Source organism: Schistocerca nitens, chromosome 1 (genome assembly GCF_023898315.1).
Source record: "Schistocerca nitens isolate TAMUIC-IGC-003100 chromosome 1, iqSchNite1.1, whole genome shotgun sequence".
NCBI classification, from domain to species: domain Eukaryota; kingdom Metazoa; phylum Arthropoda; class Insecta; order Orthoptera; family Acrididae; genus Schistocerca; species Schistocerca nitens.
The window spans coordinates 767245722-767317810 of NC_064614.1; the positions used below are offsets into that span (position 1 = coordinate 767245722).

The following is a 72089-nucleotide window of genomic DNA, read 5'->3' on the forward strand; positions in this document are numbered from 1 at the left end:
TGCTCAGTTAACACTCAAGCACAGCATGCACACGGCCTCACGACTGCTCAGCCAACACACACTGGGAAAGCTTGCAGCTGTTGCCTCGGTGTGACGTCATCTGTTGGAGAATCGCCATAGCTCCTATAGAACAGTCACCTGCCCCGCCATTATTCTGTCCACCACAGTACCGTACCTATATAGCATTTCGGTAAGCACTGTTCACACTTGTCGTCGTATCCATTCGTGGATAGGCGTAGTTTTCAACCCGTTCCAGTTCTGTAACGATCAAAGGTGGAACACATGTTTATCGGACATTGGAAATTGATACATACAATGCTCGAATCATTAGCTTAACCATAGGTACTGTAGATGCAATAGAAACAGTTGATAAGAATTTCATACGGAAGACCGAGAGAGCTGACGCAGTGGTAAGACGGTGGATACGTAATCGGGAAGATGACCGTTCAATTGCCGTGTACATCTACATCATACTCCGCAAGGCGCCTAACTGTGGTTGGCGGAAGGAACTTGTGGTACCACAATCCTCCTTTCCATGCTCCACTCGAGAATGGAGAGTGGGGAGAATGATTGTCGGTAATCCTCTGTATTAGCTCTAATTTATCGAATTTCCCACCCTGGTGTGATATCTCTACATCGCTTAGGTTGAATGCTGGCATGGTTCCTTTGAAAATGGATGGCCGATTTGCTAGTCATCCGTTTCCAATCAGAGTCTGTATTCCACCTCTAGAGACCTCGTCGTCGACAGGACGTTAAACCCCAACCTTCTTTCCTCCCCCCCCCTCCCACGGCAAAAAACTATTATCTCCTCCAATGTAGAAATATGGTAAACGAGTGGCAGATTCTAGCTTTGCAGTATGTGAAGAGACGGGTGGTAAGAACCTCCAAGAGTAGGTCTGATAGTGGACGTGAAAACAATATAAAGCCGTGTGACATGTGTCAATCAGGTTTCACATGACAGCTTGCAGTTTAAAGAACTGAGTGGCAAGAATCATGGGATGGTCGTCCCACATGATGATGTGCCGTGTATGACTTCGGAACGTTAAGGCATATGCGGCGTGTGGCGCTTATGTAGACATGGTTTCTGAGCAGTGTATAAGAGGGCTGGAGTGTAATGGACATGAGAACATTTCGCGAGCTTACCGATTCTGGACGTGTGACGATAACCGACAAGTATTGTCATATATGGGAAATTACAAAAGAATTGTGATATCCTGGGTCAACATTGTCTATTGCGGATCTCTTCAGTTTTGTAGAGACAAATTTCCCACAAGCGTAGACCGCCGCAAGATAGGACCATACGTGGTGGTCGAATAGACTTCACGTAACCTCCGCAGAGCCTAACTGTCTAATGGAAGGTGATTCAGACAGCCGCTGATTAGAATGTGTGGCGCCATGATCCCATTTCTGCCAGGATTAGACAGATGGGCTTCAGCAGCCGACGGTCGACATCATATTCAGTGCATTTCCCGTGCACTCGCTGTAGATAAAATGTATGAAAGTTGTATTGACAATTCTCATATTAGGACTACCTATGCACAACTCAAAAGAATTTAATCATGGCATACACGTCTTACTGTAATAGGAGTTGATGTGTATATCGTTTTCAAAAACACAGGGTGTTCATTAAAACTGAAGACATTAAAACATCGTGAAAACTAAACATCGTATCAAAAAATGTTATAATTCCATTTTATTTGTCAAAGAGAGGGATTTCCAAGGAAACCACAGTCCATTCATCCCCCCCCCCTCCCCCACCGCTCCCCGTGCTTGGGTAGCGGGGGCAACTTTGAAATCTTCAACGGGGACCAAATGGTTCAAATGGCTCTGAGCACTATGGGACTTAACTTCTGAGGTCATCAGTCCTCTAGAACGTAGAACTACTTAAACCTAACTAACCTAAGGACATCACACACATCCATGCCCGAGGCAGGATTCGAGCCTGCGACCGTAGCGGTCACGCGGTTCCAGACTGTAGCGCCTAGAACCGCTCGGCCACCCCGGCCGGCTCTGATGACTCTATATTGACAAACCATGGTAGCGTTCACCGGCATAACACGCAGTAGTGTAGACATTCTCCTCTAGTTACGGCAAGCTGACCATCAGCTTCCTTGATCGGTTAACGTATGGTGTGTCATCATGGGGAACAAACTCATTGCTTCGTGTTTTAACGACGACACGTTGAATGGACGAAAATATCAAACGGTTTTGGAACAGGAACTAACATTTCTACTGCAGGATGTTGCCCATGACGTTCGACAACGTATGTGAGTTCGGCCTGACGGTAAGCTCATTACGCAGTTGAAGCATGGAAGGTATTAGACCGCGTTTTCACTGGTCAATGGATCAGCAAAGGTGGCCGTATTACCTGCCCCGCTAACGTACCAAATTCGAGTTGGCGGATTTCTTTGTGTGAGGATATTTAAAAGATTAGGTGTAACAGCAAATGCCAACATGACGTGAAGACATGGACGGCCGCATCAGAAACGCTTGCGCTGCATTCCCACAGATATGTTTCTGCCCTGTGTAAGATCATTTGAAAACCGGAACACTAAGTGTTTTAAAGTTGGCGGTACTACTTTCCAAAAAGGAGTTATGAAATACTGGCCCGTCCTCCTCTCATAGTATGGAGGTGGGGTCTCACGTGTCATTGAATATTCAGGGGCTATTGAGTAGGACGTGTAAACTACGATTGTGCACCCACTTCTATTGCTCCGAAAATGCTTCAGACGAAACATATGTAAATTTCCCCGTAGAATAGGAATCTGCAGTAATAAAAAAACAGGAAGTTTCCTCTGAAGATTTCAAAGTTGCCCCCCGCCACTCACGCAAGGCGTGGGGTGAGGTGGGGATCGAGTGTGGTATCATCGGATGTCCCCGCCCGAGACAAACCAATGGGACTCATAACTTTTTCTGATCCGATGTGTAGTTTTCAGTATCTTCAGTTAACATGAACACCCTGTATATTATACAGAGTATATTGTGGTTAGAAAATGTAGTGGTACTTCCGAATTTTTTGCAAACTTAATTCCATCATTCCAATTTACATTAGTTCAAGTGGCTCTGAGCACTATGGGACTCAACTGCTGTGGTCATCAGTCCCCTAGAACTTAGAACTACTTAAACCTAACTAACCTAAGGACATTACACACATCCATGCCCGAGGCAGGATTCGAACCTGCGACCGTAGCAGTCGCACGGTTCCGGACTGCGCGCCTAGAACCGCGAGACCACCGCGGCCGGCATTTACATTAGTGTGATAATATTATGAACACTCGTTTACTTCACGTTTTGTTATGAATGTTGTTGCCAACTACTGAATGTACTGTCGGTTGCGTGTTTATGATGCCTGTGGCCTCTCTCTCTCTCTCTCTCTCTCTCTCTCTCTCTCCCTCTCGCTCTCTCTTTTTTTGCGTGTGTGTGTGTGTGTGTGTGTGTGTGTGTGAGTGTGTGTGGATGTCATTTGGTTTATGTTTCAGTATTATTAGATGGATTTTTTATTATTTCATTCTTTTATCATTTATGTCTCTCTGGTTGTTTATCGCAAGTTTGTACTCTGCGGTAACTTTCTGTATGTGGGGAATAGAATCGACGCCTATTACGTTATAAGCTTGAGTAGTCAAGTGATTCAGTGTTCTCTGTATAACTTTATTTTATATTACGATTCTGCACACAGACAACTTAAAGAGATTTATAGCTAAGTGGAAACTGATTGTGTGAATAAAATCACAACTTAATTGGCGAACTGGAGCGTTTGATTTCAATAAAAATTACTATAGCAAAGTTAATAAAGTAGTATCAAACTGCAATTCTCAGACACATAAATCGCTAATTTTTCAGATACCCTGAATATAATTCGGTTTTCTGCTAACTACGAATAAATGTCGAAGAGAACGTGGCTGGAGACAGACAGGGCCGAAAGGTGTGTTTTCTTTGCTATAGGAGGAATGACTATTCAAACTGGTGGTCCTTAACTTGTTTAGCTGCACTGGAAGAGTAATGCATTTCAGTCAGTGTGAGCAGACAATGGCCTGCTACACATAATTTACTTGTCCAGCCTCTACTACAGTTAGAGGACGAGAAAATAGGTCTGATGCCGGTAACTTGCGGAATTTGTAATTGTACAGATATGTAAGATGCTTCCTCGACGATGTTCTGAAGTTAGGGTAACATAGTATCTCAGAAAGAATCTTACCGTTAGTCTTAAAAGTTAAACAATTTGATCGTTTATGCACTACCCTTAGTGTGTATAGTATACGTTTCTTGCTTTTAATTTAGCTCATCATAAACCTCATAATTTATTTTAACTTTTGTTGTTAACTAAATAGGTTGGTAATTCTTTACTTCATGTATGTCTGTACTGTGAGCCTGAACAATGCAAGTGGTGTGATTACGTAAATTATATCTCGCAAAAGAGTGGCCAAACATCTGAAATTGTATCACTCTGTTACGATTAACTTTTACCAGAAATAATTAGAAAACCACAAACAGATACTGAAGAAACTGTCCTATGAAATTCTTATTGCACACGGCACTGACAGTGCTATAGTGAGTGACATCACAGTATGGCAGATGTAATTGCAACACCAAAGCTAACAGAACAAGGAGTCTTCATAAAATAACAAAGCGAATTTTGAAAGAACGACTGCCCAAAACGCTTCTAGAAAAATGCCGTGTAAATTTATGTATGCGAACTAACCAAATAAAATATCAAACATTAAATACTGTTTTTGCGAATGTAACACTGCATTGTAAGAATAAGAGTGTCTGAGAAAGAAATGAATTCTATACTGAACTTTAGCTAAATTTAACCTGATTGAACTGCGTCCTGAATGTAACTTTAAACTTGCCCTGACTTACCTTGTGGCAACAGAAACTCGGTACTGCTCCATTGTAGTGAATGTTAGAATCCAGCACAGCAGAAAACGAGCTAAAGAAAACAAAATCTTGAGCAAGTGCAATGCTAGGACATGCAACACTTCCGAGCAGATCATGCTTCACTTAGAAAGACTGTGTTCCGCTCAGTGCAGTTCGGCCCCACAAATCAAAAACTGTATTCCAACTGTGCTTCCTTAACAACTGCGATTATCTACACAGATATGACTTATACAAAAATATATTACTCTGCCATAAGATTACTTACTAAAATGGTAAAGGAATGGTACATCTACAAATCTGAATGCAAACCATTTAAACAGATAATTTTTCTTAGTCACGTGTCGATAATAATCAGACTGACTGACCCAAACCAACAAGGAGAAGTCGGCTAAATATTTGTCTTTCTCAAACTCATTATAAATTACGCTTGAGCAAGCAGTGCAACGAAAATTTTGCTGAAAATCTGAATACCCCACAAATCTGTCTTCATCAAGTCACATTCCCATAATTCAACACCCTGTGCATTTGCATCTCTGAGCCCTGCTAGCTGTTTCCAGACCGCTCAGCCGCGTGATCAACAGCCCACTCCCTCACTTACGTCTTTACTGAATGCTTCTGCTAACGACAGTGTTACTGACAAGAAAAAAAAACACGTTGCTTGTATTCAGAACCTCTGTGCCGTAACGTATTGACTACTAAAATTTGTGTTTGGAAGTATCCAGTGTACAAATATGAAGTATGACACATCGAATAAAAATGGAGCTCACATCCCTTTCACTGAATAAGCTGGTATCCATACAACCTATGAAAATGTTTTGTGTAAATCAGTTACATTTATTGCAGATTATTATCCTAAATTTTAGCAGATACAGAATTCCAGTATCGACGCTATGGCTGATGTGTTCCTTATCATTCATATTCCAGATTATGAAGAATATAGGCCTATAATAAATCAATCATCTACCATCCTTTTCGGGCTACCGTTTTCCGTCATATAGAGAGAGGATAACACACTTATGAACCAACAGCACATGACACTTCACGTCTCTTAATGACAAGAAATTCTAAAAGGACCCACATTGACCTTTTTAATAATGGAACAGCAATGTGCCAGACTTCGGAGGATGATGTCTTTACTTAGTTGTTGCAACTACTCCCAAGATAAAATTGAAGGTACATGAAGACGATGCACTTACTGCAGTTAATATATACTGGCCAATCAAGAAAGAATGGTGGCAATAAATGTTGCAAGTTTCCACTTGTAGTCACACAAGCGGCGAAACCCATTCTTCTGTCTATGCTGATATGATAGTCATCAACAGAAAATGAGGTAGATTTAGTTTTTAACGTTCCATCTTCAAAGAAACGTAGACAAACTCTGATGGAGAAGTATGGCGATAGTAAGTGATCCGTATCCTTTCATTGCGGCATTCAATGTAGGCATTACACGGGACACAAGGAAAATTTAAGCCTGCGTCACCAGACAGGTATTTGAACCGCCTTCTTCCGAATAAGAGCCCGCCTTTTTACCACCGGGCCACCACGTCCATTCTTTGTTTATTACGCGAACCTTCGAGTACTCATCAACCATTTATTGTGAAAGACCGCCTACTTTCTGTGGGTGCAGAGCTGCCGCTTCGTTGGAAGAACGAGTAGAGTAATTGCCAACAGTAGATTACGAATTTTGTCGGTTTGGAATGATTGAAAGATTCTCGAATATAGTAGAAATTAATTTCGATTAGTGAAGAAAAATGAGGTTATTAACTAACAGTTTCTTAGTATCATATATACGGATCAAGTAATGGTCGACACTGTGGCCTGTTAGGTAGAAATTTTTTTCGTTCCTGTGTCAACTGTATGCTTACTAATTATATGGTGTCTTAACGAAGCAAGTTTCTGCTCTCCCCATTAGCCGGTGTGGTTTGTTGTCCTAATAGCCCTGTTTCTGAAAGACTGCTGAAAGCATTGCGTTCGCCCTCACCTATCCTGTAGAGAGAAGATGGGGTGGTTATTCTAGAAAGAAAGTTGAAGTCGACTGCCTTCAAGATGTTGTTACAGATACCGAGTACTTTCGTCAATCGGGTCTAACCTACAAACTTTGGATACCTAAGCCGTATTTACGTATCTTTTATTAGATATGCTAAGTGGAAGTTTTCTCTATACTCCGTGTTGAAGTAGTGCAGCTACCAAAAAAATGATGGTAGATAATGAGATACTGACACAAATATGTGCTTAGCGTACTAATGAACAAGTGAAATTTTTTACATTATAGCCTCACAATCCTGATATGTAGATCTCAGTCAGTGACAACAGTGAAATTCGTCCATATCTGTGAGAAGCAAACCTGTTTCGATTCTAAGCCTACCTTCCAATTTTGGAAAGGTGAGTATTTGTTAATGTTATACAGTCTTCAACAAATGTTATTTTTCTGTATGAAAATGTAGCTGATGTTTGTTCTAGCAGTACACATGTATATGAAACTCTTTCACGGACTCATTGCTTTAAAAACTGCTTAGGACAGTAAATATCACAAAGCTGGAAATGTATGTGTTTTTCGTCCGTTATCGGAGACTTCAGTGACGAGAATATTATCACTCAAAAGCAATTTTTAGACTATTAAAACAAAATGTAGGGTATTTTTGCAGATCACATCTAAGTTTTTAACATCGTTTTATTGACATTTATTGTTCTTAGGATCGTGGAGTGCGCCATTCACCGGCGCGGCTGAGCTACTGTAGAAGGAAGTACCCGGTGAGGGGCACGGGATGGAGGTGTCCCCACCCCCTCCCTCCCCTCTACTCCCTCAAAAAAGATCACCTTCAAAACCAAACTAGCATCCTACCCCAACACACGAGTAGTCTTATCAGCACAGTGTCAATTTAAAGAAAGTTGGAAGATGTAATGGATACTGAGTATTGGAAACTTAACCAGCACCACTTTTAGTGAAATCTGGTGACTATTTCATAGTTCAGCGCCACTCTCCTTAAAACCGCAAGTATCATATGGACTCTGGATTCTAAAAACCTACAGTAAGAGTGTACCATCAATTAGTAATGTCTTTTTTTTTTGTTTTTTTTTACCAGACACTGCCGAAAACGACGAAGTTAAAATTATAGAATGTGATAGCAAAATAATATCTCCAAATACGTACAAGCTATACTCTGTCAGATAAATACATGTGAAGCATGCAAACTGGCAACATAAAGGTTTTTGGTGATTAATAAAAACGATTTTCAATAATTTTGGGTTTTATTTTGCGAGAAATTTCTTGATGACTGTACACAGTAGATTGGTCTCGTAATCAACATTAAGAACGCCACAGCTTACTGCTATTGTCTTTACAATTATTATTATAAATATTACGCTCACTTTTACTGTTTTTGTTTGTCTTGCGAAGTTTGAAATACTTTGTCTATAGACATTTTTGATGCTGTTGTGGCAAATTCAAGGTGCTAACCGAATAATAAATGGTAGAAGATCTAGTGAAAATTTATATCCGTGATACCAAATCTGTTTGTCGCTCATGAGTGAGCAGAAGAATCTGCTATGAAACTGAACAAGTAACGACATTGAAAGTATGATAATCTGACATTTTAATAATCTGATATCACTTAGGTACAGACTAAGCCATTCCTGACTCTTTGATGGCAGCCCTTCAGAAAAATGGATTGCGTTCTGACTATCCAGCAATTTTCACCCTAGTCACATAAACTATACGAACAAAATTATCAGTATATTACATATCACACACATGAAGTAAATTCAGTTCAGTCTTGTAACAAAGTCACTTATCATTGTAATTTGCTGCATAGGAATTTACCCAAATCCACTTAAAATTTAAAATAAAAGTATTCCAGTAGGCAAAGCTGGACTTCTGAAAATCGGAATACACATAACACGTTAGTTATCACTTACTAATGTTAGAAGCACATGTTCTTCTCTTTCTGTGATAGCAGTCCAAATACTGTTTTTTTGAAGTTACCTTCTGCAAAATACAATCTGCCTCTGTTTTCAAATAATGATAAAACAGAAAAAGAATATGTTTTGCAGAAGACCAAATAGAACTGTCATGTATCAGTGTCCTGTCTTATTGAACTTGAGACTACCTTTCGAACCTGAAATGTAGTCTACTTTGTATCCATGCAGCAGATGAGTATCGGAATGGAACTCGCAACAAATTACTTTTTTTATTTGTGATGTTTCTACATATTACATTGAATGTTATTCAATTGCTCTGTGTGTCCTGAATGATGTTGACGTTTTCTCCTTTGGCAGCACTCATACACTGCTGTGGAAGTGATACAACAAGTTCAGCAGGGCATACGTTCCATTAAGCACCTGTCCCAAAAAGAAAATTCAGTAAACATATTAAACAAAAAGTAAGGTTTTTGCTTAGTCATGTAAAAGCTAAACCAAGACTATGTACAAACTGATGTTACTTACAACCAAATTTAACGCCATTCTCAATACTTATACTGTAAATTGTCTCATGTCCCACTAGATAACTAAGAATGTTTCTCTTTCAGTGACTCAAAAGATAAAAGGATACAGTTTAAGTTGTTATCAGGTTTTTTAACAGCGAACTTCCGATTTTGCAGTGAATATTGAAACAAGAGAAATTCTTCTTAGCTTCCAGATACTAATATACATTACTTTTTTCACCATTGTAAATTATTTTATATTCACTCAAATAATCTTAGATCCAGCACCTCTTTCTGATCCACTGGGTCGATCTGAGCAAAACTGCATACATGCACTGCTTCCTGTATTATTATCAACACTCTTGGATCAGGTTGCAGAGGTTATATCGGCATGTCTTTCAGGGCTACATGGGCGGCCTTGCACAGCTGAGTTGGGAAAGGAGGATGATATGGACTGAGAGAGTGGGAAAGAGAAGAAGGACAGACAGTGAGCGTATAGGTAGTAACGGATGGAGGGAAGGGTAAGAAGGAGATGGACAGATTGGTGGAAAGGGAGTTGGCCTGATAGATTGATGGGTAGAAAACTGGCAGAGTGTGGAGGAGTAAATGGACAGAAAGATGGTTAAGGAGGGAATGGTCAGACAGACAGGATAGAGGAGGTGATGGACAGATGCATAGTATATGAGCAGGTGAACAGATAGAGTAGGATGTGGTGATCAGATAGAGAGAGAGAGAGAGAGAGAGAGAGAGAGAGAGAGAGAGAGAGGAGGAGGAAAAGGAGAAGGAGGAGGAGGAGGAGCAAATAGATAGACGGGAGGTGAAGATCAGTAGATAGCAGGGTAGGAACAGATGGACAGAGAGAAAGGAAGGAGAAAATGGGGAAAAAGGGGAGCTGGAGAAGGACAGAGAATGAAAGAGGAATGGTTACACAGAGAGGGGTAAGGAGGAGCTGAATACAGAGAGAGGAGAGGAGAGTATGGTCATTGTGGAAGAAATGGACAGAGGGGAGGAGGAGATGGTCGACGCCGAGTTGGAAAATGAAGTGTGTTCAGTATATGTGACATACACATATGGAAGCGAAACCGCGAGCAAGAAGTCTAGTACACATATAAAAGACAATATTTGTGTGTGTGTGTGTGTGTGTGTGTGTGTGTGTGTTAGTCTCCTTCTATGTCATCAGGCTGAGTTCTACCACATTTGATATAGCTACTAATTATAGTTTGGCAAGAAGTACTGCAGGGTAAGAACCACCTACTTCATGTAGGTGTGGCAGCAGGAGTGAAAAATTTTGGTATCTCCTGTCATCTGGGTGGCCATGCAGGACAGGCATGTTATGGGAGTTACATCAGAACATTTACCAGGGTAATATGTGCAGGTGGAGATAACTAAGCAAAAAGAAGGGAAGAATAATGGGAGTGGAGGATGAGATGAAATGAGAATGGGGGGAATGTGGGCAGGAACTATACATAGAGAGAGAGAGACGGAGAGAGCGCTAGGACAAGAGGACAGAGAGGAGAGGAAGAGATGGACAGACAATGAGAGGATGAGAAGATAGAAAGATGGAGAAGGAGGAAGAGATTTACTGTGGGAGAGGACAGGAGTAGATAGATAATGGAGGAGGAGGGGAGGGACAGAGAGAGGGGACAGAGAAAATGGAGGCTGGGTCGGATAGAAGGGGGAGATGTGGGGGTCAGTTGGGAATGGAAGAGTGGAGCAATAGATGGATAGAGAAATGACAGAGAATGAGATGGACAGAGACATGACAGTGGAGGAGATAGACACAGCGATGGGATGTACGATAAAAACATAGAAAGGAGGAGGAGAAGATTGTCATGGAGGGGGGAGGAGAATATGAACAAAGATAAGGGGTGGAGGAGATGGACAGAAAGATGGGGAAGTAGGAGATACAGAGAGAGAGAGATGGAGTGGAAGGTGGATAGAGGGAGGTCAGAGGAGGAGATGAATAGCGAAGGGGAAGGAGGAAATGTAAAAGGAACAGTGGTAGGAGCGGACGGACTGAGAAAGGAAAGGAGCTGTGTGCAATACATGTGCTGCACAGGAAGTGGTTAAGAGGCTTGTAGTTAATAAACTTGGAGTTAAAAGAGCTGGAAAGATATCTTAGTTTCACATATTGTGACAGTGTAGAATCCTCCTACAAAACACACTCAGAATAATTATCAGAAACTTCTGTGGAAAAGTGATTAGATGAGAGATAACTAATTATCTTCCCCTGATATCCCCAGCGCACACAAATACCATTCATATAGTAAAAGAGTACTAAAACTTTTTCGCGCCAACGGTTAAAGTTATTTGTCGTGACATGGACGCCACAAGACCCTCTAACTGGAAGATTTCCACTGTCTACGCCCTATCAAAAAACGTATAATTGATTGTAGCAGACTGCGTTGTCTGGGTAGCTCCTATTCCTATCCTGTTCTGATTAGGCGACCTTATTTGACCACATAAATCTCTTAATACCGATCGGATAGTCATGGAACCACTTTTATATTTAGCAGGCGCAATAGCGTTGTATCTCAACATATAACTTTCGGATGTGTATCTGTACTTGTACGTGATGAAAAAAATGGCTCTGAGCACTATGGGACTTACTTCTAAGGTCATCAGTCCCCTAGGACTTAAAACTACTTAAACCTAACTACATCACACACATCCATGCCCGAGGCAGGATTCGAACCTGCGACCGTAGCGGCCGCGCGGTTCCAGACTGTAGCGCCTTTAACCGCTTGGCCACCACGGCCGGCTGTACGTGATCAAACTAACTCTTCTAATGTATCAGTAATTTCTGCATAGTTGCGCTATGAGGCCGACAGCAGACGGAATAGGTGTCCCATTTCATACTACGTAGATATTTACGACCAGCAAATAGCACCACATATCTATACTTGATCGTTCCGGCAATCAATCATCTCATATGGTTCCAAACAGCATACCGAGCAGGATTCTCGTTCTGTGACACCAGAAACTTTAAATCTCGACCGCAGATCGTGAATAAGGTGCATTTAGCTGTATTTTCAGCTTGTCGCAACCACTCCTCAAACTCTGAAAATTTCTAGCTCCACAACTAAAATTAACATCTACTTTGTTTGAACTGATTTACACACGCTTAGTTTAATTACATCAACTGCATGACAGAATAAACGAATGATCTGTTTACAAAATTGTACCACGTATCAGTACCTCTATTAGAAATATGGCAATAAATCCGCAGGAAGTCTGACGTTTCTTACATTTATCTATCTAAAAAACTATTCTTTTCCTTTATTTTCGAAGTTTCTGAGAGAAACGCCTTATCTGAACACCCTGCATTTTCACATTAACTAATACCTTGTTAACTTAGTATCTGCACGTAATTTGCAAGAGTTTGAGCTACTACACGGTACTTTTGCCCTGACCTGAAGTAGCGTCTGCTTAGACAATTTGGTCATCTTGCCCACTGTGATCTCGATCGGTCGCACTGTCGCTGTCATGAAGATAAGCACGCTACGTCTGAAGCGGACGTCGCACTCTGTCCAGCCACAGCTAAAAGCTGACTGCATCAGCTTCTCGCTCTGAAGTACAGAAGAAAACACAAAAAAATGTTATGCCTGTGTGGTGTTTTTGTTGACGTTGTTGTTGGAGTGATGATTCCGGTAGTGGTATAGTGGTAGGAGTGGTGGTGGTGGTGGTTATTGTTGTTGTTGTGGTAGTAGATGTGGTTGTGGTGTGTGTGTGTGTGTGTGTGTGTGTGTGTGTGTGTGTGTGTGTGTGTCGCGCTCTGTCTCTCAAGCGACAGACTAAATACAACGTTAATACACTGAGCAGCCCCCCCCCCCCCCCCCCCCCGCGAGCACGCACCTCCAAGTCTCGCAACACGACGTCGCATGTTCTCGACTAATGTCTGAAGTAGTGCTGGAGGGAATTGACACAATGAATCCTGCAGGGCTGTCCATAAATACGTAGGAGTACGAGGGAGTGGAGATCTCTTCTGAAGATCTCTTCCGAACAGCACGTTGCCAGACATACCAGATATGCTCAATAATGTTCGTGTCTGAGGAATTTGGTGACCAACAAAAAAGTTTAAACCCAGAAGAGTGTTCCTGGAGCCACTCTGTAGCAATTCTGGACGTGTGGCGGGGGTTGCATTGTCCTGTTGGAATTGCCAAAATCCGTGAGACTGCACAGTCGACATCAATAGATGCAGGTGATCATAAAGGATGCTTACATACGTGTCACCTGTCTGAGTCATATCTAGACGTATCAGGGTCCCATATCACTCCCACTGCACACCATTACAGAGCCTCCATCAGCTTGAAGAGTGCCCTGCAGAGATGCAGGGACCACGGATCATACGGTTGTCTCCATACCCGTACACGTCGTATGCTCGATACAATTTAAAACCAGATTCGTCCGACCAGGTAACATGTTTCCAGTTATCAACAGTCCACTGTCAGCTGTCTTATGTAGGCGTTGCCGAGAGCAGTGCTGTATTCTGGCTGTTTATGTATCTCAGTATTTGAATACGCAAGGGTAAACCAGTTTCTTTGCTGCTTTAGTGTATTTTACTCATATTTATAGGACTAAAATGCGTAAAAGGATCAGTTAAGTGCCTGTGCTGCAGTGAGAGTAGCTGAAGCCAAATGATAACCGATAATTCAGCTTTGGGTGTATTGTAACGTCTCTGTAACAGTCCACGCAGATGTACACTTGATATTTTGCGAGGCACGGTCGATTCCTCCTTGCCTGCTTCTCAAAAACAAGTTGTAAGCTTTAAATGTTTCATACAGAACGTATACACTGCCCATTACATTAAAAGTACTATGGACACAGTTATCTTTCCCATTCATGAGTGCTATTACAACAACAATCAGACAACGTATATTATATTAAAAAAGTTATACGTTTTGTATAGATTTCATCGCGTTACTGTTATTATCATTCTATTTATCCGTGTGGTGGCGACGGAGGTGAACGGACGTGTGTGCGATCTGAGGTTAAACGACTGTCATTTTCTGTTTGTACATGGTTCATTCGTTAATCGAGTGCATGTGTCGATTCTTTTGTTATTAGCGAACATTTAAAAGTGTTCGGGTAGTCGATCGTGGTATTTGGTTTTGAAACATATACAACCAACAACCACGGCTGGTTACTCGACCAGCTACGCTGCAGTGCTACAGTCAGTGTCGCGGCCTCGAAGCACCGATACGGGAGCAAATGGTAGATCCGTGACCGCGTGGTCGCAGCTGACATATACTACCACAACACGCTGTCTTTCATCTGTCGTCTCTGGCTACACCATCTCTCCAGACGAAGCGGCTTTCATCGATAGTATACCTGAATCTGTCATCGATGGCTTCTTTAGTTCTCTAAAACTAGTGACAATCTTCGTAATTTGTTGGCTATGTTCCTGTCTTTTGCCTTTTCGAGGATTTTACAAATTCCTTGTCTCAAGAATTCATAAATCTCAGTATATATTTTTGCGATAGATAACATTTTTGTCAATTCTTTGGTTACCATTAAGAGCAATTTGAATTATTTCACTGATAAAGGGTCTTCCTCAGGTTGTTTAGCAGACTGTAACATGTACATCGTAGATATATTCGAAATTACTGCACACATTAAAAAATTTTTCTTCAGAGTCGTCTCGGAATTGAACAATTGGAGGCTAGAATAGGTGGAGCAGGTGGCAAGTGCTGTTTGCAGGTTTTCCTGGACATTAACAGAGCTGCTCCTGATGAGCGATAAAGTACTTTCTTACTTAAACTCCACATCAGGAGATACATTTCAGTACGTCTTAACCATTGAGGTACGTAGTCCAGTACACGACAAGATTCTCAGGGAGTGTGTCGTCATTGTTGCAGAAAAGTTCCTGTTGTTTGCTTGCGGTGATTTACAGTCGTTACGAATGAGATAATGTCGCATAAAGAAACCAAAACCTTTATCTAGTTCTTTCCTAATAATGTCAATCCATCTCTTTATACACGCTAACTGACAAAAAATAGTTACCCCCTAGACAGGAATATTTTGCAGTTGCGTACACGTACGATCAGCTGCTTTGTCAATGATTCGAATCACAACGGTCTGCGGTGGCGGGTGAACCTGCCATCAGAGTGCATTACTGTCACCACCACGTCATTATAATATCAAACCTGGTAGGATACATAATGGATGGTAATGTCTGAGACGGTTAGCGAGCACTTTGGGGGACTACGAAGAATATGAGTGCTCGTTTGAAGCGACGCTACCTGCCCTAGACAGAGACTGAAAGGAGCATCGCTGTAGGTGTTCATGGGGACGGCTGAACACAGCGTGCAGTTTTAAGTTTATTAGGGGGATGAGTGGTGGGGCGCTTGGACGTGACAGAGGCTTGTGTTGTGTTGAATGTGAACTAATCTGCTGACGTCGCAACATTTTCAGTAACAAATTTCGGTTCTGCGCCACCTCAGATGGCCATTGCTTGCGAGCGTAACGGCGCCGAAAGGAGAGGAAACATTTCGCCTATATTTTTTGGACATAGGCACTGGTGTCATGTGTGAGCTCCGAACTGCCTCCACATGTTCAGGTACTTCCTTTTTCCTGATCTGTCACCGCTAATCATACGTGGAACCAGCCACCTCGGACTTCACTATGTGTCAGCATCCACAGTAAGGAGTTCGGGTTACACCAGCTGTAAGTCAACTTGATAGACGATATAATGGCTGTATGACACATTTCTCAGTGGAATAAGTGCATGCAACAAGGTCCAAGGGGTGCAATGTCCTACTGACAAGGGACGAACACTATACTCGTACTGCCAATTTCATTGTTTGTTTAAATCAATTTTGTAAATACTGAAGTGAAAGCGTATAATTTCTCGAAGCAAAAAGTTTCGTCCCACCTCCTCCTCTCTTTGTAGGTGCTGTTTTAAAGATTTTATAGAAGATTTTACGGTACAAAGCACATAGCACACGACGTACGCTGGAGTGTATGGTTCAAATCAGATTCAGCTTATTCGCTTCTGTCTCGGGTTCTTCGCCGGCACACGTAGCCAGATCTTCACCCTCCATGGACTGGAGTCGCGCGCCAACGTCCAAGAACCTTCCCGTGGTCATTTTCGCTTCGGTTCTACCCTTGCTACCTGTAATGGTAGTTCTCTGCTCTCTGCAGTACAGGAATACAGGATCCGTTCGCCCTGAGGCTTTCTTCTTTCTTGTTTAAGTTATTGTTATGTTTGTATAGTTTCCTTGAACAAGCGTGTGTAATAGCTCTTCTCTGCAGCAAGAACTTCCGCACTGACTAATTTCACTGTGTGATCTGTCTCACACACCGCATGCTCCACCACGGCCGATTTCCCTACGTATCCCCTCCCGCAAAACCTCTTATGTTCGCTGATCCTAGTACTGACTGATCGTCCAGTCATTCCAACGTACACTTTCCCACATGTACTGGGTATTTGGCATATTCTCAATATTGCAAGTGGGTCCCTTCTGTCCTCTGCCGATCGAGGCACTCTTTGATATTCTTTGTCGGTTTATAAATACCCTTTAAATCACGTTTGCGCAAAATATGGGCGAATCTGCCCGTCACTCTTAGAATGTATGACAGAAAAGCCGTACCCAACATTTCTTTTGCCAGTGTGTCAATCCACTGAGTATTTGATTCTGTGACATTTCTTACGTAACTGGTTGGGTAGCGATTAGCTCCACAGAACGCTTTCGAAGTGTTGCATCTTGCATCTGCGGAGCTGCAGCTTACATATTCGTCTCGCCTTCATTACGAACGTGTTAATCATGTCCCATTTCTGGCTCGGATAGTGATTTGATAGTTTTTGTAGACATCGGTTCACGAGTGTCAGTTCTCGATGCACGCTGTGTCCCAGGTCCTTTACTAATTGTAATATCCACGACTATGTTTAAGTCAGAATAATATTCACGACAGCATCGTGTGTGGGATTTGAGCGAACATTCTCGTGATATTAATAAAAAAAAAGGACTTCATCGATACTAAAATAATAATAATTAATTATTGTCAGTGACATAATATAATTTTCAGTGAAATTTATCTCTCAGACAACACTAATGGAAAAAGTTAATGGAAATCTTCATCTTTTGTTATCTATGATACTCGTAGAATAATCCTTCTTCTTGTTCGAACTATTGTAAAGATCGGACCCCATTGATGTCTTGTAGCACTAATGTCGGTAAGAAACTGAATGTTGTTTGGTAAGATTTGAAAAATAAAGTTTCAGTGCCACTGAAATCAATACGTGTGTTTGAACTTTTATTTTAATATGAATCTCGTCCTATTTAAATGTAAAGTTTTCTGTTAAGCTACAATGGAGCGCAACCATTAGCGCCATTGATCTACAGTACGGATTATTGGTAAAGTGCTAAATAATGAGTGATTAATATGGAGAAATACTTTTAAATGTTAATGCATATAGTTAAGGTACAGAAAAAATTTAATGTATGTATTATTTGTTGAGAGTCAAACAATGCCTAAACCACAACTGATAAGTGACTGTCTTAAGTTGGCCGCCATTTTAGTGAAGTATTGCAGCGGCAGTTTTAAATCAAACTTCTAACAAGGGAACCTCCCCATCGCACCCCCATCAGATTTAGTTATAAGTTGGCACAGTGGATAGGCCTTGAAAAACTGAACACAGATCAATCGAGAAAACAAGAAGAAGTTGTGTGGAACTATGAAAAAAAAATAAGCAAAATATACATACTGAGGAGTCCATGTGCAACATAGGCAACATCAGGGACAATTAGAGCTCAGGAGCGCCGTGGTCGCGTGGTTAGTGTGAGCAGCTCCGAACCGAGAGGTCGTTGGTTCAAGTCTTCCCACGAGTGAAAAGTTTAATTTCTTATTTTCAGACAATTATCAAAGTTCAGGCACTCACACATAATCAACTTCGCTCTCCAAAATTCCAGGACATGTTCAGATATGCTTAGACATATGTAGGATTTGACGGTCTACACACGGAAAAATTTGAAAACGTTAAAAACATATGTTTTGACAGAGCACAGGGAAAACTGTGCGACTGTGAAACTTGCATTCATTTGTTGCAGTTCATGTGACAAACTCTTATATTTTCATCACTTTTTTGGGAGTGATTATCACATCCTCAAGAAAACCTAAATCGGTCAAGGTAGAAGAAACTTTTTACCCATTCGCCAAGTGTACAAATTAAGTGGGTCGACAACATATTCCAGTCATGTGACGCACATGCCGTCACCAGTGTCGTATAGAATATACCAGACGTGTTTTCCTGTGGAGGAATCGGTTGACCTATGACCTAGCGATCAAATGTTTTCGATTCCCATTGAAGAGGCACGTCCTTTCGTCTACTAATCGCACGGTTTTGCGGTACGGTCGCAAAACACAGACACTAAACTTATTACAGTGAACAGAGACGTCAATGAACCAACGGACAGATCATAACTTTGCGAAAATAAAGAAAGTAAATTTTTCACTCGAGGGAAGATTTGAACCAAGAACCTCTCATTCTGGAGTTGCTCACGCTAACTACGGGACCACGCCGCTGCTGGGGTCAGAGTATCCTTAATGTTGCCTATCTTGCACATGGACTACTCAGTTTGTATATTTTGCTTATTTTTTTCATAGTTCCACACAACTTCTTCCCGTTTTCTCGATTGATCTGTGTTCAGTTTTTCAAGGCCTATCCACTGTGCCAACTTATAACTAAATCTGAGGGGGGGTCGCAATGGGGAGGTTCCCTTGTAAGGACACAAGAATCAAATGGTTCAAATGGCTCTGAGCACTATGGGACTCAACTGCTGAGGTCATTAGTCCCCTAGAACTTAGAACTAGTTAAACCTAACTAACCTAAGGACATCACACATATCCATGCCCGAGGCAGGATTCGAACCTGCGACCGTAGCGCTCTCGCGGTTCCAGACTGCAGCGCCAGAACCGCGCGGCCACTTCGGCCGGCGACACAAGAATCTTGACAGTCAATTCTCACGACAATAATAGTGTATTGGTGGCCTAGAACCCACCCATAATAATCTTTAAATATGGTGCAAACAATATCTTACGTGGTGAAATTTTTCTCTGTTATTGTATGAACACTGATTATTTCGTAAGAACTATTAGGAAATATTTTTGACAGGAAAGAATACATTGGTGCTGTGCGCGTGTGGTATTGTGTGTAAAAATAGTTCATTTTGATTAAGGAAAAATGTAACCACCTTGAATTCGCTAAGGATCACTCTTGTGAAAAAAATTTGTACCATTTACACTGCTTGGCAGACAACATTGGTACACGTTCTCAGGTGGAGATTTCATTAACAGGATAACTATCTATAGCCGAAAAAAGCAGCGATTAAATGAAACCTCATGCTACGCTAATCGTAAGTAATTGGTTTTGTTGTAGTCCTGCCCACGATTAGTAAAATACCGCAATCCTAACGGCACGCCGCATAATGATTATCACATCTAGAAACGTTCCTATTTTTCTACACCCATGGTATATTTTACGTGGGCGTGGAGACTGTTCAAGTGTCGTAGGGAGTCACCGAGCTGTTCTTCACAATGGCTGCACATAACGAAGGTACCGTCGACGATCCGTACCACACCTTAGGTTACAACGTGCCAAGCCCACGAGACTAAGTGACCTACCCATGGCGGAGCCTCCCAGCTGTTCCTAGAAGTTACCATTCCACTTGAAATAGCACTCAATGAAAGAGCTTGATGATGTCTTCGCGAAAATGGAACCAATGTACTCCAGAGAATGAATGAGTGGCACTTTGGTAACCGAAGAAACAACATCGAAACTGACCAGAATGTCGTTTAGTCCAAGTTTTGGTTTCTTGACCTTCTCAATAAATATCTCAAATCCTTCATGCATGTGTCATTCTTTCCTACGAGCAGCTGAAGCAGAGTGGCAAAGTGTTTCGCAAGTTTATACGTCGGAAAGCCAGGGACCCTGACAATCGATCTTAATGGAATATTGTTCTTATGGATCTTGGGTACTCAATACAGCCGAGGTGAGAAACTTCTGTGTTGCGCTGGTTCCTCTGCCTGCCCGTCGAGAGGCAAGACGCCTTGATTAATCGACTCGGTATTCCGTTCGATCCGCTACATCCGGACTGTGCTTAGTTTTCTGTACGTCGGATCACAAGGGTTCTGCTCATAATCTTCGGTCATTCATTACGACGGTTGCATTTCCCTTATATATGTTCTTGACGGCCTTAAGAATTTATGAAACTTCCCCCTAGAAAAATTATGAATGACTGTGCTAGTAAACTTGTACATTAATTGATTTTCAAACAGCTGAGCAAAATTCAACATACTAAAACAGTTTTCTTTTTACTTATTCTGATCAGCACTAAACTGAAACACAATATTTTAGCGCAACGCAATCTGACTTTCAATAATCCCTACTGAAGGCACTTTTCCGTAGTCAGTGCCTTCATTAGTTAGAACCTTTTATTTAGCTGGCAGTATTGGCGCTCGCTGTATTGCAGTAGTTCAAATAACGAAGATTTTTTGTGAGGTAAGTGATTCATGAAAGATACAGGTTATTGTTAGTCAGGGTCATTCTTTTGTAGCGATTATTGAAAGATTGCGTAGCGCTAAAATATTCTGTGTCAGTTTAGTGATGATAAGAATAAGTAAAGAGAAATCTGAGTACGTTGAGTTTTGCTCAGCTGTTTGAAAATCAAATAACGTAGAAGTTTACTATCACAGTCATTCATAATTTTTCTAAGGGGAAATTTCATAGTGAATCTGTGTTTTTGACAAAAAAAATCTGAGTTGGTTTGTTGGCGTACATCTACACATTTTGCAAAGATTGCACGTTGTAATTTAATCTTACGTAACGGAAGTGTGGGGCAATTGTTCGATTTGTTGCAGTTGCTGAAAGCTGTTTCACAAATGACTGAAATGGGACTGCCAGAGTCAAGTACTGCCGTAAATTTTACGTCATTTACTGTAATGTGAATTACAGGATATGCAATATTTTTCGGTTTTACGTCGTGTTCCTTGAGTAAGATGTATCTAATGTCTTCCATTTTTACGTAATTAATAGCCACGGCACCTACGTTGTCAGCTTCATAAGTACGTTTTGTTCCTGCCAACGGTGTGAGTCATTGCCTACGGTCTCTTTGTTGTCACACGTCATTATTGGGATTAGGAGACCTAGCTTCTACAATTTCGACATGTCGAGAGGGCACTGCCCTGTTTGAATTCCGCCAGTTCTGATTAAATTCTGGTCTGTTGTTAAGATTATATAGTCTGTCGTCTTGTTGGTAGTTTCCATAGATTCTTTCTTGTCGATCACGTGGTGGAGAATTTCTCCCGGAATCGTAACTATGCGGTGGACCGTTGGTTCTGAAGTTATTCTGCCTCCCTTGATAATAATTGTTTTGGTTCCCATATAGTCTGTTTCTTTGATGGTCTCTGTCATAGTCATTGCCGTGGAGAGGTGGTCTTTCCCTGCAATTATTATTACTCTGCCAACAGTTATCATACGGTTGTGTCTGTTTTGGTCACGATTTGCGTTGTAATATTTGCCTTGTCGTGTCCAGTTATTATTTCTGTCATTGCGGAATTGTGACGGTTGTGACCTGTAATAATTTTGTTCCTGTTTTCGCGTTACCTGATTGTCAGTGTCAGTTTCCAATTCTTGTAACAGTCCCTGAAAAGCTTTGATGTCGTCTTTGCAACGTCCTGCCAAAATAATATGTCGTAAATGTTCAGGAAATTTGATTAAGCAAATGCGAATAAGTTCTGAGGGGCTGTATTGGTTTGACGGATACTGATTATTATGCAGCAGTCTTGAAAATATTTGATAGGACTGGAAAATTCAGATTGTTCGAAATGTTTCATCATTATGATGCTATGTTTTACGAGACCTTGAGTAGCTAGAGACCAATATGCTGAGAGGAAGGCATGATAAAATTCTCCTTCACTGTGACAATCGCGAATGATCGAAAGCATTCTTACAACAGGTTCATTTTCCAAGTAGCCACACATAAATTCCATTCTGTGCTCTAATGAACAGTTGGGAGGAAAACATTGAGAGAATTGATGAAGCCACACTTGTGAATGAACGTCGTTGCCAGAATTCTTACATGTTTTGAGTTTACGTGTAGTAATGAACATCTTATAGTCAAAGTCATCATGCCGGCGAGTCGCATATCGGTCATTGTTAGCTCGTGTCGGTAGTTCCAACTCAAAATTCGGTGCACCTTGCCAATGTCTTTCATAATTTCCGAAATGCCCTGTGTTATTATTTTGTGTCTTTTCCGTATTTCTATGTGCATCTTCCCATATTGGAGTGTCCTCTGAAATATGTAATTCTTGTATTACTTGTGCCAAGTGATCTTGTACTTCCAGGATTTCTCTTTTGGGCTGCGTATTAATATGATTCTGATTTTGTTTGAATTTCCTAATTTGATCCTAATCTTCTGTGTTAGTAAAGACAACCGGTCTTGTGTCATTCAGATTATCATCTACCTTCGTAGATAAATTATTTAGCTGATCCGAAAGTTCGACTACTTCCTCTGATAATGAACTGATTTCCTCGGTGTGTCTTTCCGAACCAAGTTTCAGAGTATCTACTGCGTCCTTTAGGTTTTCCTGAGTTTTTGCAAGTTGCGTAAGCGAATCGGTAGATGCAACTGAGTCAGTTTTAGCTTGCAAGGTGTCGTGATTTCCATGAACAATAGTTTGCAGTTCTTTTTTGGCTGTTTCGTGATTCTGTAATGCATTTTCAAGCCGCTAAAAAATATGTTGAAAATTCTCACAAATTTTTGTTACGTCATTACATACTTTTTGACTATTCGATTCGATTTTAAGTAACTCAGCAGTTAAACCTTCACGTGTTTGTTGAAATGTTTCTTTAATTTGTTTCTGATTTTGTTGCTGTGATTATTTTTGATTTTGTTCCATTTGTTGCAATAATTGCAATAATAATGTATTAGTGTGTGGAACGTGTTTGCCGCCTGGTCCATTTCCCTATGCACAATTACCAAATTCCTACTTTGCATGTCTGTTAATTCATTACACGGTGGTGCTAACACACTACTCTCGTCTTCACTGTCATTCCTCAGTTTCCTTCGGAGCCTAGTGTTACGTTTTTCACACGCCATAACTGTCAAAATATTTGACACGATAGCACAGAAAAGCACTATTTGAAGAGCAAAAATAAGAAAACACATTAACATAGCACTAAAAATAATATCCCATTAACATCAAGCGCGGCTGCGAAATACTTGGTGCAAGGCTACATGCATGCCACAACTGTTTTACTGTACAACAGTGAAAAACTACAACTACAAAGGAAATTCTCTCTACAACTAGGCGCTAGCAATAATCAATAACTGCACTAATTACTCAAACTACAAGAAAGAATCAGAAAATTCCAGTGAGGTATCCTCGGCTAAGGGTCGACATATGAAACTTCCCCTTAGAAAAATTATGAATGACAGTGTTAGTAAACTTCTAAGTTACTTGATTTTCAAACAGCTGAGCAAAGCTCAACGTACTCAAACAGTTTTCTCTTTACTTATTGTGATCATCGCTAAACTGACACACAATATTTTAGCGCAACGCAATCTGACTTTCAATAATCCCCACAAAATACTGGCCCTGACTGACAATAACCTATGCTTTTCATGAATCACTTACCTCACAAAAATCTTCGTTACTCGAACTACTGCAATACAGCGAGCGCCAATACTGCCAGCTAAATAAAAGATTCTAACTATTGAAGGCACGAACTACGGATAGGCATAGTTAGCAAATAAAAGATTTTGATAGAGAACAAACAATGTGTTTACCTTACTAATGTTTTAAAGTCATCATATATATATATTATTATTGGTGTTTTGCCCTTAAAGAGCGCATTTGGACTAAACTACATGGCCAGTTCCTTTTGCTGCCTTCCTTGCTGCCCAAACTTCCCTCATTCGCTCGCTGTGTTTCTGTTTCCGGTCCTCTGTCCATGCTTCTTGTCGGCTTTGTGTCTTCGGCTTCATCTTGATTGCCTTTTTGGTTGCCCATATTTCTTTCATCTTCTGGCTGTGATCTTGCTTGCGTTCTTCGGTCCATTTTATGCCTGTTCGTTTGTCGCATTGTATCTCATGTAGTTTACTTTTCTTAAAGATGTTTCTGAACTTTATTCTGTCGTTTATTGTGTCTGCTGTTATGTTGAGCTGGTTCAGGTCGTTTTCTACCTCTGCCACCCATTTGTTGTTTCTAGTGGTTACCCAGTCAAAGATCTGTTTGGTCAGCCTATGTGATGGCATTCTGTATAGGTGTCCATAGAATTGTAGTCTGCGTTTTCTAATCTTTTCTGTGATTGTCTCCGTATGTTTGTACAGTTCCTCTGTAGGTTTCTTGATCCATATTCCATTGTTGTTAGTTGCGCCAAATATTTTCCTAAGTATTTTCCGTTCTACTTTTACTAATTGTCTGATACGTGTATGCCCGAGGATTAGTGTGGTCTCTGCTGCATATAGTGCCTCGGGGAGCACCACCGTGTCGTAATGGCGTAATTTGGCTTTTTGTGAGATAGACTTCTTGTTGTAATGATTCCACACTACTTTGTATGCCTTGTCCAGTTTAGTCTTTCTTTCTTCGTTTGAGTCTCTGTTATGTCCACTCATTTGTAGTGTTTCACCGAGGTATTTGAAGTTTGCCGTTTTGTAAATCGTGCCATACTTTGTGTTCAGAGATGAGAGTTTCTTTGTGCTCATAAACTGTGTCTTTTCGTAAGAGATCTGTAGTCCAGTTTTGGCAGCGATTTCGTGCAGTTTTTCAATAGCGTCTTTTGTTTCCTTTATACCTTTCGTGACAATCGCCAAATCGTCTGCAAAAGCCAGGCATTTAATCTGTAGGTTTCCTAAGGTTATCCCCTGTTGTGATGTTTCCCATTCTTTTATGACCTTATCTAACACCAGATTGAAAAGGAGAGGTGAGAGGCCATCGCCTTGTCGGACACCTGTGCGAATTTCAAAGGGCTCTGATAGTTCCCCACAGAACTTTACTTTGGAGGTCGTGTTGGTTAAAGTTTTCTCTATGATAGCCCGTGTTTTGTTGTCTACTTTGTATTCTGCTAGAATTTTGAAGAGAGTTTTCCGGTCGATAGAGTCGTACGCCTTTTTGAAGTCAACAAAGGTAATGATCAGGTTCTGTTTGTGTTGTAAAATCATTTTCAGGTTCCAAATTTGTTCCGCACAAGACCGCCCTTTACGGAAGCCTGCTTGGTATTCCCCAATCAAGTGGTCGGTTTGGCATTCTAGTCTGTTCAGTAAAGCTTTAGAGAGGATCTCGTATGTGACAGGTAGTAGGGATATTCCTCTGTAGTTGTTCAGGTTAGTCTTGTCACCTTTTTTGTGTAGTGGGTGTATCAGGGCAGTTTTCCAGTCGTCAGGAATTTTGATGGTCTTCCAGATGTCTTCCAAGATCCTGTGGATGTCTTTGGTGAGTTCTGGGTCTTGTAACTTCCAGATTTCCGCGATGATGCCATCTTCTCCTGGTGCTCTACGATTCTTGAGTGACTTTATTATTTCTTTAACTTCTTCTAGAGTTGGAGGTTCACTAACTGGATTGTATGTGCTCGTTTCTGTTATCATTTCTTTAATGGGGGGGTCCGTGTTGAGCAGTTTTTCAAAGTACTTTGCCAGAATGTCACAATTGTTTTTGGTATTGGTTTCTAGGGTTCCATCCGGTCTTCTGAAGCACAAGTTGGGTGGTTGATATCCAGTCATATTTTCTCTGAACGTTCTGTAGAAGTTTCTTGTATTGTTCTTCATGAAGTCCGATTCGATCTCTGTCAGTCGCCGTTTGTCATACTGTCGTTTTTCACTGCGAATGATTTTGCTTGATTGCTTTTGTGTTTTCAAGAAGTTCATCCAATTCTCTTGGGATTTATGGCAACTAAATTTTTTCCATGCACTGATTCGTTGGTCAATAGCTTGGTCACATGTGTGGTTCCACCAACGGTGTTTCCGTGTTCGTGGTGCTTGTGCTAGTTTCATGGCCTCTCGGATTCTTCGTGAAAGTTGTGTCCAGTCTGTCGTTTTCTCCATTTTAATTTTGTGTAATATTTGTGTCTGGTTTAAAGTAACGTATTCTGGATCTGGTCTAACAATTTTGTTCTTCTGGAGCTTTTTCTTGGGCAAAAGGCGAATCCTGATCTGTAGTAGGTGGTGGTCTGAGTCGAAGTAGCCTTTACGGGTGTCTATGTTCAAAATTTCTTTTTGTGAGTCTTTCTGCACTATTACGTGGTCGATATATATATATATATATATATATATATATATATATATATATATATATATATCAATTCATGACATCCATCTTTATCTTTACAAGTTTCGTTTTTTTGGCTTACACACATCCATATCGTCCGCTTATAGCAACCCCTCAAAACTCCGCCATCTATCTCTCCACATCCGCCACTGCTGGCGGCTCACCTCCAACTGCACAACGGTACGCGCTGTTCACATCCAACTGCTCAACACTACATAAATGAGTATTTGAAGAATGAGTCCAGCGAGCCACAGACTGCACACAGCGCAGTCAGTGATTTTCATACAGAGCGCTACGTGGCGTTACTAACGTAAAAACCTAAACTACCTACTTACAATTAAAACTTGTAATTTTGCTTTCTTTCTGTTGCAAGCTGATGGTTTTCGTCGTCGCAGTATCCCAGCTGTTTTAGTGCGTATTTTCTCAGCATTGTCACAAATAAAGGACCGGGCAGCCTCTATGCCAACATAAAATTTACCATCGATGCAGAAATGGACCAAGAACTTCCCTTTCTAGATATACTGGTCACGAGGGATGGTGAAAACCTGAGAGACAACGTGCTTGGAAATAGACACACACACACACACACACACACACGGACCGATGTGTGCAAAAAGCATCAAATCACCAAGCGACGTAGAAAAGGGGAATGATTAACATGCTCGTAACGCAAGCAAGACGAATACTGTATGTGAGCCACGGCACCTTAGACATGAGATGCAACACCTGACAACGTCCTGAGAAGCAGGAGGCATTCCACCAGTTATATAACAAGTGTCACAGAATCAAAGACTCGGCGAAATAAAGGAAACGTATTTCAGCCCATTGATTCAGCCGTCTCTTTAATGTAATTCTTCATCTACTTTCTGTACAGCGTATAACACAAGCGAAGTTTGTACATTAGAAATGATATGGCTGGTAGGATAAGCATTTCCTATAAGAACTTAGATATACTGCAATCAGTTTGCGTCTGGAGAGTTGCATTACATGTCAAAGAGGCTGAAGACAACATAGGAGACAGTAGGTTACAGTACTATTGTTGCCAGTAAATAAGTGACTTACCTGACCAGTTACGATATGTCCAAACATGCAGTACATTCCTGTTTCATACAGAACAGGAGGAATTGCTAAAAGTGCTTTCAAAGCTTTCGTAATGTTCCCGTCTCTCTGCAACAGCTGTCAGGGTGGTAATTGTCCCACTATTAGCAAGTTATTCAGTAACAGACATACTTAAGTAAGAATTAATTAAATAATTTAATTTTAAAGTTTGTTAAATTGATTAGAAAAATTGTAATAAAATACGTCTACTCTCACTTCAGAGATGTCTACAATTTGTCAAAGCACTTTCCAAACCACAGATTTATGATCAGTCCTTCTGCTACTTATACAAGGATCTTCATTGTAATGTCAACACCTTAGCAACGCGTATCTCTGGCGGGTCAGAGTGCGTTCTTACTTGAGATACGTGAAGCTGTGGTACAGCATATACATAAGTACAGAATAATATTTATGCAGCTTTTTTGGTACTAGAAAATACGTGTGAACTAATTTCGGTTGTTTATAACATCACATTGAAGTAACTTCCAAATGTTGCCATAGTATACACTGATAAGCGAAACCATTATGACCACCTGCTTAATAGATTGATTGTCCGTCTTTGGAACGACATACATCACCGATACTGCGTATCAGGGATCCGACAGTTCGTTGGTAGGTTTATGGAGGTATATGGCATTAGACGTCTAAGCACAGGTCATGTATTTCGCGTAAATAGCAAGCCGCTGATTTGCGTACGCGGTTTTGACGCCCGACAATGTCCCTGATGTGTTCCACAGGATTTACGTCAAGTGAATTTAGTCACCGAGACATCAACGTGAGTTCACGATAATGCTCCTCAAAACACTGTACCATGATTCTGGCTCCGAGACATGAACAGTTATACTGCTGAAAGATGACATATCCGTCGGGAAAGGCATCAAGCATCAAGAGATGCAGGTGGTCCGCAGGTGTCAGCTTGTTTTCGATTACCACCACAGGTCCCATGCAAGCGCAGGAGACTGTCTCCCATAGTATAACACTGCTCCCACCAGCCCGCGTCCTTGGTGGACTGCATGTTTCGAGCCGCCGTTCACCTCGATGATGGCGTTTGTGGAGATGGCCATCAACCTGGTGTAGCAAAAATGTGATTCGCCAGAAGAGCCAACACGTTTCCATTGATCGACGGTGGCCCCGTACCCACTGCAAGTTGGACACGTAGGGGTGGTCTGCTGCGGAGCTCCCTGTTCAGCAATGTACGATGAACAGCGTGCTCCGAAACACTTGCGCGTGCACCAGCATTGTGCTCTTTCGATAGAGGTACCACATATCAGAGCAGACAAGCCTCCGAACACCATGTTCTGTGAAGAGCCGTGGACGTACAACCATTTAGCGGCTAGTGCTTGTCTCACTGTCGTTCTGTCTCTAGTTCTATGTTCTATGTAACTCGTAGTTGCTCACGTCAGCAGCACGTGATCATTCGACCAACTTCACCGTTTGGAGATACTAGCTCACGGGATCTGCATCGTAACAATCTGCCCTTTGTCAAAGTCGCCTGCGGCAGTGAATTTCCCCATTTCCGGTCCAGATCTTCGCTAGGGTGATTCCCCGTCCGTGTCTGCACCGCTTACGTACCTTTTTCACCCCACCACGTGTCCGCAACGCCAAAAGGAGGCATCCGACGCCGCGGTGGGCAGTGGTCATAACGTTTTTGCTCAGAAAAGCATGAAATTTCAGTAATACGAAAGTAATAAATAGCCGTTTTGAAGAGAAACCCTGAAAGTTTTTTTTCCGTGTATACCGCCATAACGTATTTTGGTAATTTGCCGATAGTCAGCGCTTGTCGCAAACATGGCGAGTTCAGGTGCGCAGCGAGCTTTCTGCGTGATGGAGTTCGAAATGGCCTCTCCGATCACCAGATCTCACTCCTTGTGACTTTTCTCTGTGGCAACACATGAAAGATCTGGTGTATGTACCGCCTTTACCACGTTATGTAGCAGAGCTCCTGGAGAGAATACGGGAAGCAACTGCCACAGTTGACGATGCTATCGTGGGATGGGTATCGAAAAAATTCGATTACCGCATTGTCGTCTGCCGTGCCACTCATGGTTCGCATATCGAATTTTTGTAAAAAAAAGGAAAAAAGAAAACTTTCAGAGTTTTTCTTCAAAATGGAGTATGTATGGCATTTGTACAATGTTCAGTTCTTGTGCGTTTGTGTGACTTTACTGAACGTTGTTAAGATTGCACTGAATTCATTTTCCATATTTACATTCAATATGTGGAAAAAATTCAGTTCCTTACGTTACCATAATATGACCACCTTTGCTGAAACCTTTCTTTCGGCAGCTGCTTCGCCATTTTATTTATACTCACCACAGCAGTAACAAAGATATTAGCACACAGGTTGGCCATGTTGATGAACAGAAGAACAAAGACAGACACACTCATTGTTGTCTGCAAGAGGGAGATGGATCTGCAATAAAAATAGACATCTGTGGAAGTTGGCCCTAACTATGTAACTGTAAGATATTTAAGGATACCAACAGAAAATTTATTCACAGTATCACAACTGGGCTTAAACAAACAGCTGTGTAATTACGTATTCTATGTAACTCAGTTACCATAGATTCTTTTGCCTTAAATTTTAAGACTCCTGTGGTCATAGAAATACACCTGCTGTAATATCATAGAAATAACACGAACTGTATGCCTAGCAGAGTTTATGTACTATGGTTTGCGATTTGTCGGTTTGAGTAACCTGTATGTCACAATCCATCTTTAGGACGGACGATAATTTCAAACCAACTGCCGACTCTCCTGATCCTAATCATCTCACCGTGACGAATTAGGTTTTCCACAGCTCCTCAGGGTACGACATTAATATAATTACATCGCTCCATTCTCAAATGATGATGCCATTAAACAAGCCCACTTCCTCGACAAGCAGAAAAATGCTAGCGGTTCCGACTGTATTATCTCGAAAATACGAAAACAAAATCTCTGAACATGCCGAGACCGTAGCTATTTGCAGCACTGCCGGCCTTTTCCGTGGTTGAAATATCTGGCGTTTTACTGCACAGTCTCGTTATGTGCGGCAATTCATCAACGGAATCAGGCACCGATCACTGTGGAGGATAAGAGATTTAACACAGCCCTCAGTCCTCTGACAACGCTGACAACTTATGTCAGTATTTGCGTTATCAAGTGACTAATGTCGCTGTAGGGGTATTTGGTGATTCTAAGGAAACCCATGTTGGCAGAAGACAGACAGTGTAGACCAGGGACCTTGGAATAGCTCTACTCTTGCCACTGTGGCACCGAGTCCACCACCTACACAGCGACCTGATGTGCAGCCATTACGATTCTATTTTCAATCTACTGCTTGCTGTTTCTGTTCTATATTATCAAGTAATTGTCGACATCCTTGCCTATACAGTCGACTCAACTGGCGCCAGATATCACATCCACGTATGTTGCGTATGTAAAAGTCGATATGAGAGCGTTCGACATAGTGGAAATCCTACTGTGTTCGAGTTTAAACTGGGTAGCCTTCAGCCAGAATGTTCGCACCTATACGTGCCGACACCCGGCATCTTGACACATACCAGATGGTGTTACAAGTTTACTGATTGACACTAAGGTGACAAAAGTCATGGGATACTTTATATCGTGTTGCATCTCCTACTGCGCGGCAACTCGACGTGCCATGGACGTAAAAAGTCGTTGGAAGACCCCTGCGAAAATTCTGAGCCATGCTGCCTCTATAGCTATTCGTAATTGCGAAAGTGTTGGCGGTGCAGGATTTTTAGCCCCATAAATGTTCGATGTGATTCTCGTCGGGCGATCTGGGCGACCAAATCGTTCGTTCGAATTGTCCACAATGTTCTTCAAATCAGTCGCGAGCAACTATGGCCCGGTGACAGGGCGCATCGTTGTTTGGGAACATGAAGTCCATGAATGGCTGCAAATTGTCTCCAAGTAGCCGAACATCAACATTTATCATCAATAATAGGTTCAGTTGGGCCAGAGGACCCAGTCCATTCCGTGTAAACACAGCCCGCACCATTATGGAGCTGCCACCAGTTTGCACAGCGCCTTGTTGATAACTAGGGTCCATGGCTTCTTGAGGTCTACGCAGCACTCGGACCCTATCGTCAGCTCTTACCAACTGAAGTCGGGACTCATAGAACCAGTTCTGTTCTGTCGTCCGGTTAATAAATTGCGAAAATCACGAGTATCGGATCGAGTTGGTGACTGGATATAGAGCTTTTTAAATGATATATGTCAGTACGTTAATCTTATGGACATGAACACGAGAAGACGTAAAAGTATCCCAAGGGAGAATTAAAATGTGTTACATATATATAAATAAGCTAACGGATAACGTTGGAAGCTCTACAGGGCTTTTTACCCTGCTGTTGTCTACAGGAAGGTTGGAACGCCAGGAGACAGCGAAATGTAGAAGTATCTGCTGTGGATCGACGATTGGTTCAGATATTTCCAGTTTACACTGAATATAAATAAATGTAGTGTATCGCGCCTAAATAGGACGAAAGGTCCGTTATTGTTCGATTACGTTATTGATGGAAAATCACAGTAAATTCCTAGCAGTAGCCGTCCGGATTGGTATAAAGTGAAATGAGCACTTAAAACAAATTGTGTAGAAAGAGCAAGTGCAAGGAGGAGATTTACTGGAATAGTCACAAGACTATAACACATTCACGAAATAACTGTCTTACAAATCACTTGTTCGACCAATTCTTGAGCACTGTGGATCAGTGTGGAAACTTTACCAATTAGAATTAACAGAAGAGATAGAGAATATCCAACCAGAAGTGGCATGTTTCATCACGGGGCCGTTCAGTAAGCGCGAGAGCGTGACGGAGATGCTGAACAAAATACAGTGCAGATGGCTGCAAGAGAAATGTTGTGTACCGTGCAGGACACTACTGTTGAAATCCCGAGAACCGTAAGTTCGAAGAAGAGCAGAGTAACACAATATCTTTGCGGTATTGACGGATCTTCGTTTACGGCACCCGTCACACTGCGCGCCGCACACAGATTCATGGGGGACGGCAAATTTAAACCTCACGATAACGTGCCACCGAGCTATGTCATTTTTCCATCGTACGGTGCCAGCACTAGGAGGCATACATGTCACCATAGGATGCTAAACTGACGTGGATTCACCGCCCACGACTATGATTAGCCGGCATGTAAATTTTTTTTAAGTTATCAGTCTTCTGAAACTGGTTTGATGCGGCCCGCCATTAGTCCCTCTCCTGTGGCAACCTCTTCATCTCAGAGTAGCACTTACAACCTACGTTCTCAATTATTTGCTGGATGTATTCCTGTCTCTGTCTTCCTCTACAGTTTTTGTCCTCTACAACACCATGGAAGTCATTCCCTGCTGATTTTAACAGATGTCCTATCACCCCCTCCCTTCTCCTTGTCAGAATTTGCCACATATTCCATTCCTTTCCGATTAAGCACAGAACCTCCTCAGTCCTCATCTTATCAGCCCACCTAATTTTCAATATCCCCCTGTGACACAACATTTCAAGTGCTTTGATTCTTCTGTTCTGGTTTCCCACAGTCCATTATTCACTACCATACGATACTGTGCTCCAGATGTAAATCCTCAGAAATTTCTTCTTCAAATTAAGGCCTATGTTTGATACTAGTGCCGGCCGCGGTGGTCTAGCGGTTTTAGGCGCTCAGTCCGGAACCGCGCGACTGCTACGGTCGCAGATTCGAATCCTGCCTTGGGCATGGATGTGTGTGATGTCCTTAGGTTAGTTAGGTTTAAGTAGTTCTAAGTTCTAGGGGACTGATGACCACAGATGTTAAGTCCCATAGTGCTCAGAGCCATTTGAACCATTTGATACTAGTAGTCTTCTCTTGAGCAGGAATGCCCTTTTTGACAGAGCTAGACTGTTTTTGGTTTCCTCCTTGCTCCGTCCGTCATTTTTTATTTTACTGCCTAGGTAGCAGAATTCCTTAACTTCATCTACTTCGTGGCCATCAATCCTGATGTTGACTTACTCGCTGTTCTCATTTCTGCTACTTCTCATTAGCTTCATCTGTCTTCGATTTACTCTCAATCCATATTTTCTACTCATTAGACTGTTCATTTCGTTCAGCATATCATGTAGTTCTTCTTCACTTTCCCTCAGTATAGCAATGTCATCAACAAATCGTATCATTGATATCCTTTTATCTTGAATTTTAATTGCACTCTTGAGCCTTTCTTTTATTTCCATTACTGTTTTTTCGATAAACAGATTAAACAGTAGGGTGGAAGACTACATCCCTGTCTTACATCCTTCTCAATCCAAGCGCTTCGTTCTTGGTCGTCCACTCTTATTATTCCCTCTTGAATCTTGTACATATTGTATGTTATTCATCTCTACCTATAGCTTACCCCTATTTTTCTCGAATTTCGGAGATCTTGTTCCATTTTACATTGTTGCAAGCTTTTTCCAGGTCGATAAATCCTATGAACGGGTCTTGATTTTTCTTTAGTCTTGCTACCATTATCAGCAGCAACGTCAGAATTGCCTCTCTGGTGTCTTTATCTTTTCTAAATCCAAACTGATAGCCATCCACCCATCCCCATCTTTTCCCATTCTTCTGTATATTATGCTTGTCGGCAACTTTTACACATGAGCTGTTAAGCTGATTGTGCATTATTCTTGCACTCGTCAGCTCTTGCAGTCTTCGGAATTTTCTGGATGGTATTTTTATGAAAGTAAGAGGGTATGTCGCCAGACTCATACATTCAACACACCAACGTTGCTACTTTTCCCAATGATTTTAGAAATCCTGATACAATTTTATCCATTCATACTGCCTTATTTGATATTAAGTCTTCCAAAGCTCTCTTAAATTCTGATTCTAAAACTGGATCCCCTGTCTCTTCTAAATCCACTCCTGTTTCTTCTTCCATCACGTTAGACAAACATTCGCCCTCATAGAGACCTTCAATGTACTTTTTCCACCTATCCGCTCTCTCCACTATATTTAACAGTGGAACTCCCGTTTCTCTCTTAATGTTACCACACTTGCCTTTAATATCAACGAAGGTTGTTTTGACTTTCCTGTGTACTGAGGCATTTCTTCCGATGATTATTTCTTTTTCCGTTTCCTTACATTTTTCGTGCAGCCATTTCCTTTTAGCTTTCCTGCACTTCCTATTTATTTCATTCTTGAACGACCTGTATTTCTGTATTCATTAATTTCCGTGAACATTTTTGTACCTTCTTCTTTCATCGATCAATTGAAGTATACCTTCTGTTAACCATGGTTTCTTCCCAGTTAACTTCTTTGTACATATCTTTTTCTTTCCAACTTCTTTGACTGCCACTTTTAGAGCTGTCCATTTCTCGTCAAGTGTATTGCCTACTGGGCTATTCGTTACTTTTGTATGTATAGCCTTAGAGAAATTAAAGCGTGTCTTTTCATCTTCCGTATTCCACTTCTTTGCGTATTGATTCTTCCTGGCTAGTCTCTTGAAATTCAGCGTACAGTTCATCACTACTACATTGTGATCTGAGTCTGTGTCTGCTCCTGGGTACGCCGTACAATCCTGTATCTGATTCCCGAATCTCTGTCTGACCATGATGTAATCTAACGAAATATTCCCGTATTACTTTCCGAGTATATCTCCTTCTCTTGTGACCCTTGAACAGTGTATTCACTATTTCTTGCTGGAACTCAAATAGTCTTTCTCCTCCCTCATTCCTTGTCCCAAACCAATATTCTCCTATAACCTCTTCTTCTACTCCTTCCTCTACAGATGCATTCCAGTTGCCCATGATTACTGGATTTTCATCTCCCTTTACATACTGTATTACCCTTTCAGTATTCTCATATATTTTCTCTATCGGTTCATCTTCAGCTTTTGATGTTGGCAAGTGTACCAGAACCATCGTTGTCGGTGCTGGTTCGGTGTCGATTCTGACAAGAACTACCCTACCACTGAATTGTTCACTGTAACATGCTCTCTGTCCCACTTTCCTATTCACAACGAATCCTGCTCCTGTTATACCATTTCCTGCTGCTGTTGATATTACCCAATAATCAACTGATCAGCAATCCTTGTCCTCTTTGCATTTCACTTCACTGAGCCCCCTATTTGTTCTTCATTGAACCTTTGCATTTCCCTTTTCAGATCTTCTAGCTTCCTTACCACATTGAAGCTTTTGACGTCTATCTTTTTCTCATGGTCACCTCCCCGTTGGCAGTCTCCTCCCGCAGATCCGAATGGGGGACTATTCCGGAATCTGTTGCCAATAATTACAGGACACATGTCCTGTGGATACATGTTATGTGTCTTTAATGAAGTGGTTTCCATTGCCTTCTGCATTTTTGTGGAGTTTGTCATAGCTCATTCTTTCGCTTTTACGGGCAGTTTCCCACTCCAAGGACGAGAGAGTGCCCTGAAACTCTGTCCGCTCCTCCGCCCTCTTTGACATTGCTGTGGACAGAATGAGGGCGCCTTCTTATGCAGGAAGTCTTTGGCCACCAGTACTGATTATTAGTCAAAATTTAAGCGATGGTTCGTTTCGAGAAGGATCTGCAATTCTGAATGCTTCTCCTGATTCAGTGCATCTATAAACGTGTGAATATTTGTACGGAAGACTGCGGTGAGTAACTTTACAATGAAGTAGCACACCACTACTAACCATTACCAATAAATGTATCAGCATTCAGGACTGTTTACTGTCATTGTATGTAACCCTGTACCAAAGAAAGACATACAACACTTCGAAGTTATGTATATGTATCTAAGTATCAAGAGTAGCTATTTCAAATAAATTTATTAATATGGTACGTTTCTGTGTATGCATATGAGCTCTCCTACCAACATCAATTTCCTCCCCCAAGCATCTCACGAAATGAGCACGACGAAAAGATCTGGGAAATAAGTCCTGATACGGAAGATTATCAACAGTCAACCTTCCCACCCACCAGCTGGGAATAAAACGGAGAAGTGAGAGAATGACAACGGTGACAGAGGTACCTTCCGCAATAGACTATGAAGTGGGTAGCGGAATTTAGATGTTGATGTAGATAACAGGTGTAACTCAAACGTCTGAGTTAAAGAAAGCTGTGTAAAATAAGGCAATCAAAACGAGATACATTCTACACTGACCTGAGGAGTGTCTGATGGTGCTGAATGTTGTCCACCAGCTGCAGCTGCAAGCGTTGTTCTAGGAGGCCTGCTGTATAAGAGTCACCGCAAGACAGCATCGTAGTTTCACCCGTTGGCTGATATTCATAAATGCAGTCTCGATGTTTTGACTTTCCTGTCTCCTTACGAAGCTTATGCACAGCAGAAATGTTCTCGTTTAAAACTTCAAGCTCTGCTCCTATCACCAGCATCATATGGAAAAAGAAAATGTCGATGCAGACTGTAGATTCTGCCGCTATGGTTAGACCGATGGACTGGGCCACGTACAGTATCTCGTAGGTGGGAGATGCGTGGACTTCCATCGGCAGCCAGAGGGAGACGGGCAACTGTCGTTTGCTGTCTGGCGATGGGTGATAGCCCCCGTGGACACCGTGCGACAGCAGCGGCGACGACACCCAGCCCATCAAAGCAGGCACCGCCGCCGCCTGGCGAACGCAACAAGCACACACGTCACACGTTGACCTCTAGCGCAGATCCAAGAGGGGCGGCGGAGGGGGGGGGGGCATCGGATGGGGTGGGGGGAGTGTGGAGGGACCATAAGGGTTATCACCCCCCCCTCCCCTCATGTCGCTCCAAAAACACATTTCAGCACAAACATTCACATATTTCCAAATTTCACAGATAACGTTCAGAGAAAAATATATCATGAGAACTATAACAATTAAAAGGATTTATATAAACTACAAAGTATACTTACCACAGGATAGTTAGGCAGGTAACGGTGCACATTACCACACTGTACATACCTGTTATTAACAGCAAAATAAAATACGTTTCTTACCTCTATGGGTAGAACGCAGGAAATTGAACAGGGTAAGAGAGAAATGAAGGACCCTCCACCAAAAGAAAAAAAATCAGAAAGTCTGACTTCCCAAACGCAATTATTCGTAGCCATGCTGATTAAGTTTAGGAAGCGTGACTGGTTGGAAAAATTATTTGTGTTTTCTTCTGCCAGTCACATTTGTTATTTTACATTTGTTATTTTCTGTTAAGTTTAAAAAATTGAACCGCGTTTCGAGCATGTTTTAGTTCTCATCAGACGTTTATGTCTACATATGTTATTCGAAGGTAAATTGTCTTAGTTTAAGTTACCCCAGAATTGTTTTGTTAACTTGCTCTGCTTCTGGAGTGAGTGTTGGGGTATTTGGGGACAGAGAAGCCAGTGGGTGGGCACAAGTCGGTTTCCAATCTTGTCTTCTGCTGGCTTCTAATCGTCTAGAGCTGTGTGTGTTCTTCTAATTGATACACAGTCTGTGCAGTATGCAGATAGTACTAATCCAATAGATGTAAGATGTGCCACTGTGAAACAAACGACTAACAAACAGCGAATAAAGTTGAAGCAAATTTTAATCTTTACTCCTGCACACGTTGTCACGCCCTCACATTGCTTCTACACTGTTTACATCCGTGAAGTCATATTTGTAGATTGAAAATACTTCAAAGCCAGTGTTGAAATAAACAGTGCACTAATGTAATTGTAAGTGGACAAATGACGTATAAAAAGAATATCACACGATTATGGCGCCATAACAAATGAGGCCAAACTACCTATATCCTGCACAGGCCTCGGTATCAATCACAACAACCAGGCACATCCATACACCAGCAGAAGACAGTGATGGAATCGATTTATGATCACCCATTGTCCTCACCCCCCCCCCCCCCCCCGCACCAAACATCCCAGTAGCCACTCCAGCAGCATAACAAGTGAGAGGAACTTATCCAGGTTACTTTAGACGAAAGCGTTTCATCTTAAAATAACATCTGTATTCATAAACGGGTGATGACGAGCGAAACATGTTCGAAACTCGTTGCAGTGTGTTAAATCAAACATAAAATAAATAAATGTGATCAGGAGAGAAATACCAGTAATTATTCCCCAAGGTAGACGGAAACGACTGAAAGATACATCATTCCCTTATTTAGAAGCTCGTACAGCGATAGTGTGGAGATATGTGTCGTTTGTGTTAAGTGAAATACTGATATTGGTGAGTACACAGTTAGAGATTTTATTGCGTAAACTAAGGCTGCGAGAATTTGTTGCTATTATACTCATCGTTCAAAAATTAATTATTTGACACATGATATTCTCAAATCTTTGGACAAGTTCTTCTCAAATGCTACATTTTCTGTAATGCTCTTTCTCAGATGTTACACTAAAATGAAGTACTAATTATGGATATAAGCAAATTATTATTGTCATACTAAAATATCTCACATGCAGACTATGGATTGTTGTATGTAGGGTGCAAATAGAAGAAACAAGCGAATAAGCCTAATAAACAATTGTTTCACAGATAAGATGTATACACGACAGTCCTGCCAATGACATAGAGCTATTAATGTCTAAAGCGACGTTTTTCTGGAAACTCTGCAATGGGGAGCAAATTACAATGTCGCAGATTGCTCCCATTTGATTTTACCTCACTCCTGGTAACCAAGTATTGGTAAATAGCGTTTCGGCAAGTGTATCTGCCGTCGGTCGCCAATACCATGGCTTGCCAGATTACCCGACTTGAATCTGTGCGTTTCTCTGAATAGGAAACACTTTTGTGTGTTTCAGCCCCGTTGATAGTGTCTGTGAACACTGGGGACTCATTGTGTGTGGTTGTTAATGCATTCTGAACATGCCTCAGATTCTTAAGCGTATACGGGCGTCAATGAGGAGACATGTTGAAGCCTGCCTTCACATGAACGGTGGCCATGTTGAATATTTATTGTGTTTGCTTTCAAGTGCATATTTACAGTTTAGACTCTAGGGGACGCTGTCATAAGGTGTAAATGCACACAGTCGTATCGGGGAAACCATTGGTTCCCGGACACGCGTTTATTAAGAATATTTACTTGATAGATTCGTTTTCCACTTCGTTCGTATCTGTATTAGTCAGCCTTTTTATATAATCATTATCAAAATCATATTCATCTAAGTTACGTCCGCTGTGCGTGTTAAAGAGCCAGCCACTTACAGGACGGGGCGTTGCGCCGTCCCGGATCAAACCCGCCAGGCAGATTAACAATGAGGGTTGGTGCACCGGCCAGCCTGGATGTGTGTTTTGGCAGTTACCTGCATCCCACTAGGTGGGTACTGGCCTAGTACCTGCCACTGGTACATGGTTCACAAACATTTCGAAAACCTTCTGCTAGCTTTCATGTGAAAACCATTGTACGTTGACAGGATACACATATACAATGAAGAGCCAAAGAAACACGTACACCTGCGCCCGCGAGCGCGCAGAAGTGCCACAACACGATGTGGCATGGACTCGACTAATGTCTGAAGTAGCGCTGGAGGGAACTGACACCATGAATCCTGCATGGCTTTCCATAAATCCGTAAGGTTACGAGGGGGTGGAGATCTCTTCTGAACAGCACGATTCAAGGCATTCCAGACACGCTCAATAATGTTCATGTCTGGGGAGTTTGGTGTCAAGCGGAAGTGTTTAAACTCACAAGAGTGGTCCTGGAGCCACTCTGTAGTAATTCTGGACGTGTGGGGAGTGCCATTGTCCTGCTGGTATAGCCGAAGTCGTATCTACATGTATGAGGGGTCCTATATGCACTCCAAATGCGCACGTCCCACGTCATTACAAAGCCTCCACCACCTTGAACGCCCCCCCCCCCCCCCCTCCGGGCGACATGCAGGGTCCATGGATTCATGATGTTGTCTCCATACCTGATCACGTCCATCCGCTTGATAGAATTTGAAACGAGATTCGTCCGAGCAGGCAACATGTTTCCAGTCATCAGTAGTCCAACGCCGTTTGTTGACGGGCCCAGGCGAGGCGCAAAGTTTTGTGTCATGCAGTCATCAAGGTTACACGAGTGGTTCTTTGGCTACGAAAGCCCATATCGATAATGTGTCGTTGAATGGTTCGCACGGGTGCAGTTCCGTATCCTGGCTGTTTACATGTCTCGGTATCTGAATATGCATGCCTATACCAATTTTTTGGCGCTTCAGTGTATCCCGTCCCGGAGCGGTAACAGGGTGGTGACAGGAAGGCATGCAGCGACCACTTAAATTAACCATGCCTAATCTGGTAGTAACCATGCTGAACCTGCGCCAGTGAGGGACAAAGGCAAGACAAGAAGTACTCTTTTTATAGTAGGTTGAAACTGTGTGTGACAGCAAGTAGTATCTGCGGGTGGAGGAGGGAGGATCGAGTGGGTGGTGTGGAAGGGGGCAGATAGTAACACACTGGGACTGTCCGGAACCTAAACCTGGAACAACACTTGCTTCGTCTCGTTGAGAGCTCTCACTTGTATCTAAACATAAGATCAGAAAAGAGCAAATCCCTTTTACAATGCTTCGTTGTGTGTGTGGCACACGAATGGTACTGTACTAGAGAGCCACACGCCACGCAACGGAGGACCGTGGGTTGCCGTCTTCTCAAGGCGCCTACAACACAAACGCCGCCCATTCTACTTATAGCGGCTGCTTCAGTTTCTGGGGCGCAACATCCGCCGTACACAACAGCGCTGCTGCGCCGGCACTATGAGCCACGTGATACGGTCGTAATTTCCTAGTACCCCTCTTCCGGGTGGCCTTTATGGGAGGCCCTGTAGAAGCTCGCCAGTCAGTGGGAGTCCCAGGCTCAACATCAACGTTCTGCTTCAAAATATTGCAGCGAGTATATTACCCAGAGTGCAGCGCACGCCATTGAAACCCAGGACATAGCCACTGCAGCCCAAGCTGAAATTGCCTACTGCAGCGTTTCTCGATTCTGAAAGAGTGAGTGCTGAAGTTGCACCTCCAAGAACCGTCATCATATTGAATTTTCAGCCTGTAGTGAAGTGTACGCTGACGTGTAACTTCCTGGAAATTTGATACAGTGTGCCGGACCAGTACTCGATACTGGGGCCGTCGCTTTCCACGAACAAGTGCTCTACTGACTGCTACATAAGAACGACTCGTGACCCATAACCTTACAAAAGTTGTCCTGCATAATTTGAGAGACGAGCACTCGTGGAAGAAAAGATACCTCGGCGTCATTACTTAGCCACATTCTAAGGGATGTTTCCAGAATGAATTTTCACTCTCCAGCAGAGTGTGCGCTGATACGAAACTTCCTGGTAAATGAAAACTCTCTGAGGCCGGATTATGAGTCGAGCTTGGATAGCTCTGTCGGTAGAGCACTTGCCCACCAAGGTTCGAGTCCATTTCCAGTATAGGGTTTTGCTGTACAGATAACTTCAACTGTTATGATATTAGTGAAAATCTTTTATCAGATCATGGCGATCTTCACGTTACCTTTCCTCGGAACCTGTTTCAGTTGCTCAGCGTTATCGCGTACCTTCTATCTTGTAATAAAGTTCTATTTTTCTTGGCTATCTGGACACATTTCCCTTCCTGTGGGTGCATACCCACAACGCGATACTACCGCTTGTGCAGTCCGTCTGATCTGCATACAGAATTACTTTAAAACCTAGCGTTTCTTTCCAGCTCTTTTTGTTACAATCACTTCATGCAAAAGTTTTGTAAGATTCTTCAATTTCTCCAGGCGTTTTTTATGACGAAATAAATCTCGGGTGAACAGCCTGGTATGAGTGCTTAGGACACAGTGTCCTATGCACACTCATACCAGGTTGTTCATCCGAGATTTATTTTATCAATTTTGTAAGAGAAAATTCGCGGTATCCCCAGTCGAATGGATTTTACGTTAAAGGATATTACTCATAACTATTGGGTCTAGTTAACAGGTCCGGTGGAAGTACAGTTCGTACCAATTTCATTCCTAACACAGAACTGTAGTGTTCAAGTCAACTTTTGGGAAGATAACATCCAAACGTCTCAAAGTTAGGCAGTTCGTGTGCCAGGTATCTTAACTGAAGATGATACTTGTGATGAGTGAATGTCCAGTGTAGTTGATGCTGTTGTCTCAATGATGGTGAGAGACGGAAAGTAAAACACACTGCTGCCACATAGACTTTGTCTACGGAACATCGAGAAGGGTTTCGACTAGGTTTACGTTCCCATTCACGGACGGATCACTAGGAACGGCATATGTGCCTCCACTCTGTCACTGTGGAGAAGTGTAGGACACTGCCGAAAATATCTGGATGAATTTAATGTTCGGTTGGAGGGAGGTTGATAAATTGTCACTGCTCACACGACGAAAGAGAAGGGGGTGAATACTCAGGGTACAGATTCTACGGCGGGCATCAGCAGCAGGGATGGTGTCTATTACTCTGTCGAGTTCGGTTCTCATACATCCAGCCATGTCAAGGAGTTAAAATACCACGAACGTTCGATCAAGTACTCTTTATTACTGGCAAGTACTCCTTAGCTGGCAGCCTGAGGAAATTTTATTCAGTGTTCCTGTCAAATTTTCCACTCTAATATTATTATTCTGTTGATTTATCTGTGAAGTCCACCTGAATGATGTGTTTACATGGTAATTTAATGATATAATGAGAACTGCAACAGAGAAAGAAAGAGCATACGCGTAGATGACTATAAATAATCACGTCTTTCTAGGGTAAAGAACACAAATGTCCAACCCGCATCCTGCGGACCATATGTGTCTTCGCTTAAGGTCCGCTGCCGTTTGCGGGAAGATAATACGTTAGAAAGATTTTTCCCTTACATCAAAAATTGCATATGCCTCAAGTGCTTGGGAACCCTGAATTATCAGAAAGAAAAGCTAAGTGCTTGTGGGGGCACCTATATGTACAATAACAGTAGCCACGTCTGTCGTATTTCCTTTCTTTGTTGAAGGCTCTGCAGCCTACTACCATGAAAGTGTTGTTATCACTCTTCTACAATCCTTGGTCTTAAAGATAAATCTGCTTTCATTCTGTGTTGTCTGTTGACCGTTGCCGCAGTGTTTACGGTGTTAGAGCTAAGAAAACTTTCGTTTGCCAGTGCGATTCAAGCCCGTATCGAAGTAAAGTGGTTGTGGTTTCTGAAAGTAATAAGAAGAAAAGGAAGTGTCGCAGGAATCCATATCATTTCAGATCAGGTGCACGAATCACTGAATAAACAGTCTTAGTTAGTGAACAAAGGGTTTAAGTTTACAAGGATTAAAACTTCAGTCGACATTACAACATAAAACATGCGTCATCCAATGTCAAATTCAGGACTAGTTTCCTGCAGAGAAAATGTTCGAATTGAGAACTGACATTCCTGCCACGTTATGAGACAATATCTCCATAGTCAGACTGACTAATCAAAGTGCACAACGTCGTTGCCGAAATTGTGGTACAGAATTCAAAATCATTTCCAGGTGGCAAGTTTGTCAAAGACCACCTTGAGAACTTTGTCGATATTTTACACCCTGAGAAGAAAGAATAGTTTCCCGAACTGATCTTATCGCGACAGACTGCAGGTCACCTTATGGAGAATTAGCCGCCAGTGTTGAGAACATGTTAAAATGAAAATCCACAGCGTTTGAAATTTATTCTCTTATATTCGAAGAGAACAGTGATGCGAGCGACACGGAGCATTTATCAATGTTCGTGAGGTGTGTCAATAAAAATTTCAGTCCGGTGGTTTGATCCTTCTTACAGACACCACAACAGTCGGTCACTTAAAGGACGCTATTACTGGGACCATAAGAAGGCTTGGTTGAAGTCTTACAAAATTGCCAGCGGTGACAATCGACGGGGCTATTTCATCTGCAAGTGAGCGAGAAGACTGCCAAAGCCGGACTGACTTGGTAGTGCAATTTCATTGCGTAATTCCGCAAGAAAAACCTTGTGTACACCTCTGCTAATGACCATATGACGACGTGCCAGTAGAAGTAAACGAATGTGGCTCTATGGTAAGTCTGACTGGACGCCTTAGATGTAGAGGAAAACACAGAAGCTTGAGAATGTTTGGTGAATACGGGGGTGGGGAGGGGGGGTAGGGGCGGGGACGTAGTAGGAGGCAGGGATCCGTGTTAAATTGGCGTAAGTAGCGTCACATGTTACATAATCAACACATCAACTCTGCAGAAGAACCAGGTTTCTTTTATGTGTTGAGCAGTTGTACTGGTTCAAAATGAATGTCTGGAAATGTTAGATTGGGAAGTGACGCTTGAATATGAAGATATTATCAACTCCCCAACGAAAACGTATTTCAAAGTATGCTTTGAGCTATTTACTGCGGATTAAAAGTATAGGAAGAAAAAAACTATTTATTTCTAGACACCGGCTTCCGGAGAAGTTCATCCAAGAGTAGGAGGCGGCAAGATTAAAACTGCTATTTTGTTTATAAATGAGTTGGTCAGTTTCAAGACGTGTCATGTCACAAGAACTGAAGTCTATAGGTGACACTAAAAGCTTACTGTATCCCATAGAATTGAAAATTATCCATGGTATACGAGTATTTCGAAATTAATAAAAACACTGCAGTTCCCGGGGAGGAAGGACAGGTTTACCCTCTTGCCTCCCTCCCACTCTTCCCATAACCTTGCGGACCCCTGTATGGCTAACGCATATCGAAGAATGGATGACGTGCCTGGCGCTGGAATTTCTGAACTGTAAAGGTGCTGAGGAGCAAGACACTCGTAGGGCACAGTAAATGACATTTAAATGAAAATGACTTTTGAAATCTGAAGACGAATGGCCGAACCAAGTGGAAGACTTTTTCAGTATGGAGAGCGACGAACTATAAGACTACATGCGATGTATTCTGTTGCGTGTTTCTGTGATGTGGTTTTGTAGACTTTTGTGTTTTACATGGAAAAATACAGAACTTTTTGAGACTATAGAGACAGGCAATACTGAGACAATAATTTGAAATGTAAACCAAACCTGTAAGAACAAATAGACGTGTTGGATTAGTCTGTGATAGCGACGTCTGGTGTACTCGTTGCCTTCACCGTTATTGTACTGATTCCTGACGACGGCCAGCAGCTCCACCAGCTGCAGAAGCGTATCTCTCTGTCCGATGAAAAGAGCAACCTGCAAATTATAGTTTAGTCATTATATGGTGAAAGTAATTTTGTAATCACTGACGTATTTTGATCTACGCTGACAATTAGAAAGGTTGAAAGCAGTGCACGTGGATTAATAGAGGACAGGCGGAAAAATGTTTTATTGTTTAAAATCAAGTAGGGTATTATGAGCCACGTAGTAATTATTTACAGTACTTCCACTAAGGCCAACTTTCACGCTTTTTGAGTAAAAGGAGAACAACGGCGTGATTAGTTAAAGAACGTAAGATTGTAAGAGAAATTTGTGCTTTTACTTAGCACTTTCTCAGCAGCTGTAGAACTTGAAGTGATCAAGCACAGACCACACCTCGTATAGCGTATCATCTAAGTGTACGACGCCTGCTGTACGCTCATGTTAAAAATTATAAAATGTGTCCTAACAAGTGCTAAAAGATTTCAACCGAAAAACAATCTGGTAAGAGAATACAAGAAACTTTACACGTATTTAATAAAATAAACGGGTTCAAAAAATGACTCAGGAACCAACTGTAATGATTTTTGTAAAAAGTTGACTCAGGAACCAACTGTAATATATTTTGTAACGTACGTCTAATTTCACGAGGTCAATCACACCGTTGTATCATTAACCATTCTGAATAACTATAGTATACTCTCCTCTTATGTGGTTACACTGGTACTCTTAAGTACTTATAAGCGTATAGTCTATTCTACCTACATTTAAGTTATCTTTTTAGCTTTTATGGGCAATGCTTTATCAAATATTTTAAATTTTTCTGTTATAGTTTTAGTATGAACTACATTTCATTATATTCTGCTCCAGGAAAGTTTCCATGTTATTCGCTGGTGCGCCATTCGGCGTAAGAAACTCTTAATAGTTTACTACAACGTTGATTCGTAGTTACTATCTACAGCTTAATTCTAGTATAGATTTAAAGTCATAGAATATTGACTCTCATTATCCTCGTGTATTTAACATAGGACATAGATATTATTGAGCTGCTATTTTTCTAACAAATTACCTATTGTCTTTAGTATTTCTAACTATTGAGATTTCTCTGTTTCAAAGGTGGTTTATCTACAAGCAAGTCTTCGATCAGAATAATAAGTAGCGCGAGACTTACATATTTTGTGTATTTTATTTTTGAATATTAAAATGGTGAACCGGTACGTCTGAGATTAAAATTTTGTAAATTATGTTTGCCGTTCAAGGTTACTGTTTAAAGGTTATTTCATTTCATACATGCCGTTTGGTATCCTTTAAAGCTTAGTAGCGTACTTGTGAATTTTAGTCTTGATGCAAGCCAGTAAGTCAATAAATATACTTTTGCGTCCTTTTCATTTCCACACACACATTCGTTTGTGTAATTTTTCGGAATGTATTTACTGTAATTGGTTGAGGCCGTCCAGGAAGTTACATTCTCCTTCCTCCATTGCCATTCCTTCCACATATTCCATAATCTTCAAGAAATCGGTTTATTTCAGTTTCCTTGTTCATTAGTTCATAATTGGTTACCTGAACGGCAACTACAAAGCGGACGATGAAATTAATGAGCTTTCAAATTATTCGAACGGCGTGTAGATGAATGTGGAGATATTACAATTACTACGTCTACGTTCTACATTACAGCGTTGTTCGAAGAACCCGTTGCTTCTGTGGACATTAGTGGCCGCTTCATAGTACAAAAAGAAAGACCACGCAATGGGTTTCTATATTACAACTGATTGTTTAAGTGCTTATTGTTGGCTCCGGTTTCTGTTTTAGCAAGACGGAGACGTATGATGTCGTCTATACGACCTTCGTAAAATACATTTTTCGCTGGTCGGAGAACCACTTAACATCCGCATCCACAAGATATATGTAAGCTTGCAGTAGCAACAGCTTAGTTCAGTTTTTGGAAAGACGCGTTCTTTCGGTTTTTTTCATTTTGCCTTTACACATGCTATAAAGCTGGAAACAGTGTTTAAATCGCACGAAAATTCGAGGTAACTGCAAAAGGTATGGAATTTCGATCAGAAAAAAATCTTTTACTCAGAGTTATTTACGGCGAAAAAATATCTGAACAGCAATAGAAGGACTTCTGATGCCAACATATTCCCTATTTTCATTTGGAATTTCTGCACGATCGGTTCTACGCTTGCTGCATGATTAACTCACGCTCTCATACAGACTAACATACATGCACACACACACACACACACGGAGAGAGAGAGAGAGAGAGAGAGAGAGAGAGAGAGAGAGAGAGAGAGAGGTCGAGAGAGATTAAAGATTGATTTATAGGAGAATTGGCGCCTCTAAGCCCATCAGATGTAATTGCTCGCTTTAAGGAGTAACTTTGTGTTAGGTGATGTGCGTAAGAATTGTGTGTGATTGTCCACTTCTGCAAAAGTTCCCACGAAGTAGGACACATGGTTTTCAGATAGCACTCCAACTTCATTACAGATCACAAATATTTTTTTCTGTTGAGAGGAGCCGCAGCTAAGCATCCGTGTTTCAGAAATAAACCGCTTTCAGCTGTATATGAACATTTAGAGTAGCACAACCGGTTTCGTGATGCCAAATCACATCCTCAAGCGTACATCTACAACACAGGAAACGTACACTCGATAGTATGGTAAAAAAAAGGTATAAAAGCTATCACTGTCCCAACAGGCCTTGAAGGCCCAACAGCACCGTCAGACCGCCGTGTCATCCTCAGTCCTTAGGCGTCACTGAATGAGGATACGGAGGGGCATGTGATCAGCACACCACTCCGCCGGCCGTTGTCAGTTTTCGTGACCGATGACGCTGCTTATCAATCAAGTAGCTGCTCAATAGGCTCACAAGGGCTGAGTGCGGCCCGCTTGCCAACAGCACTCGGCAGACCCGGACAGTGACTGATCCAAGTGTTAGACAAGACAGACAGCGCTTAATTTCGGTGATCTGACTGGAGTCGGTGTTACCCCTGCGGCAAGGTCGTTTGCTGAGAGAAACACATAGCTATCCTAATAATCTACGCTGTGCCACAACCAATATGAAATACACTTCAGTAAAACATTGAAGCCCTGATACGGGAAGGAGGGGGACTCAACATTGTCAAAATAAAATACTATTATCCGTAACAAGAAGGTTGTTATAGTTCAAATTGACCCGTTGAAAAGCTGACATGTTAATGACACGTTAAAAGTATGTATACCTACATCAAAGAGAGAAAAATAAGAAAACAATAAAATGTAAAATCCACCAGCTAACAACACCGGGCCGGCCGGATTGGCCGAGCGGTTCTAGGCGCTTCAGTCTGGAACCGCGCGACCGCTACGGTCGCAGGTTTGAATCCTGCCTCAGGCATGGATGTGTTTGATGTCCTTAGGTTAGTTAGGTTTAAGTATTTCTAAGTTTCTAGGGGACTGATGACCTAAGATGTTAAGTCCCATAGTGCTCAGAGCCATTTTTTTAACAACACTTGAAACGCATTGTTATGAAAACTCACTTGATACAAGGAAGAGGCGGAGGCAGATGGAGGGTTGCTCTCCACCGCTTCCTGGTGTCAAGTTACCTTGTCGATGGGCTTTCAGTGTTGTTGTCTGGTGGGGGGAGGGGCATTTTAACTCCTTTTGTCTTCTTATTTTGCTCTCTTTATTGAAGGTAAACATGCTTTTAACACGTAATTTCTTCAAGTGATAAATTTGAACAATGACGCCCTACTTGTAGCGTGCAACAGTATTTTATTATGACGAGGCTGAGATCCCCTCCTTCCCGTATCAGGGCTTAAATATTTCACTGACGCATGAATATTTCAAACTGGTCGTCATACAAAATAGATTACTTCCGAAAACCATATTTGCCAATATAAATGAAATTACAATACAATGGGTCCCTCACAAACGTGAGCCTTTGTGTTGCAATGTTGCTCCAGTTTTCCTGCAAATAGATTTTTAGGATAGGTATCTGTTTACTACTTATCGTACTACCAATTGTAAGTTACCTATCTTATAAATGTAAGCCATAATACGTGATTTCACATCACGAAACCGGTATGTTCCTGTAAAAGGTCCATACCTACCTGGCAGCGGTTTATTGCTGAAACATCACTACAGTTTACCACTTACGTGCCACACAGTTGAAATGCTCACCTTGATCCACATTACGCTGCAAATGAAAGCCACGAAACAAGAAAGTGCCGTCTCCTCAATTTTTCGTGGCGGGTCCATGTAGAGCTTGAGGCCGGCAGAGAGCACGGGGCAGGCGATGAAGAGCAGCGACAAACCGGCCAGCAGGGCAGAGCAAAGTCGCGCTGCTCCGGAGCCCCGCAGCGGCCACAGACCCATCAGGCGGCGCAGCGTCGCTCCGGGACCCAGCAGGGCGTCTCGGTCGACGCTGCAGCGCTCCATTGCGGCTCCTGAACCCAAGTGAAAATGTGAGGAGCTTGTCCTATCCGTTTGACATCGTAGCTACGGGACAACTAAAAGCATTATGATCATTGCCCACCGAGTCGTTGGATACCGTGACACGGTAACAAAAATACGTAAGCGGGGAACACACGGACGGAGGATTACTCTAGTAAAGACGTGGACTGAAAATGGGGATAACCATTGAGATAAGTGACGTTGACAAAGGGTAGCGTAAAACTGCGGACGAGTATCTCGAAACCGGTGAAGCTGGTCGAATGTTAACGTGCTACTGTCGTGAGCATATACGGAAAGGACAGTAAAACTACCACTAGGTGGTAAATGGCTGGACGTTGTAATGGTACTTGAATTACGTAACCATTATGGTACCTCACCTGAACCTCTCTATACCAGTAATATTCTACTGTGTTTCAGCAAAGTAGTTGACATATTTCTGAGACAGCATTCAGATTTGATTTCATTTGTGATACATCGATATGATTATATTGCAATAGTATTATTCTTATGTGTATTCCTTCTTCTGTTACTATGATCTTTGACGTACTTGTAACTCTGATTTTTGGGCGCGTAAGCGATTATTAGTTAGTTGTTGAGTTGTTAGAGAGTCGGACCTTGAGAAGGTCAAGTCTTGGACGTCATGTTGGAAAGACGCGTATTGTAATCCGCTTATAAAATGTGAACTTTAACAGTGAATGTGAGAAAGATGTTTTCAATGTAATCTTCAGGAATGATTTTTGAAGCGCATCTACAAAACTTTTGAATATAGCAGAATAAAACCTAGGCCTCTTTGGATCCGAGCTTGGAATCATAACCACCTAGATTTTCAACGATTGAGCCATGATAATACGAGACCAGTGTGGGAAACACAAAAAGATGAGTGCCTAGTTTTTTCATTATTACATGAAATGACCTTATTAACTGTGCTCTAATGACACCTGCCACATAATATGACTGTTTTTGCCCGAAAATGCAGTATTTAGCAGCGTGAGCAACACCACAATCGTTATAAAATTTTGACCTTTGTTGTGGTAGGGTTGTTCGAACGTCCACGACTCTTCAGAGAACGTGGAGTTAAAATGATTGTCTGCTCTGTAAAGTAGGATAGATGGTGGTCTGTGGCATCTCTACTGAAAGAGCATAATGCTGGTGCAAGCACCAGTGTTTCGGAGCACACCGTTCATCTTAAATTGTTGAACATCGAGTTCAGCAGCAGATACACCTTCGTATTCACATTTTGACCTACCGACAACATCAATTACGATTGCGGTGGACGTGAGACTATCGGGATTCGACCGCCGACCAATGTAAATATATCTCCTCTTGGTCGTCCCCACAAACGCCGTCAACTATGTGAACGACGGCTCGAAAGGCGCTACACGGCGCGGGCGCAGGCTGGTGGGAGCAGTATTATGGTATGGGAGACAGTCTCCTGCATTTGCATGTACCTGTGGTAATAATCGAAGAGATGATGATAGCTGCGGATTATCTGCATCCCTCCGTGATTGATGTCTTCCTCGACGGTGAAGCGATACTTTAGCAGTATAACTGTCCGTGTCTCTGAGCCAGGGATACAGTGGCTTGAGGAACATTATGCTGAAATTTTGGTGTCTCGACAACCAAATGAACGTGAGGTAAATCCTTTGAAACCCATCTGGGTTGCTGGCGGAAGCCATTATCGCATACGCAAATCAGCCGCCCGTTATTTACTCGAATTACATTACTGTGCGTAGACTTGTAATGGCACATACTTTTATAAATCTACCACCAAACTGTTGTATCCCTGATACGCAGAATCAGTGATGTATTTCGTTCCAAAGTGGCACAAACAAGCTATTAAGCAGGTGGTCATAATATTTGGCTCATCAGTGTATAAGCTAATAGACTACATCGTTGAAACTGCCTAGAACAGTGTTTCTCAATGTGGTGTCCGCGGTCCCCTAACAGTCCGAGGATTCCACTTTGAGAAACACTGTTCGCTGGATCTAGCCGACGTTACACAAGAAGTATATTTCAGGCACAATAAAGGAAGTAATCTTTTAGATAAACAAGTTGGTTTTTTTAAAAAAAAAAAAAAGGCGAGAAATTGTGTGATATTCAATGGTTGTTTTTATGCGGCCTACTTGGTAGATATTTTGTCCTTTCTCAAAGAACTGAACTTAAGGCCTGCAAGGCATTTATCTTAATATCTTGCACGTTGAGAGTAAAGTTGAAGCTACAGTTGCGAAACTTCAGCTGTGAGCAGTAGGGTACAAAATAATAACTACTCATCATTTCCAGCGCTCCAGGACTTTATTCATTCATCTGGCGAAAAACTCTTTGCTGAAGTGCACAAAACACTTTAGAGGATTAGGTGCAAGTTTTTGTTCCATGACCCGGTAATTGTTGGACTGAAAATCCTTTCACTAGTGTAGACATCTTGACTTACAAGGTATGAACGATGATGACGACGTTCAAGCCTGCAATTGCTTCGATTTGTTGTGGGGGGATAAACGTACCTACAGTCAATAGATTTTTACAGCTTTTTTCGGCCACCTTCGTTATCAGGAGCATACATTTGTATATCACTTAGTCCACTCACAGTCTCCACAAGGTTTGCTTTCGGCGAGTTACCATATATTTAAAAGAGACGTCAGTGATATCTAGAAATAAATACAGTTCCAGAATCTGATAAATGTAAAGGAAATCCGAGCCACGTTATTATATTCTCATCACTGCCATACCAAACAAGTGAGAACTAACTTCATGTGTACTAAAGAGAAGCGCGGTGTAGTAGACACGGTAAATTAATTAGTGTTGTGAAGCCAAATTCAAAGTAATTCAAACTAATTGTAGAGATTCAAAGTAAGCATAGAGATGATGGAAGGGAAGAAGTACCAACCACAGTCGCATGGCGGTACTGAAATGATTCGTTGGCGACAAGTGAAAAATTGTGGCGCACCGGAACACGAACCAGGATTTCCCTCTCTCTTAGAGAGCTCCCCTTAACCGTCTCGCTGCACGAGTACGCTTCCCATCCAAGTCAAATTCCCAACTCGTCACACACTACTTCCGTAGCAGCCCCCTGTCCACTTTCCTCACTGCTCACAGCATCTTGCGTGATTCCCGCAATAGGTCGGTCCACACGAAGGTGTCATGACATGCTGTCAAGGCATACTATTATATGTCTCGTTTATGTTCTTTCGGACTCCGCTGCTAGGGTGTAAATACATCTAATCTTCTCTCTACGTGTAACAACGGAGCCTAGCATGACAGCACATTTTAGAAATGTTCGTACCGGAATAGCGGAATGCGGCCGTTTTATTTCTCAATTCCAGCACATTTCTCACTTTTTTCTGGTGATTCAGTACCTCAGTTGGTACAAGAGTTACATGGTTAAATGCAAAAAATTACTTTGCATAGTGTTATTTGCTCAAGACCTCCTTTCCGTACTTCAACCAACCTTGTTACACACATGACTTAATTTTTGCAAAACTGGAATGCAGTGGTAGACACAAAAAATCGAAAACAACCAGTGTTAGCGTTAGGGTCGATTCCAAAATTTCCGGTGTCGGCAAGCAGATCTGTGACGCGGCGGAATGCAGTCAATGGAACAGAATGAATAGAACTTCGTAGAGCCTCTTGTAAATTTTACAAACAGTGAAACTCCGTAGAACCCCGCACAAAACAAAACTTTTAAGAAGCAATTTTTCGTGATTATTCATTTGAAGACGCTTGTAAATAAGTAATCAAGTAATCCTGTTAATCTGTTAGTTATAAAGAAATTTACACTAATAAATATATGTGTACGATACCTATATATGTTGTGCCCCTTTCCCAAACAGTATATTATCATCAAAAGTGACGCAGATTCTTGTAATATATTTTCTGAGCATAGCTATTCCGGCCGACAGCATAATATAAGAACGATTTATATTTTGCGAAATTGTTTGGTAGGAAATACAAAATACGTGACACATTACAAAACACAAAGTGTTGGCGTTTTACCTCTGCAGTCCCCACTGATCTCTTACCTGCAACCTGTAAGGCTTTCACAGTAACACAGCGCTTTTGCATCTTCTTCCGTAATTTAAACCATTGCTCCTGAGTCACGTGGACAGCAGTTATTTGAAGAAAGACGGAAGAACGGTACAGTCTTTGATCCCAGATCATTTGAGCTACTGGCCATACCCTATGTTTTCCCGACTTAGTCTCTGTAACGTTAACTGGAAAAATACGCAAGATATATTTATAATACATGCTATCATCTACAAAGATGGCGGTAATAGTCGTCCACGACTACTGTTCTTTGTACAGAAGTCTACGTAATAGCACAAGGCTGTCCGGAAGAACACATATTACGGGGTTTCAAAATTTTTGGAAGCGAATTAATAATCGTTTCGTATGACAGGATATCATTGTTCGTTGATTGTGGCCTCCACTGGGGATAAACACAGTGATTCGAGGAAATGGTACTGCTAACAAGACTGAAAATGCTTCGAATGGAGGTGGAACGATTACATAAGCCTACGTCTCTCCTCTTGTGTGCTTGATGGCCCTTGAACACCTATATGCTTATTTAAAGATGCTTCCCACCCTCGGATGGTAGTCGATATGCTTACAGAAACTGCCAACACACGCGTACGTTCGCAGTCGACACGTACCGTGCCGCTGGCGAAAACGAAAGTAAGAGGAACCAATGTTCCAGTAATTTCGACTTATAAAAGTCCACAAATTCCGTAACACTTACGGTTTGTTGTCTGTTCCATATTAGATTTATCAGGCACAATTCCCCTAATTCGCTAAATGTTTTGTTCTGTATATTTTATTACACTAAGGGTCCAAAGTATTTAGTGTTCGTTCAGTAGCACTGTACAACGGAACACTTTTATTATTATGATATACATGTATTTAATATACGATATCAGTTTTACATCTATATCCTGGACCGTTCTTCCTCTTGTTTTTTTAAACTTTGCAATTAGATTTTCACAGTACGGTTGACGCTAATTTGCAAGTATCTGCAGATTCAAGTTTTTCGGCGTTTCTACGACTCTTTTGCATGAGTCAGACAAACCTGTAACTCTTCGTGCTATCCCTCTTTCTATAACTTTCTCCATGTTAGTTCTTTTTGGGTTAGGTCCCACATACGTGATCAGTACTGCAGGATGGGTCGAACGAAACCCTTATAAGCAATCTTCTTTATAGACTGACTGCACGTATGGTGAGGAAGCAGAGATTGTTGCACTCTTGGTTCAAGAAAGAACTCGAAAATTTCGACAGGCAAATATTAGCAGAAATTCATGTGCCTATGAAAAGATCAATGGGCTTCCACAGACATACGTTAGCGAAAGTTCTTGCCGAGAACCCTATAACTTTCTGTTTATACGTAAAGCCGCTAAGTGAATAGAAGGCTTCTGCCCAGTCACTAATCTATCAGTCTGGGGTGGCAATAGAAGACATAAAAAGGAAAACTGGAGATTTAAATTTCAGGTATAAGAAGTCATTCATGCAGGAGGATTGTACTAACATAACGCTGTTTGTCTGTCGCACAGACTCCACCACTCGTGTAAAGAAGCAAGTGCAAGAGTTGGAAACTAAAGCTTCTCCCTCTAGAGTTTATAGCACAATAGAACGGCCTGAGATATTACTGTTTGAAAACTCTTCCCAATTCGTCACGGCAAATAAAAATAGTGTTCAGTATACAATTCTGTGACAGGCGAGAGAAACGTTCAAGGACGGCAAACCTCAGAAAATAAATATATTGTTCATTAAGGAAATTAATGATTACAGTCAACAGATGTAAGTTACGTATTCATGTAATCGTCAGGTTACAGCCTATTAATATCGTGAGGCCCGACACATCAAGCTGTTGAAGCGACTGCCGACGTCATTAATTGAAGGTAATCGACCCATCAACTTAACACGATTATTTTGTACAGAATATACGTATGGAATGAAATGAAATGATCAGCAACTAGATCTCAGGATGGTTCTGCTTAGTGATGTTGAATAGGCAACGAGAGAGCACGTAATGTGTTGGGTCGTTCTACCCTCGAACAATTCGTCACCAATTATTTCTTTACAGCCACTGGAAACAAAAATGCAAATATTCATAGAAAGTTATGGCTATATTAATGGGATATCATCAGAACTGATCCTGCAATTAAATACAAATTTCAAAAGATTTTTATATTTTATCTAATGTTACGGTACATAGAAACATGAATACCCTTGCTCTACAACAGCCAGATGTAAGAAGACGCCACAGAATGGTGAGAATAAATGAATTAAAGTTTTATTTGTTTTATAATAAAATATATCCAGAGTTCGTTTTCGTTTGGCCTCTTGAGCAAATGTCTCTGACCAAATGTTTTATTATGATTTTAATTACAAGACGTGTTTTACACAGGAGAACAAAAACAGAAATTCACCACACATCACAGTATTAATATGTTTCTACTGGTATATTTTCATGTTACACATTGTTCGGTTATGAAATTACATGGGGGCAATGCTTCTCTGTATTTCGTGGATAGCATATATAACGCTATAAAACTAGTGACTCGTCAGGTCCTGATGGAATACCAGTTCGGTATTACAGAGAGTAGGCCTGCTCTTCGACTTTTCCCCCTTCTTTAGCCTGCATTTATCACGAATCTCTCGTCCAGCGCAAAGCCCCAAGCGACTACAAAAATGCATTGGTGACTCCTGTATATAATAATGGTAAAGAAACTGAACCACGTGATTACAGAACAATATCACTAACGTCGATTTTCTACGGAATTCTTCGACATATTCTGAGTGAGAATATAGTAAATTTCCTTGTGACTGAACGGCTTCCGTCCACCAATTAGCACTGATTTAAGAAACATCGCTCGTGCAAAACTCAGTCTCCCTTTCCATATAATTTCCTGCAAACTGTGGACGGAGGCATTCCTAGATTGTCGAAAAGCGTTTGAGACAGTAGCCCATGGCAGACAGTTAACGGAAGTCCGAGCTTTTGAATTAGGTCCCCAGATACGTGAGTGGCTCGAAGAGCCAGTCTGTTGTCCTCGACGGCGAGTGTTCATCAGAGACAAGGACATCGCCAGGAGTACCCTAGGGAACTGTGGTAGAACCGTTCTTATTCTCTATAGGCACAGACGAGCAGGGTGAGCAGCGATTTATGGATGTTTACTGATGATGCTGTGGTGTACGTAAGTAGTCGTCGTTGAAATACTGCACGAGGATACAAGATGGCTTACACAGAAATTCTAGTTGGTGTGATGAATGGCAGCTTACTCTAAATGGAGAAAAATGTAAGTTAAGGAGAGACAGGCGCGAGCAATGTTCCCTATGCAAGCAATGCAAATTTCAGAGGTATTTAGGTACCGTTACTGAGCAAACTATTAAACGTAGAAACTTGAAACTTGATATGCATATTTTCCGTAATAATTGCTTTGATCTAGTGCAAATTCAGGCACATCGAATTTGTAGAGACCGTTTGACATTTTTTCAAACATTTGTTTTTTTTTTTTTACAAAATTTGTAATTGCATTTGGCCTACCTCAAAAGGAATACACGCACAATGCCAAATGTGCATGTGTTTGTTCATTTGTTGTCTTGGAACAACTACACAAAATTTCAACGTTCTGTGACAAACCTTTCAGGAAATAATGATACCTACAGGATAAAAAATGTAGTTTTGAGAAACCTTGGTTTAAAGTTTTATTTGTATATTATTTACAAATTTTTGTTACGGTACATGCAATTGATATTTTCCTGCACCATATTCAGCATCATCTGAATTGTAGGCATCCTCCTTTCTTCTTTTTCTCTCTTCTTTTGTGCAATTGAGAGCAGCGACGTCCGCTTTACGAATTCTTGAAAAATGGATATTACGCAACGCCAATCTAGTTTTTGCACCTGCATTTACTCCAAGTTTCTCCAGTACTTCAATTTTTCTTGATGTTCCATCATTAAAACAGAAAACAGCGTCTAATACCCAAAATTTTAAAGTTTCATAGTGTACAAAGACCGTTTTCGGTAGGCGATTACAAATTACAAAATTCGAACTTTCATTCAGATTTTGAGTTTCTCCATGTAAGCACTTCTTGAGTAGACCAGTACTAGTCAAGTCCCTAAATATAGGTTTTATTGCATTCATAACTGCTAGAGGTAAAGAGTGTTTGTGTTTACAAATTTCACACGAACATAATGCCCGATTATATTTGCACCAAGTTTCAGGACCGTTTGGGCAAAGGCTGTGTTGTGAGTCTTCATCACTTGATACTTTATGGAAAAATTTTGCCCACACAACTCTTCTCGTATTTTCCAAATCATTACAGTTCCTTCTTATGGCTAACGCATAGTAAACTTGCAGCTTGTCTATTTCACAGTTTGTAAGACGTCTTTTTCTCCAAGTTTTTTTTCCATCTTTTAATTTATTTTCTGCCTTTTCCTTTAGAAGCTACCTCATCCCTGAGCCACGGCTTTTCTGAACATGTCCTATGCATTCTAGTTTTGTAATCTGAATGTCAGGGCCGTATGGCTCCTCTTCACAGATTTTTGCGAAGGCTTTACTGTCGCCATCACCGAGATATTTCGTGTACGTGACAGAGCGCTGAAATATTTCGAGTACTCCAGCCATCTCCATACCCCCACTTGGGCCACTATATTTTTTTTCACAGATGTGTTTTGCTCTTGGGTCATTTTGACAAACAAAGCAAAATTTGCTCATCACTTCTACAGCTAAAACTTTTCCAGTGTCAAAAAATGTGACAGAAACGATGCCATTGAGAGACGTGTGCCCTCGTTTCTGCCACGAACCATCAAAACAATCTGTAATGTGTGTGGAATTATCTTCGGTGTTTTCATTTATCGCTTGCTGAGCTGCTTCTTTCATTGACAAGTTACACACCTCACTAACAGGTGAACGAATGACTTTATTGTAAACAAAATCGCGTGGGAGTATGAAGAACATCTAAAAGTGCACAGAAAATCTTTCCTGCCGGCATACCTTTACCTATTGATCTGAGTCCGTATACAAGGCGTATATTATTGTGATATAGTTCGTTGGACCTAAGCTAGACGTAATTTTTGCCTCAGCATATTTGCACCTAGCGCTTTCTAAAACTAGCTGACTCACAATACCCTTGCGAATATTTCTGTTCTCACCCAAAGATATAAAACCACCACACTCCTTATATCGTGTATGTGAACTGAAAAATTCACTCAGTATCTTCAAGTCATTTATAATATTTTCACAGTTTTCTCTGATTTGATGGTTTATGTGACAGTCAAACACAGAATCAAGTTTTACTTTCAACTACATTCTTGATGCATTTACGGCTTGCTTGTTTGAAGTACGTGAAGGCAGACATTATTCTTGTTTGCTGCTTTTGTTACTTGTGAATTGATTTCCTCTGAGCCTTGTCTTTGGTGAAAACTTCTTTATTCTCTACATTTCCTTTGCATAAATGAATCACAACGGCAATTCACGTGTGTAAATAAGCAAAACAAAGTGATCACCGTCTGTTGTCAAATGACGTTCAATTGTCACCCTGATTACAGACTAGATGACTTATGTTGTCCTTAAAGGGGCGTAATATGTCTCTCACCTTGACCTTGGAGGCTAGCCGGAACACTAGCCTGAGTCCACATTTCTTCAGCACGCGTCTTGCCTTGCTGGTAGCTACTCCACAGTGCTGAAACAATGCGGCTGTCTTGCTCTCTTCAGCAGGTTCACGAGGCGTCTGTCGTCGTTGGCACATGAAAGCTTTTGCAATTTCTCCCTTGCAGTGACCATTTTCTCTGAACACGTGCTTCAAATGCTGAAATTAAGATTCTCGATGGTCGTCGTCAGAAATAATCTTGGTCCTGTGTACCAAGTGTTCAGGACCGCTTTCTTGTGTACTGGGGTGCTGAAAACTGTTAGAATAAAATATCGATTAGTGTGCGCAGATTTCCTGTACACAGAATGACTTAGCAGGCCTCAAAACATCTCCAACTCGATAGTAAGTTTAATGTTGAGTTGGACACCGTTCATGTGGCCTGCGAACTACTGGAGTGCATCTTCACCATTTGGACGCCGCCACTGCACAAGTAGAGTACCGTATTAGCCCCATCAGTCAGTGATTTTAATTCGTGAAGTCGATGGGGAAGACAGATATCGTAAGTTCGAGTGTTCTTTTCAAAGTGGCTCGGCTTGTAAACTGCGAAAATCTTACTGAAGCAGGCCATCGCGAAAGACTCTGAAGACACTTACCGTCAGTCTGATACCTGATACTCCTCATCACTTTCGTTTCTTTTCTTTAGTGTCACTGCCTACTTTGTACTTTTTCCACCGCTCATTTCAGTCACCACGTCCTCTTACCCTTGTCTACCTTCACTAAGGGTAACAATGTCATCAGTGAAGTTTAACATTGACTTTCTTTCACCCTGAATTTCCGTCAATTGGTCGCTGGAGTGCGGCATCGACACTTGTGTGTATGAATGTGAGCGAGTTCAGCGGAAGATCGTTAGAAGAGTGCATAACGACGTGCCTCTGTAAGTTTTACAACATAATGTAACAAACGTTACGGGCACATGTAGGGCAAAAATAGCGACAAATTCAAATTTTTTAATTACTTAATTTAAGAATGATATCTGGAATTTTTTTGTCGAAATCCGACTAGAAATATGATTTAAAAAATTTTATTTTGTTGTATGCACTTGCCGCACCCCTTTGCTCCGTGGTATGATCCACACCTTTTCTACGTTAGAAATTTTTGTGTTCAGTTTTCGATCAATATCGAAACGAAGTGCAGGTGTATCTAGAGGACTGTGGGGAGATTATACAGGGTGGTCCATTGATCGTGACCGGGCCAAATATCTCACGAAATATGCGTCAAGCGAAAAAACTACAAGGAACGAAACTTGTCTATCTTGAAGGGGGAAACCAGATAGCGCTATGGTTCTCCCGCTAGATGGCGCTACCATAGGTCAGAGGCGTTTTTTTTAAATAGGAACCCCTATTTTTTTATTACATATTCGTGTAGTACATAAAGAAATATGAATGTTTTAGTTGGACCACTTTTTTCGCTTTGTGATAGATGGCTCTGTAATAGTCACAAACATATGGCTCACAATTTTAGACGAACAGTTGGTAACGGGTAGGTTTTTTAAATGTAAATACAGTACGTAGGAACGTTTCAACATTTTATTTCGGTTGTTCCAATGTAATACATGTACCTTTGTGAACTTATCATTTCTGAGAACGCATGCTGTTACAGCGTGATTACCTGTAAATACCACATTAATGCAATAAATGCTCAAAATGGTGTCCGTCAACCTCAATGCATTTGGCAATACGTGTAACGACATTCCTCTCAACAGCGAGTAGTTCGCATTCCGTAATGATCGCACATGCATTGACAATGCGCTGACGCATGTTGTCAGGCGTTATCGGTGGATCACGACAGCAAATATCCTTCAACATTCCCCACAGAAAGAAATCCGTGGACGTCAGATCCGGTGATCGTGCGGGCCATGGTATCGTGCTTCGACGACCAATCCACCTGTCATGAAATATGTTATTCAATATCGCTTCAACCGCACGCGAGCTATGTGCCGGACATCCATCATCTTGGAAGTACATCGCCATCCTGTCATGCAGTGAAACATCTTGTAGTAACATCGGTAGAACATTACGTAGGAAATCAGCATACATTGCGCCATTTACATTGCCATCGATAAAATGAGGCCCAATTATCCTTCCTCCCATAGTGCCACACCATACATTAACTCGCCAAGGTTGCTGATGTTCCACTTGTCGCAGCCATCGTGGATTTCCGTTGCCCAATAGTGCATATTATGCCGGTTTACGTTACCGCTGTTGGTGAATGACGCTTCGTCGCTAAATAGAACGCGTGCAAAAAATCTATCATCGTCCCGTAATTTCTCTCGTGCCCAGTGGCAGAACTGTACACAACGTTCAAAGTCGTCACCATGCAATTCTTGGTGCATAGAAATATGGCAAGGGTGCAATCGATGTTGATGTAGCATTCTCAATACCGAAGCTTCTGAGATTCCCGATTCTCGCGCAATTTGTCTGCTACTGATATTCGGATTAGCCGCGACAGCAGCTGAAACACAAACTTGGGCATCATTATCTGTTGCAGGTCGTGGTTGACGTTTCTCATGTGGCTGCACATCCTGTTTCCTTAAATAACGTAACTATCCGGCGAACGGTCCGGACACTTGGATGATGTCGTTCAGGATACCGAGCAGCATACATAGCACACGCCAGTTGGGCATTTTGATCACAATAGCCATACATCAACACGATATTGGCCTTTTCCGCAACTGGTAAGATGTCCATTTTAGGACGAGTAATGTATCACGAAGCAAATACCGTCCGCTCTGGCGGAATGTTACGTGATACGACGTACTTATACGTTTGTGACTATTACAGCGCCATCTATCACAAAGTGAAAAAAGTGGTCCAACTAAAACATTCATATTTCTTTACGTACTACACGAATATGTAATAAAAGTGGGCTTCCTATTTTTAAAAAAAACGCAGTTGATATCCATTTGACCTATGGCAGCTCCATCTAGCGGGCCAACCATAGAGCCATCTTGTTTCCCCTTTCCAGCTAGACGAGTTTCGTTCCTTGTAGTTTTTTCGTTTGATGCTTATTTCGTGACATATTTGGCCCGGTCACTATTAATGGACCACCCTGTATATATCTGTTTCTTCGTTTACAAACGTAGTTTCATTTGAGGTAGTCCACGTGTTACAAACTGAGTTCGTAATTAGTTTGCATTTATTTGTTTATTTGTTTTTTTTTTGTTTAATTGAATCGTTACAGTGGTCGTGTATTCAAAACAGTGGGAAAATGACGAATTTCAAATGTAAAGAATGCTAATTTAAACAAGAGTGGTATAAATGTTTCCCTTGAGTCAGAAGGAAGCATTCGATGAGATCACCCAGTTCGTCGAAGAAGAGTAGTAATGAAGTGGTTGATGATGTCGTGTGTACTTTCAAATTTTGTAGTGGTTTTAGGTTAACAGACAGAAATACTTGCGCAGATGATTAATGTTTCATGTGAATGTGATAATTATGGGTCTAAGGGCCTTAGACTGTATGATGACAATCCGTAACTAGCATTGTAAGTAATATACATGTTTTCTGTAAAGTTTGTCTATGTGATGCTCAATTCAAGACTTCTGCTTCTGCTCTCCGTGAGAAAATGTATATGGCAAATACGTACAGGGTTGTATTATGCTATGAGATGTTTAGGAGTAGGTAGAGAAGGCACACTAGTATGTTTTGTGGCTTTATGAACGTGTCTCCACCAGTCGCTAGATTCACTGATTACAACAGAACACTCTTCAGTGCTCTTGAGGTTCAGTACATGAAAAATACTAATGCACTGTTGACGAAGATGTAGGGGCCACCAATGAAGAGGAAGAAGATCCTTACGTTGTGAAGATAGATGTATATACATCCTGTGATAGAACCTGAATCAAGAGGGACGCCGGCCGCAGTGGCTGAGCGGTTCTAGGCCCTTCAGTCCGGAACCGCGGTGCTGCTCCGGTCGCAAGTTCGAATCCTGCCTCGGGCATGGATGTGTGTGGTGTCCTTAGGTTAGTTATAATTAGGTAGTTCTAAGTTCTAGGGGACTGATGACCTCAGATGTTAAGTCCCCTAGTGCTCAGAGCCATTTGAACCATTTCAAGAGGGGCCATACATCACTTCATGGTTTAACTTCTGTTGTCAACGTGGGTACAGTGAAAATCTAGGACTTCCTAGTATTGAGCAAATATTGCTCGATTTGTGACACTAGAAAGAACAGTGACAGCAGTGAAGAAGAACGGTGGCAACAGAAGCACAATAAATAGTGTGAAAACAATACAGAAAGCAGTGTGTGCGTACCACAAACTTTCCACAGATGAGAATCCGGAGTAATTCCTCTGTAACATATCATGATGCAAATATCTTCAGGCCAAAGCCTGTGGGCACCAGTACACTAATTACAATTGGATTCCACTTGCTTTTTTAAATGTTATAAATCCAACTTTCAGATAGCTGAACTGCTGAAAAATGTGTACATGCGAAAACAGAAAACACAAAATATGAATGAGAGCTACGCTCACCTTATACGGATGTGTTGTCCAAAAATAGTTTTGTCTCCTCAGATGCTGTTAAGACATCTGCATTTGATGCTTGGCTAGCGTCTAAGAGTGGAAATATAGGTATAATTAAGCACCGGCAAAGATTAGGCTTCCACCCATGTGCACCCACTGAACTCACTCAGAAGCACAACTTGACAAAGCCCTACCGGCAGAAGACAATACGCAAAAGTTGGCTAGGCAGAGGAGACAGGGGAAGAAAATACTCCAAGAAGATAAGGAAGAGAACCTATGGATATTGGCAACATTAGTGACTAGAGGTATGGCTTTTGTTAAAAACTGAAATAAAAAGTTTAAATTAGATTTGCTCTAAAGTGATTTTTTTCAAATATAATTTACACTCTCTCAGGAACTATAATAGGTAACATCCCGAAATTTGCAGCACTTCTCAAAAATAGCTTTCTGAATAATCCTGTACAGAAGTTTCTCTTTATCTTGTGCCTGAGAGTAGTAGTACGAAAAAAACAAAGCAGTCTCGGTTAACCAAAAAAAACGAAAAATTAATTTAAAATGACTACGATCTTCAAAAAAATCTGTTATACTTGTTTTACCAGTCTTATATAAGATGTAAGCTGTAAACTTTCAGCTTTAATGCTTTATTATTTTACGAGGAACGATACGTGAATTGAACACTGGTAATTAAAAATTCAAATCTTTATAAAATGGGTACCCATGAACTTTATCAAGCAAAAACTGCACAGAATATCCTGCACTATTTACTTCCTAAGGACCTCAAGTTTTAATATTATAGCTGCAGGATCGTCAAAGATGCCGATGTTTAAATTTCAGTGCGCTTTATGACCTACGTCTGCCCACAGACGTGAAGGAGGTCGCAACGACACATATCAGGATCAGGACGACGAATTAATGAAAAAGAAGAGCTTCTTCTCGACGCCACAAAAGCTAGGCCTTGCTTAGCTAGAGTCAGGCGATTCGTAATATTGATGGAGCTTATCTCGTTTACATCTTGTGTATGAGATTTTTCTTGTACCGGGTATACTCCTGCCGCCTTACAAGATGACCTCTGATCTGTAGCCACGGAAATAAAAGACAGCCTCCAGTATCAGTCGCCACTGATAGTCCATGGAGCTACCGAAACCGTTCCCACTTGGGTAACAAACTGCTCTAAGCTATAGCATCGCTTATTGCGGCAGATGGCCCACCGCACCTGGGCCCCATCATCAGCATCCGACATCGCGCTTCCTCTGGTGGGACAACACGGGCCTGGGAGGGACGGACAGAGCAGTTCCAGAGCGGCAGGTCGGGCAAAAGAGACAAGTGCCGTGGCCACCGCCATCCCCGCGCAGAGCTTCCGAGTGAGCGTGGCTTCCACACTACGGGCGGTAACCCTCTTAGTAAATTTCGCTGGTATGGGCACAGGGGTGACGCGGCGAACTGCGGCAGCGTGATCCAGCCGCTGAGTTCATCAGATTCTTCGCCGGCTTTCTAAGCCACCAGCCGCCACCGAATATACGGCAACGAGTTGTCTACAGAGAAATAAATGAAGTAGTATTTAATCCTGTTTTATTGGGTCAAGTGACGCCACAGAAGTTCCTCCGCCTTCATACTGGCAAAACAGTAAAGGTTTCTGTTCAGAGAGCGGACGACCTTTACAATTTACTGAACTCCGACGGCCATATCTTTGCCGGTTATTTGTCATTTATCCCGGATTCATTTCACCTTGGGTTCCCTGCACTTCCTATTTATTTAATTAATTTGTGACTTACATTACAGTAATCCTGTCTTTCCATGAATATATTTGTTTTTGTGTTATCGATCAGCGAAACCGTTTCATCTGCTGCCCATTATTTCTTCGCAGCTACCTTCCTTGTACTTATTTCTCCCCAATTTCTATGATTGCCCGTTTCAGTGTGTCCATTCCTCTTCAGCTGAAATGCCAACTACGGTCTTCATTAGCGCAGTATCTACAGCTTCAGAGAAAATTATACGCATCTCATCGTTCCTCGGTACTCTATCATCCTACTTCTTTCCACACTGACTACACTACATCTACATATATACTCCGCTAGCCACCAAGCGGTGTGTGGCGGAGGGCACAATTTGCACCAGTCATATTTCCCCTCCCTCTGTTCCACTCGAGGATCGCGCGAGGGAGAAACGATTGTCTGAACGCCTCAGTACGAGCTCTAATTTCCCTTATCTTTGAATGGTGATCATTGCGCGATTTGAAAATTCGTGGTAATAATATATGCTCTAAATCCTCGGCGAAGATCGGATTTCGGAATTTAGAAGGCAGCGCCTTTCGTTTAGCGCGTCGTCTATCTGCAAGTGTGTCCCACTTCAAACTTTCTATGAGATTTGTAACGCTCTTGCGATGGCTAAATCTACCAGTCGCGAATCTTGCCGCTCTTCTTTGGACCTTCTCAAATTGCCTGCGACTATCAGAGAGTGCAGGGTGCTGTCACCTGCAAATTGTGGCTCACATCAGCATTAACAACGCCTGTCGCTTGGTTTCTGAGACCGTACTCAGTTCATACAAGTGGTTGGCGAAGGTGGTGAAGCATGCTAGTCTTGTGCACGGAACGCAAATACAGCTGTCAACTTGCAGAGCTGATGATGGTCCTTTGGTTTGGAGCACAGTGGAAGCTCTCAGCCGTAGGCTTCGTCGACTCTGTGACGGTTTTGGCTGTAGATTTCTGGACCCGCGTTATAGGCTGGGGCGTTGTATCACTCCCTCTGATAGGACAGGGGTGAACTGCAGAAAGGAAGAAGCTATTTGGGTAGCAGAATACTAGGAGTACACACTGTTTTTTTTAGGCAGGTAGCGAAATTAGACCGCGTTCATACAGGATACACTTCGAATATAAAAATTTTATTAATAAATAGTTGAAGTATTTGCAACAATTTTCCCGAATTTACTGGAAATTTCTCGACTCATTCTCGGAACTAAGAGCTGGCTGAAACCCAAAGCAGGAAGCTCAGATATTTGGTGATTCTCGGAACGTATATCGAAAACAGGAATTAGACTTCAGAGCACGGGGTGTGTTCAGTGCAGTCTCTACTGAGATCGAATTGAGTATATGAGAGTGAAGTTATCTGGACGTGTATAACAGGTCTAGGTGAAATCAAGTTATTTGTTGGATGTTTTTACCTCCTACCCGATTCCGTTGTGACGGTTTTAAAGTAATTAGCAGAACGCCTACGGTCAGTAGTGCGAAGATACCTAGATCACGCGATATTAGTTGGAGGTCACTTTCACCTACAGAATATAGACTGGAATGTCTATGGGTTCATTGCAATGGGTACAGACAGATTCTTAAGAAATACTATTAACGCGTTTTCCGGAAACTATCTGAGTAGCTGTTTTAGCAGATCACACGCATTGGGAATATTTTAGATCCCATAATCAAAAACAGGCTTGACCCTATCGACGGCGTCAGTACAGAGGCAGGGATTAGTGACCATCCTCTCATCATACCGACTTTATTATTAGTTCATAAGTAAATCCAGAAGCATAGGAGAGTATTTCTGCTAGAAAGAGCAGATAGACTGTTGATAGCATGCCACTTAAACAATGAATGGACATCAATTAGTTCCATTACAGGAATTGTGGGTAAAGTTTAAACGGTCTGTAAATCATACTCTGAAAAAGTGTGCCTCTAGTGAGTGGATAAAGAACGGAAAAGACCCACCCTGGTTTAACGACGAAAATCAACAAGTGCTGAAGAAACAAAAGCTGTTGTACTCCCGGTCTCAAAGAGAACGTGCAAATGACGACAGGCTAAAGTTACTAGAAATTCGCGTGTCTGTAAAAAGATCAATGCGCGAAGCTTACAACTACCACCGTCATACGTTAGCAGAAGTTCTTGACGAGAATCAAAGAAAATTCTGGTCCTATGTAAAATCGCTAAGCGGATCTAAGGCTTCTGTCCACTCACTCGTTGACCAGTCTGGTGCGGCGAAGAAGGTAGAAAATGTAAGGGAGAGGTTTTAAATTTCGCATTTATGAAATCTTTCATGCAGGAGAATAGTACACACATGCCGTCTTTCGACCATCGCACACAGAGCGCGCATGTAATATCACATTACGTATGCTCCTGCACGCCACAGATGGAGCAGAGAGCGTAACTCGACATAGGTCGTCGTGTAGGTGCAGCCTTTGCGCATGCAACTTCGCACCTATTTTTTATGTGAAGGGAGCAACATGAATTAGCAATATGCAGTGCAAAAAACTCACATGAAGATAGGTGAATGATTGTCAACCGAAATATCGTGCAGAAAGTCGACGTTATTCGACTTCAATCCCGAAACTTCGTGTATTAATTCTGACGTTACGTTTGACATTGGAAGCAAGACTAAAGAAAAATCAAGACAAATTGACAGAATTTGTCGACCTTGGAAAAGCGTTCGACAGTGTCAAATGGGAGAAAATGATAGAAATTTTGAGAAAAATAGTGGTAAGCAACAGGGAAAGACGATTAACATGCAATATGTACAAGATCCTAGAAGGAACGAGGAGGCTGGAAAACCAACAACGAAGTGCTCGGATTAAAAAAGGTGTAGGACGCAAATGTAGTATTTCGCCCCTACAATTCAATCTGTACATCTAAGAATCAGAGACGGAAATAAGAGGTTCAAGAGTCGTATTAAAATTGAAGATGAAGGTTTATCAATGATAAGATTCGCTGATGATAAGGGAAAAATGAAGAAGAATTACAGGATGCCCTGAATGGAATAAAGAATCTAATGAGTACGGTTTACGGATTGAGAGTAAATCGGAGAAAGACGAAAGTAATGAGAAGTAGCAGAAAAGAGAACAGAGAGAAACTTAAAATTATGAATGGTGATCAGGAAGTAGATGAAGTTAAGAAGTTGTACTACTTACACAGCAAAATAACCTTTGGCGGACGGAGAAGGAAAACGTAAAAACAGACTAGCACTGGCGAAAAAAGCATTTATAACGAAGGGAGCTCTACTAGTATTAAACATGAGCCTTAATTTGACGAAGAAGTTTCTGAGAATTTACGTTTCGAGCACAACATCGTATAGAAGTAAAAATGTAAATGTCGTGTCACTAGGGTCTCCCGTCGGGTAGACAGTTCGCCGGGTGCAAGTCTTTCGACTTGACGCCACTTCGGGGATTTGCGCGTCGATGGGGATGAAATGATGATGATTAGGACAACACAACACCCAGTCCCTGAGCGGAGAAAATCTCCGACCGAGCCGGTACCTTAGGATTGACATTCTGTCGGGCAGACCACTTTTTTTTTTTTTTTTTTTTTTTTGTAGTCAAGTTTTGTTCTATATTCTTCGTTGAATTTGTTCGGGGCGGACGTCCGATGACACCTAAGTTCTTTGTTGGTCCATTCACTCAGTTTTTTGATACAGAGAGTAGCTATCCCTCTGACCGAACACGCTGAGCTACTGAGCTACCGTGCTGGCTATCACTCAACTACCGGGGGGGGACATCGTATGGTGTTAAAACATGGACTGACAAGTTCAGGAATGAGGAGATTCTACAGAAAATCGTCGAAGAAAGGAGTAAATGGTAGATACTCGAAAGAAGAAGGGATATACCAGTCAGAAGACCGATGATTTAAAAAAAAAAGTAAAACAATCTCTTCAGTATTGGCTCCTTTCATAGCCGGCATAAGAGTAAAAGAACGGACCCGCAAAATTACAGACCAATATCTTTAACATTTGTCAGCTCTAGAATCCTTGAATATATTCTCTGTTCGAATTTAATAAATTTCTTGGAACGGAAAAGCTTCTGTCCACAAATCAGCACGGTTTTGAAAAGCATCGCTCGTATGAAACTCAGCTTTTCCTTTTCCCACAGACGTATATGATGTTGTGGACTTAGTGAGCAGCAGTCTGCGGCTGTTTGTTACTGGTGCTCTGCTGTATGGGAAGTTGTCGTCGTTGAGTGAATGCAGAAGGATTCAAGATGCCTCAGACAATATATCTAGTTGGTGTGATTCATCGCAGCTAGCTACAAATGCAGAAAAATATAATGTAGATGAGTAAGAAAAAGAAGCCCATAATGTTGTAATACAGATTTGACGATTAGGTGTCTAGGCGTAAAGCTGAAAAGCAATATGAAATGAAACGAGCATGTACGGATTGTAGTACGGAAGGCGAATGGTCTACATTGTTAATGGGAGAATTTTAATAAAGTGGGGTTAATCCGTGAAGGCGACGGCATATAGGACACTAGAGCAACCAGTTGTTGAATAATGTTCGACTGTTTGGTATCAGTGACAGGTAGGATTGAAGGAAGAAATTGAAGCAATTCAGCTGCGGCCTACAGGAGATGTTACTGTAGGTTCAAACAACACGAAAGTATTCTGCACACGCTTCGGGAACTCAAATGGGAATCACGGGAGGAAGGCGACATTCTTTTCGAAGAGTACTATTGAGAAAATTTGGAGAACCAGCATTTGAGACGGCTAAGAGCGATTCTTCTTCGTCAACGTACGTTTCGAGCAAGAATCATGAAGATAAGATCAGAGAGATCAATGACAGTACGGAGGCATATATACAGTTGCTCTGTTTGCTACTGGAACAGAAAAGGAAATTACTAGTATTGGTACATGGTGCCCTCCGCCATACACCATACGGTGGCTTGCGGGGAAAGTATGCAGATGTAGATGATTTAATCCAGCTTGCATCTTCCCGTTAAGCTAGGCTGTTTCCAGGTATGCCTGCCCCTCTTTTGAATTTTGAACAGTGTATTCACAAACATTAACTGAACCCAGAATGAGCAAACTTAATCAGACTTTCTATTCTCTCATTCCTACAATAAAGCCGATATTCTCTAGCAACTCTTTCTGCTGTGCCTATCCTACTACTGATTTCCAGTTCCTCATGTTCATTAGATTATAGTCACCCGGTACATACTGAGTTACCCGTTCAATATCCTCATATAGTTTACAAACCTGTTCTTCTACTTGCGACATCGATTTGTACACCTGTACTACAGTTATTGGCTTTGGTTTGCTGTCGATTTTGATAAAAACAATTCTATCACCGAACTGTTCAAAATAACTCACTGTCGTACCCACCTTCCTATTCACAACAAATCGTACCACCGATTTAACATTTTCTGCTGCTGTCGTTATGAGTCCATATTCGTCTGATCAGATATCCCTATGTTCCTTCCATTTCACTTCACCATTTCCACTATATTTCGACTGAGCCTTTGAATTTTCAGTTTGACAAATTGTGATTTTCCTTCCATGTTCAAGCTTCTAACATACCACGCTCTGACTCGTAGAATCTTACTCTTTGGCTGTAATCTCTGCTTCATGGTTACTTCCGCCTTGGCAGTCTCCTCTCGGAGATCCAAATGAGATACAAACGCGGTTAACGGAGAGATCAACATGACACATTTCCAGTTACAGCCCACGTGTCCTGTGTCCACACATTGTGTGTTTTAATGTAATTATTCCATTGCTTTCCGCATCATTACTAGTTCTTCCGCCTATTAGGCGCGTTTTCCTACCCCAGGTGTAAGAGGGTGCCATTAAACTCTGTCCACTCCTCCGTCGTCTTTGACAAGATCGTTAGCAAGACGAGAGTAGACCACTAGTACTGATCAATTTTTATTGAGAATTTAAGCAGTGGTTTGTTTCGAAACCGTGGTGCAAGACGGTGTCAGAACTGCAGTTCCGATGCAGAATATTAGGAAAGCAGAATATGTATCATCTCTGAATCTTGTCTCCCACTCGTCCTGTGGTACTAAATTAGTTTTCCGTGTTTTATACTTACAGTATTTGTTATGGCGTCAATTTATTTCTCTGCAGCGAAGTGTGCACTTTTGTCATACTTCAAGGTAAATTAAAACTGTGTGCTGGACCGAGACTCGAACTCAAGACTTTTGCTTTTTGCGGAATTGTGCTCTGCCGACTGAACTACTCAAGCGCGACA

At 41.7% G+C, this 72089-nt stretch overlaps 1 protein-coding gene across 1 annotated transcript; it reads right to left on the bottom strand.

Annotated features, from left to right (window-relative positions):
- Positions 1-36749: 36749 nt before the first annotated feature.
- LOC126200821 (uncharacterized) lies at positions 36750-50045 on the bottom strand. Its single transcript, XM_049936742.1, has 2 exons — positions 49788-50045; positions 36750-37223 (listed from the first exon to the last, which is right to left on the bottom strand). The coding sequence occupies exons 1-2, from the start codon at positions 50043-50045 to the stop codon at positions 36750-36752; spliced, it is 732 nt and encodes a 243-aa protein (XP_049792699.1).
- Positions 50046-72089: the final 22044 nt, after the last annotated feature.

What these genes read in the sequence shown, in the direction of transcription:
- LOC126200821 (XM_049936742.1), bottom strand. Translation starts at nt 50,045, where the DNA reads ATGGAGCGCTGCAGCGTCGACCGAGACGCCCTGCTGGGTCCCGGAGCG. An exon ending in GCAGCGTAATGTGGATCAAG is followed by an intron (nt 37,224 to 49,787) that starts GTGAGCATTTCA and finishes TGCGTTCGCCAG; the next exon opens with GCGGCGGCGGTGCCTGCTTT.